General features: G+C 34.9%; 3 protein-coding genes and 1 pseudogene across 4 annotated transcripts; all 4 read left to right on the forward strand.

Moving 5' to 3' along the window:
* LOC18604565 (protein NUCLEAR FUSION DEFECTIVE 4) lies at positions 23104 to 26030 on the forward strand. The gene is made up of 2 exons (XM_018116818.1): positions 23104 to 23730; positions 24093 to 26030. The coding sequence occupies exons 1-2, from the start codon at positions 23260 to 23262 to the stop codon at positions 25281 to 25283; spliced, it is 1662 nt and encodes a 553-aa protein (XP_017972307.1). The 5' UTR covers positions 23104 to 23259; the 3' UTR covers positions 25284 to 26030.
* Positions 27427 to 32665, forward strand: LOC18604566 (WW domain-binding protein 11). The gene is made up of 9 exons (XM_018118190.1): positions 27427 to 27637; positions 28138 to 28231; positions 29023 to 29108; positions 29231 to 29280; positions 29762 to 29831; positions 29950 to 30031; positions 30188 to 30612; positions 30829 to 31356; positions 32009 to 32665. Exons 1-9 carry the CDS (start codon positions 27557 to 27559, stop codon positions 32225 to 32227), a joined length of 1635 nt encoding a protein of 544 aa, XP_017973679.1. The 5' UTR covers positions 27427 to 27556; the 3' UTR covers positions 32228 to 32665.
* Positions 33719 to 42051, forward strand: LOC18604567 (annotated as a pseudogene).
* On the forward strand, positions 44816 to 49769 carry LOC18604568 (HIPL1 protein). Of its 2 annotated transcripts, none has more exons than XM_007037110.2 (7): positions 44816 to 45371; positions 45511 to 45668; positions 46638 to 47435; positions 47512 to 47728; positions 48074 to 48297; positions 48810 to 49051; positions 49244 to 49769. In XM_007037110.2, the coding sequence occupies exons 1-7, from the start codon at positions 45281 to 45283 to the stop codon at positions 49629 to 49631; spliced, it is 2118 nt and encodes a 705-aa protein (XP_007037172.2). In that variant the 5' UTR covers positions 44816 to 45280; the 3' UTR covers positions 49632 to 49769. The 2 variants fall into 2 exon arrangements, with proteins under 2 accessions (XP_007037172.2, XP_007037171.2); XM_007037109.2 differs by having other exon boundaries at positions 44820 to 45371; positions 48119 to 48297.

A 62822-nucleotide genomic window follows, 5' to 3' on the forward strand; every position in this document is an offset into this window, starting at 1 on the left:
ATGGCTATCTATTTTCACTACCCTAATCACTCTAAAATGAGTGGATAACCTCAACTACAAACATTCACAATTCCCTAAAATATCTACTAGCACATGCTATCCATAATTTTCGTAATTAAAATAAATCATACTTATAGGTATATATTTATGAAAAATTTTAAATTTGACACCCTCTACTCACCTTGGTAGCTTGAAACTTTGAAATTCTTTCTAATAAATTTTCCAAGCTATTATGGGAGCTTTCTCTCTCTTTCTCTCTCTAAACACCAACTAGTGAGAGAAAGTATGAAAGTGAGATTTTTCAAGGGTTTTAAAGTAAGAGAGTGAAAGAGCACAAGGATTTCATGAAAAGGTGCACCGAGGAGTGAAAATTGGAGCTAGAGAGAGAAAGTTATGGAAGCTTGAAGAGGACTCCCATGGAGGATGAAGAAACGTGAGAGGGAAGAAGGAAGAAGAAGAAGAAAAGCTGCTGGAGAATGAGGAAGCTGCTAGAAGAAAGATATTTATAGCTCATACTTATCCAACTCCCCTTGAAATTATGAAAATTATCATATTTTACGAAAACTTAAAATTTTGACTCGAGGTGCAAAATGACCATTTTGCCCCTATTGTGAAAATTATCGAAACTTCTAGTTTTCTTGGTGTTTTTTATTACACATTATTTATTCTGTCTTATGCCTATTTAGACCTTAAAATATCATAAAACCTTCTTTTAGGAGCTTTTTAGAGGAAATGACGAAACTACCCCTAGCTCGTGTTATTGCATCTATGCGTAGTTATGAGCCTATAGGGGTTAAGGTCTCACACATTTGTACTAAAACTGACACATCAAAAATAGAAGAATTGATTCTCTAAAGACAAAAAGCTATAGACTTTGCGAAAAAGCAATAACTCGTTAATAAAGAATTGATTTTACAAATGCAATAGAATTTTAAAAGTTAGCTGGAATGTACAAGAAATTATTCAAAATTTACTTCAATGATAGAAAATCTTAAAGGCTATAAATATCCATTTTGAGGATGTTAAAGGGGAAAGAGAAGAGGAATTTGAAAGAATTTTAATCATCTTTGAAGAAAAAAAGAGCAAAAAAACAAGAAAATTAGTTGTAAGCAAAAAGTTCCAACTTTTGAGTAAGCAAAAAGCTTAAAGATCACATCTTTATTCTTCACTGATCCCTCTTGAGCTTAGACTTACTTTGATCATCCATATCCTTGTGAAAGCTCTCTCCTTTTTTATCCTAAACTTCTTTATCAACCTTTCAAAGATTTTGAGTTGGTGATTCATTAGAATCCATTATTGTATTAGTTATACCTCTAAGCAAAATGTAGAAAAGTTTTGCCTGATTCTTTTCAAGGCTTAATCTAATGTAAAGGTTGTACTTTAACCAGAAAAGGTAACATCTTCGTAGAGGTTACACCTGATCTTACAAAAGGCATGCTGTAAAGGTTACGCTTGATCCTACAAAGGGCATGTTGTAAAGGTTACGCCTAACCTTGTTGAAAAGGTAAGCTGATCGTGGATTCAAACTCCTTGTGGTATTAAGGGAGAAGATGTAGGCATTGAAAGGCTAAACCTCTATAAAATTCTGCTGAGAACTTTTTATGTCACGACCCAGAACTCCCATCGAGCCTGTGACAACTACCGCGACGTCCCGATAGACATTCATTACTTGAAATGTCAATCGAAACCTCGCAAGGCTTAACATTAGTTTTTCTCGCTTCCCCTGTGAGTATTAGTTACTAAAATCATGTTTTGAGAAATTATAAACTATTTCCAAACCAAAACAATAGAAAAATAATTTTTTTCTCACAGGGGCATTTTGGTCATTTTTTCTCAAAAATCTCGAAATCCGCTAAAAATGTAGTATGCGAGTACAAAACACATAATTCATAATCAAAAATAAGTTTAAACATCTAAAACCTTCTTTCAAAATGAAATTATAATTATTTAGATATAATAAAAAATAAAAGAAATATTCAATAAAATATTCTATTTTTTTATAAAACATTATTTTTAACGTTATACGTAAATAATTTTTGTAGCGTAAAAGCAACTAAATTCATACATACTGCAATACAGTAAGTCAGAGTATTTAATTTAATTTACAATAACCAGTGGGCCCTCGAATAACCAAAAGTAAGGAAGACTATGAACCTACAGTTTGGAGGATGCAAATCCAATGGTAGCCTCAATGAAATCAACTATCTACAGCCTATTCTGAGCCTGAAATGGGTGGAAATGAGGGTGGTGAGATTATATAATCCTAGTGAGTAAACAAATACCATCTAACATATCTAAAGCTGAGTAAATAGAGACAGATAAAATAGTTTAACATACTATAATTCATCACCTTTCAACTCATTTCAACCAAATAAAATCAATTCATATAAATCAAGTAATCAACATGGCTTATGAATTTCTTAAAACTTTGGCTCATGTCAAAATCATTCTCATACTCAGTTATCAAGGATACCTTGACCGAGGGCTATCCCAACCGAGTCCGCCAAGGCTGTTAAAAAGTTATGTACGCATAAATCATGTTTTTATTTTGTAAACATAGCCATTTCTTGGCGTTGGATGAGTTCACCCTCACGTGATGGTTTGGCATGAAGTGAACTCTAAAGTGTTAACCTCAGGAGTTATCCAACCGCGCCTCTCATACTGAGGTATGAATATAATAGGGTTACCGTGCCCCTCAAATAGGCTGGTCGATAAAACCCGTCCACTGTAGCGACCAATATATAACCCACCAATTCAATAAAATTCAATAGCATGACATGGCAATTATTTTATTTTACAGCCTCTCAAGACAAATTAACATTTCATACTTTTGCAGCACATTTATCAAATCAACCATTCATGCCAATATTATCATAAGCCATTCAATTCAAACCATGATTTATAACACAACAATTAGTCTCCAATTACTCCATTTTCAAAATCATCTTTCAATTTCAAGACAATTTTATAAAATCATTTTCATTTAATCACATTTTTGCTTATAAAACATAAAGATTTGCCATTTAAACTCATTTTCCATAAAATCACAAAATCGGATAAAACCACTTCAGATAATTAAGACGATAGTAAGGTTACTCACTATTTCGAGAGTCAAATTCCAAGTACTCCGATTCTTGATCCTCGGGTACTGTCTCTTTACTTTTGTCAGAATGCTCACCACCTAGACATAATGCACAATAAGCCATTTACTACATTTGTGCTAAATTGTTATAAAACCAATTCAGGCTTTATACTAATGCATGAAATGGGATGCAAATTGTTCGGATTATCGTCTAAACACGGTGTTCTACACAAATTCAATTGTGTACCTAAATAAAACGGTATTGGCCTAATTCGATCTATCACTCGATTAATTGGCCAATATGTCCAATTTAACTTCAAATAATTCCATTTTTCTCCCAATACACCAAATCATCAAACACAAATTAAATAACTTGAAATATGGCAAAATCATCCTCACATTTTCTCTTGGAAAATTCAGCCATGGTGGGTGCATCAACATTATAATGTTTCAAGCTTGATTCTCACACCATAAATCACTAATTCCTAACCAAATCACTTGAAATAAAATCAAAATCATCATCAATATTCCACATGGAGAATTCGGCCAATGATGGGTGATGGGAGAACATGAATTTTTCTTTCTTGATTTTCATGCTACACATCACCAATCAACTAAAAACACTAAAATTCATTGAAATCTAACCAAAACAACCATCAAAATCTCTCTTTAAGTGTTCGGCCAACAAGAGACCCATCATGAAATCATGTGATTCAACCATGGAAAATAAGAAAAAATGCTTAAGAAAGAGATATCTCAAGCTTAATTGAAAAATCTTACATTTTTTTCACTTATTTCCTTGAATTTTTTCAACTAGGGTTTTTGTTCTTCTTTTCTTCCTTTGTTCTTCCTTTGGCTAGCCATATGAAGAGAAATTGGCTGATTTTATGCTAATTTATAAGGAAAATAATAAATGAATGAGAATTTGACACATGTCACCATTCCATTGGTCCATGTGTCATACTTACCCATTAAGCAATCTCTCTCCACCACTTAAATTTCCTCAATTATCTATAATAATATTGGGTAAAATCCATGTGTTGAACAAGTGTTGGGTGGTGTAAACTTACAATTTTACCCCTGGGGTGGCAAAATGACTATTTTGCCCTTATCCTCAAAAAAATGCCAGAATTAAAATTCTTAACTTCTCAAACTCAAATTATACTCCAAATGATCAATCTTAGTCAAAAATTTCATCCAACAGTCACATCTTAACCTCGGGTGGCAAAATGACCATTTTACCCCTAGATCATGAAAATTCCAATTTGACTCCAAATCGGTCCTTGAACTCGAATCACCATTTTAAATCATTCTGGGGTTTTAAAATTCTCAATTTTATCTTAAAATCTCTATTTGGACTAGTTCGAGGCTTAAATCAACTTAATTGTACCATTTGGTACAATACTGTCCTTTAACGATTTTCAAGGTACCCAAGTAAGCAAATATGCATTCTTATGTAAGAATGGCATAATAAACATATTGTAGAGCTAGGCTTGATAGCACTATCCCCCTTAAAATAAAATTCTGACCTCAAAATTTTATTTACTGAACTTAAAGAAAATGTGAGGGTATTATTTTCTCATCTAATGCTTGACTTCTTATGTCTTCCCCTTTATAGGGAATTTCGATTTGTTCACCTCATTTACCTCCAATTCAACTCGAGTACTTCACTTATGTCTATTATTATCCTTTAAAATCATATTAACAGTAACCTTCACAATTATGATCTCTTATATCGAGACATCAAGCATGCTTCTATTACTATCATTAAACTTGAACCATAACTCCATCTTAATCATACCAATTTTGATCGAATTCTATACTTATATAGGTATACCAATCTCTATCTTATTACTTCATTCCATATCAAACTTCTCGACTTTCATTCATTCATCCTATCCTCATACACTATTGTGTAGTTTACGGCATCATTAACGAGCCATACTCATTCTTATGCATATCCTCAGCGTTAGGGAAGATTAATGGCTTCAATTATTTCCATATACTTCATGTTTACCTTGCAATTAGGAAATTTCAATCTTCTTAATCCTATTAATCCATCTCATATGGCTTAATCGCACTATGGATTACATTTCCTTAACTACTTCCCCAAAATTCCTTAGGTCATCATAAATCGACTTCTGATAAGATTCTTGATCATTACATTATCTATACAACTCATCAAATATATTGAGTTCAAATCTCGAACCACTAAAACCATTCTTCACTTTAGTTGGGTACATCACTAACTCCACACATACATATACACGCACATTCAAATGTCCATATTCCTCATTATGTATACGGGTCTCTATTTTCAAATACCTTCAAACTAATTTCTCTTTGTTCATTCCCATCCATAACCAAGATTTAACAAAATAATCTTCATAATTCATACAAATTCTCATTATGCCTGTGTATAGCGCCACATCATTTACATGCTTATACTCTCTTCTTATCATTTCCAATTATATGCTTAAGTTTCCTTGTACTATATATCATTGCATCACAATGTCATCTCCATTGAATTATAATCTATTATGCGTGTATGCTTTATAATCCCATTGATGCCTCAAAGATTTATCTTAACTTGATCATTGCATCTTATGCAATACTACAATTCCTAAGAGTCATCCTTTTTCCTCGATTATCCTTCATGCCTCTACATTACCTTGTCTCCTTCTTGCATTCCGATATTGATTTGTCACTCAAAACTCAGACTCATTTGAATCATGTATGCCTCAAGCATTTTCGAATTCCAATTTCCATAATATATTAGGAAAGTTTCATTATCTGACTTCATTATCAAGGTTAACTTCAATCATCTTTTGTTCCACTCTTTCATATGAACATAACATCATTCTTCCTTAACCAATTTACAAATTGTACTTGAAATTACAAGACTTGAAACTAGATTCTCCTCAAGTATTTTTCAATGTCAATACAAATATCACTCTCAGCTTATGGCTTCATTTTTATGATCATATAACTTAATATTTGCTTTCACGAGATCCATTGTAGAATTTATATTGAGTATTTCCTTGGGGATATCTATCTTAAACTTATGTCTCACAGCAGGTGATCACTTAACCCAAGACTTAGCAGTTTGGCTCCTTAGCAAGTTTCAAAATCACACATCTTATACTCATTTCGTATAATTTATAATTCTCAAAGGCGTTTAAACATTCTTGAAACACTTAATCACTTATTTGCTCTTTCATACTCCAAGTATATCATTTCCATAAAGGCATGCCCTACTGCTCATGCTTTAATTTATCTTTAAGGGTTTCTAACATGTCACCTAGTTTCCTTGTGTTGTTACTAATCCTTTCCTTTCAACAGGGTCAAGACAAGATCAGTATATTCTCATAACAATATTCTATATAAACTCATTTGCTATATCATTATTGAAATCTTTATTTACATTTTCGTCACTTGGTATTGACATCTCTTATCAATATCTCATACATTCATCTAACCTTTCCCGCACTTTCTCTTTAGTCTTTAACAAGGCTTAATGTCTTGTCTTCTTTATTTCTTAAGATTTGACTTTAGTCAACATATTATTCATCTTAACACTCCACATGTTAATTTATTTTTATGTAGCCATCTCAAAAACTCTCTGACTTTTCCTTCTCTTACATGCCAATATATAAGGTAATAAAGAAACTCTGCAATTTCACTCATCATCTTTATCTTAATACCTCCCCAATGCACTTAAGACTTCAAACAACAAAGCTTAGCATCAAAACCAATGACCGTTCTTCAACTCGTAAGTTTCATATTCATACCACTCCTAATTTGCTCGTGCTTTCTGGCCTTAAAGGGTTCTTAACCAATTACATTTATATGGTGGATAATTCACTTAATTCTTACATCTCGTCCTTGCAGTTATAAGATCAAGATATCTCAAATTTAGGATGCCGAAGTTCTTTCCTAGAGCATATCCAAAAATCCACATATTTCAAGTCCCACCTTAGGACATCTTTCCCATATGGTGTAATGAATTTACAATATATACATCATCATACACATAATTTCTTATTATTTATGGCATCCCACTATTTTCATTATTCATTTTTTATCATCTTCCTTGCCTTATAACTCCAATAGTTTATTAACTTCCAATACAAAGACCACAAAAATAGTTCATCTTTCACTACTTTTATACTCACAATCCTTATTAATAAAAAATTTATCCTTTTTTTTTTCAAGTTCCTTCATTTATCTCTAATGGACCGTATTTGTATTAGATTATCTTCTATAATGTTATGGCATCATTTTATACTTCCTTCACCCTCAAGTTTACAATCTTTGACTTTATCACATTAATCGCTCAAAATGTCATCTAGAGCCTGATTAATTTCTTCCATATCCTTTCGAATCGTAACTACAATTAAGATTCTCAATTTCACATCTCCATGATTGATTGTTAGTCTTACCACACTGTCTCCCAATATCCTATGCAATTACAACACACTGAACCCGCTTATTATAACATAGTCCCCTAGTTCAATGTGTTTGCTCGAGAATCATCTTCTTTGAAACAATTTGTCCCATAAATCAGAATTTTATTTATTTAGCTTTGCATTCGGAATCATATCAAAAACTCACATACTATGATTAGTAATAATTTTCAGCAAACATCATCAATTCAAATGGCATTTTATACCTCGTCAAAATCTAGGGTTATCACCCCACAAGTTCATCACGTTAATCGGTGTCCATTTCTTAGTACAACTAAATATATTCATCGCTAGATCTGGTAATTGCTTGAATCATTAATGACTTTCCACATCAGTCTTCAATAATTATTTAAGATGATCAACCATGCCACTAAGATAAATATCTTTCCTTAATAGTCATAGTGTTAATCCACTTCTGTCCTACCAAAAGATTCCCATATACCTCCAGTCACTTAAACAGCTACTTTATAATACATTCTAGTCACACACTTTAAAAGCCAAACTATTAACTTCTTTGTACAATAACTATTATCTCTTTTACACTACATCTATTACATGTCATTAGGATCATCATCTTAATATGATCTTATCGGAAGATTCTACTCCAAGTCCTTCTTAAGATCTTCTTCCGGGTTCTCCTCCTCTTAAGATTTTCTCCTTTGTTCCTCAATCCAGGCTTGTTGTATTCTCCTACATTCCTTATAACTCACCGGTGCAGCATTTCTTCCACAACCGGGAGCAAAATGTCGTACAACGTTCACCTTCCTACGGGGATTATTTGCAACAGTTACTTTCTCCTTATTCTTTTCCTGTTGTTCCTTTACATTCATCCCACAACCTGGAGGATAGTGTCGAACAACTGACACGCCCTTCCTAGGACAAATACCTCCCCTTGCAATTGCCTTCCTCGCCCATTCTCTATGGTATTCTTCAAGTTGTTTCAAAAGGAAATCTTTTACAGTTTTTGGAGTATCGGAGCTGCTCTCACTTTCAAAATTCTTGCTACTCTCGAAGCTTTCCTTATTACTATCAGCACTTTCTGGACTACTTGGTTCTGGTTGTCATCGACTCTTAGCAGTAGAATCTAATGATCCCTCATTAGAACTATGAGGGGTATCGGGACTACCACCTCTTCTAGACATGGTGTGTGTGTCACCAATGCACCTCAAAGCCTATACGCAACCAAATAGTAATTACTTAATCATTTATGCATCACCAGAGTAGGTAGGTTTCTATATGCAAATGCATGCATTCGACTCAATCTAATCTAACTTAACTCAGGGCCACACTAACATTGTAAATTTTAAAACAACTTTAAACCCAAAGGCTCTAATACCAATCTAATTGTCACGACCCAGAACTCTCATCGAGCCCGTGACAACCGTCACGACGTCCTGATAGACATTCATTACTCGAAATGTCAATCGAAACCTCGCAAGGCTTAACATCAGTTTTTCTCACTACCCCTGTGAGTGTTAGTTACTAAAATCATATTTTGAGAGATTATAAACTATTTCCAAATCAAAACAATAGAAAAATAATTTTTTTTCTCACAGGGGCATTTTGATCATTTTTCCTCAAAAATCTCGAAATTTGCTAAAAATGTAGTATGCGAGTAGAAAACACATAATTCATAATCAAAAATAAGTTTAAACATCTAAAACCTTCATTTAAAATGAAATTATGATTATTTGGATATAATGAAAAAATAAAAGAAATATTCAATAAAATATTCTATTTTCTTATAAAACAATATTTTTAGAGTTATACGTAAATAATTTTTACAGCGTAAAAGCAAAATAAATTCATACATACTGTAATACAGTAAACCAAAGTATTTAATTTAATTTACAATAACCAGTGGGCCCTCGAATAACCAAAAGTAAGGAAGACTGTGAACCTACAGTTTGGAGGATGCAAATCCAATGGTAGCCTCGATGAAATCAGCTATCTACAGCCTATTCTGAGCTTGAAATGGGTGGAAATGAGGGTGGTGAGATTATATAATCCCAGTGAGTAAACAAATACCATCTAACATATCTAAAGCTGAGTAAATGAAGACAGATAAAATAGTTTAACATACTATAATTCATCACCTTTCAACTCATTTCAACCAAATAAAATCAATTCATATAAATCGGGTAATCAACATGGCCTATGAATTTCTTAAAACTTTGGCTCATGCCAAAATCATTCTCATACTCAGTTATCAGGGATACCTTGACCGAAGGCTATCCCAACCGAGTTTGTCAAGGCTGTTAAAAAGTTATGTACGCATAAATCATGTTTTTATTTTGTAAACATAGCCATTTCTTGGCGTTGGCTGAGTTCACCCCCATGTGGTGGTTTGGCGTGAAGTGAACTCTAAAGTGTTAACCTCAGGAGTTATCCAACCGTGCCTTTCATACTGAGGTATGAATAAAATAGGGTTACCGTGCCCCTCTAATAGGCTGGTCCACGAAACCCGTCCACTGCAACGACCAATATATAACCCACCAATTCAATAAAATTCAACAGCATGACATGACAATTATTTTATTTTACAGCCTCTCAAGGCAAATTAACATTTTATACTTTTTCAGCACATTTAGCAAATCAACCATTCATGCCAATATTATCATAAGCCATTCAATTCAAACCATGATTTATAACACAGCAATTAGTCTCCAATTACTCCATTTTCAAAATCATCTTTCAATTTCAAGACAATTTTATAAAATCATTTTCATTTAATCACATTTTTGCTTATAAAACATAAAGATTGGCCATTTAAACTCATTTTTCATAAAATCACAAAATTGGATAAAATCACTTTAGATAATTAAGACGATAGTAAGGTTACTCACTATTTCGAGAGTCAAATTCCAAGTACTCCGATTCTTGATCCTCGGGCACTATCTCTTTACTTTTGTCAGAATGCTCACCACCTAGACATAATGCACAATAAGCCATTTACTACATTTGTGCTAAATTGTTATAAAACCAATTCAGGCTTTATACTAATGCATGAAATGGGATGCAAATTGTTCGGATTATCGTCTAAACACGGTGTTCTGCACAAATTCAATTGTGTACCTAAATAAAACGGTATTGGCCGATCTATCACTCGATTAATTGGCCAATATGTCCAATTTAACTCCAAATAATTTCATTTTTCTCCCAATACTCCAAATCATCAAACACAAATTAAATAACTTGAAATATGGCAAAATCATCCTCACATTTTCTCTTGGAAAATTCGGCCATGGTAGGTGGATCAACATTATAATTTTTCAAGCTTGATTCTCACACCATAAATCACTAATTCCTAACCAAATCACTTGAAATAAAATCAAAATCATCATCAATATTCCACATGGAGAATTCGGCCAATGATGGGTGATGGGAGAAAATAAATTTTTCTTGCTTCATTTTCATGCTACACATAACCAATCAACTAAAAACACTAAAATTCATTGAAATCTAACCAAAACAACCATCAAAATCTCTCTCTAAGTGTTCGGCCAGCAAGAGACCCATCATGAAATCGTTTGATTCAACCATGAAAAATAAGAAAAAATGCTTAAAAGAGAGATCTCAAGCTTAATTGAAAAATCTTACCTTTTTTCACTTGTTTCTTTGAATTTTCACACTTTTCCCTTGAATTTTTCCACCTAGGGTTTTTGTTCTTCTTTTCTTCCTTCGTTCTTCCTTTGGCCGGCCATATGAAGAGAAATGGGCTGATTTTATGCTAATTTATAAGGAAAATAATAAATGGATGAGAATTTGACACATGTCACCATTCCATTGGTCCATGTGTCATACTTACCTATTAAGCAATCTCTCTCCACCACTTAAATTTCCTCAATTATCCATGATAATATTGGGTAAAATCTATGTGCTGAACAAGTGTTGGGTAGTGTAAAATTACAATTTTGCCCCTAGGGTGGCAAAATGACTATTTTGCCCTTATCCTCGAAAAAATGCCGAAATTAAAATTCTTCACTTCTTAAACTCAAATTATACTTCAAATGATCAATCTTAGTAAAAAAATTCATCCAACAGTCACATCTTAACCTCGGGTGGCAAAATGACCATTTTACCCTTGGATCATGAAAATTTCGATTCGACTCCAAATAGATCCTCGAACTCCGAATCACCATTTTAAATCATTCTGGGGTTTAAAATTCTCAATTTCATCTTAAAATCTCTATTTAGACTAGTTTGAGGCTTAAATCAACTTAATTGTACCAATTGGTACAATACCATCCTTTAACGATTTTCAAGGTATCCAAGTAAGCAAACATGCATTCTTATGTAAGAATGGCATAATAAACATATTGTAGAGTTGGGCTTGACATTTTATTTTTCTATTCTTTGCACATGCAGCTTGTACTTTGTTTTATTGTTTTATTCTTTCATATTTTAACTAATTTTTGAAAAGGAGAGAATTTTTATTTAACAACCAATTTACCCCCTTCTTAGTAGTTTTACTTTAAGCTTATCTTTCTAACAATTGGTATCAGAGCAGGTTCTCAAGTCTTTGCAGGTTTAACTGTCTTTAAGAGATCCTGAATAAAAAGTTTAAAGCAACAACCATGGCATCATCATCGAGCTTCATTGAAGAAGGATAATCTATAATATAGCTTCCTTTGTTCAAAAGGGAAATCTACCTGTTCTAGAGACAAAGGTTTGAGAACTTCATACAATCCATTAATTTGGATCTTTGGGATATTATTGTTGATGGACTTCATATTCCTACCAAAACTGTTGATGGTGTGAAACATCTTAAAACAATAACCGAATAGGATGATAAAGACAAAAGGGTGATACAACTAAATCACTAAGTTGTCTTAGCCATTTACTATGCTATTAATGAAGAATTTAATAAGATAGCTATGTGCTCTACAACAAAAGACCTGGTCAGACCAAATATGAATGTCCAGAACTCAAGAAAAGTTATTAGAGAACCTCCAAGAAGAAAGCCATGGTAGTTGTGTGGAGTAACAGTAATGAATCCTAAGATGAGCAAAAAGAAGAAATTACAAACTTGTGCTTTATAGGAGTTGAAAATTCTAAGGTATGTTCTTCAAACATTGCCTCTTGTTCATATAATTATAATGATGATGCATGCACATTTGATGAGCTTCAGGATGCATATGATGAGTTAGCATTTGAGTTTGAGAATGTGACATTGAAATATAAAAGATCATTTCGAAGCTTAAGGTAGAAAATGATTTGATGATTAACATTAAGTTTAAGCTGGAAAAGAAAGTAAATATTTTAGAGAATAAAGTGAATGTCTTAAAGAAAAAACAAGGCAATTAACTGAATCATATTCTAAATGAAACATGAGCTCACAGAAACTTAGTGAGATGCTTGAAACTCAGAAAGCATTCTTTCACAAAAATGGCTTAGGATGTGACAGAACAAAGATAAAAACTTTATTTGAAAAAGAAAATGAAAAGCGTGGTGCATCACATGTTTGTGTTTGCTATCCTAAGAAGGGACATTCTATATATTTTTGTCTTCTTAGAAAGACACCCCCTAAAGAAAAAACTATCAAAAATGTGTGCGTTCCAAAAAGAACCAAATCTTCATTGGGAAGAATTATAAAATTTTTTTAGGTTTTAAGTAAAAACAAACTTGGAACAACTAACTCTCATAGACCCAAGAAAGCCTGGGTACTAAAGTCAAAAATTGATTCCGTTTGGTAGGGAAAATCAAGGCATGAATGCATGGACTAAGCTTACAACAAAATAAAGTGATATCTACTCCATGAATAACTTGCCTATAAATTATTGATTATTTGATTGCCTTCTGATTAATTGATTATTGTTGAAATAAAGATTAATTCCTTGAATTCATAATTTGAATGATTAATGTTTTGATGATCATGTTTGCATAATAGTTGCTGCAATAGAATTTGTATATCAATTCATACACATGCATCATCTAAAACAAACAATTATGTACACTAAATTTGATTCTACATGGAAGATTTCTTCTGTTTGATTTGGATAAAAAAATTCTCTATTTTTCAAGTTTACAAAGTTTAAAAATCAACTTCTGATTTTTAAAGAATCGATTCTTCAAACACAAAACATTTTCCAAAATGCTTTAAGAATTCAAAGAATCGACATCTTAAATTTCAAGAATCAAATCTCAAAAAGAACCGTAAAAGTCTTGAAAAACTAAGGAACCAAGAATTGATTCTTATCATTTAAGAACCGACTCTTGCACTTGAAGGTAGGAAACTATTTAAGTCTTAAAAATCATATATTTTAGTTTTTAAAGCTCTTCAAAAGCAAAAATCTCACAATCCCATCTCTGAAGAAATTTTCTTTTTACAAAAACAAAACTTTAAGAATCAAAAGACTAAAACTTTCTCAAAAGCTTTTCAATTTGAAATTTGTCTTAGCTTCAATTGACCCATTTACAAATGTAAATTGTTTAAGAGTAAAATTGGTTCTCTGCACAAAAGAATTAACAGCCCCTCTTTCAAAATCTCAATTCTTCACTCTAAACCTTTAGAGAAAATGGCTCCAAAAAGGTCGAGAGAAAAAAAAGAGAAAAAGCTTTGGCAACACCTTCTAGAATAATGAGATCTGAGAAACCTAATCCATTATACATCAACTTTATGAACAAAAGAAAAAGAAAGATATTTGACGAAGACTACTCTAAATGAAAGGTAATTCATGGAAGAATGATAGACTTGAAATGGTTTAAGAAAGAATTTAAACTGTCATATATAGAAATTTTGAGGAAAATACAATGATATGAATATATGTGTCTAAGAAGAGCAGTCTATCAAAAATTAGTTCAAGTGTTTTATTCAAATGCAACCATTATGTATCAACGAGATAATGATGAGAACATTAAGAATCATAATGATTCATTTGCTACATTGGTTAGTGGAAAAGAGATCATCATTACACCAACATTGCTGCAAAAATTATTGAATCTGAAACCTATCAAAAGTGATTCTATCAGTGATATAAATGAAGAAAACAAAATCCCAAAAGATGAGCTAGAAGCTGAATTCTTGATTGGTCCAATCACATCAACAAAGAATCCAAAAAGTAAAACAAGAGTTATTGCAAATGAAAAAATTTTGCATTTGATAGTCACACAAAGACTAAGACCATTCAACCACAAGAACAATACAGTAATAGCTGAAGACATGTGGTTTATGCATCATATCAAGAAGTATACTCCAATTGATCTAGCATGGTTCATTTACAAAGATATCGAATCAATAACTAAAGGAGGAAGAAACAGTCTACCTTATAGAATGACCATCTAAGAGATTTTGGACAAGATGAAGGTTAATACCTCACTAGACAAGCTAATAATGGCTAAGGAAGTCAACAATCTTGATCAAGGAGCAACTGAAAAATTTGGCTTTGAATATGATGTTGTCAAATTTAATGGATAAGGAAGAGTATTCAACTAAAAGATAAAGATAAAGGAAAGAAACACAAGCTAGAATTCAAAAAGAAAAGTCTATTGAAGTCCACTCTGAAATAGAATTCAAGATACTTGAGCTACAAATGGATCCATCATTTCTTTATGAACCTCCTCTAAGGGTAGATGAAAGTCTATTTGGACTACCTAGTACAGAGTACATGCTTAAAAGTGCACATCACTTATTTTGTGCTGAAATAGACAGTCAAGAAAGAACTAGCTAGATAAGTTTGATAAAATCAACAAAAAGGTTGATGCAATAATTTTCATAACAGGGGCAAAATGGTCATTTTTCACCTCAGATTAAAATTTTAAGTTTTTATGAACCCGAACATGTCTAGACCATTATGGACCTTGTCTTAGTGTTAAAAGAGCAAAAAGATTGCATAAAAGATTGGAGGAGAATAAGTAAATTGGTGGAGGGGCATTTTCATAATTTTAAGGGAAAGGATAAGATTGGCTATAAATATCTTGAAATTTCTAGCACCTTCTTGAATTTCCAGCAGCTGGTCTTCTTCTTCCCTTCTCTTCTCTCACGTTTCTTCAATTTCTCCATGGCTGTTTTCTTCAAGCTTCCATAATTTTCTCTCTCTAGCTCTAATTTTCATGCTTTTGGTGTACTCTTCCATAAACCCTTATGCTCTTTCATCCTCTCACTTTAAAACCCTTCAAAAATCTGATTTTCATACTTTCTCTCACTAGTTGGACATTTTAGAGAGAGAAAGAGAGAATTATCCCATTGATTTGGAAGCAATTGGAAGAGAATTTGACTATGAAGGAGCCTTAGGGTAAGTGATTAACTAAGCTTGATTTTTAACTGCAGAAAATGGCTAGTAATTGGGATTTATGAGTTGTTTTGTTATTGACTATGTTCATTACTTTTAGTGATTAAGATAGTGAACATAGTTAGCCATTTAATGTGGTAATTAAAAGCTAGTTAAGAGATAGTTTTTAGGGTTTATAGTGTGTAAATTGACCTATTGCTTATGCTATCGTGATCCTAGGTTCTAAGGAAGCCCCATCATCTCATTTGGACAATTAGAGGAATTGGAGTCATTTAAAGGCTCTACAATCAATTGGTGAGTGGACTGCCTATCAAAATTTTTTTGGGAATATGATTGTTTTGAACAAAGTGTTTGAATGATTTTATACAACTTTTCTCAAAAATGAATGCCTTGGGAACAAGCTCTTGTGAAATGGTTTATGTTATGATATGTGGTTATTATGGATTTCTATGTGGCTACATTATGTTGATATACATATATGCTTGAATATAATGTTGTCTAATTATATTGACTCGGCTATGTGCAAGTAGGGAGTGCGCATAAGCCGAGGATGACCCGATAATGTGCGAGTAGGGAGTACGCATAACCCGGTGATGACCCAGCCATGTGCGAGTAGGGAGTGAGCATGAGCTGGTGATGATGATGATGGGATGGTGTGCATGATCGTGATAGGTATATGTATATGTATACATACGTAAACATGTGTGTTATAATAAATTTATGAGTTATGTATATGGATGTAATGTATGTGAAATTCGGTATGTTAAACTTTGGGAAGTTGTTATGTAATTCTTATTGGTTTTGAACATTTCAAGCAGGGTGGTTTTCTTTAGGAGAAAGAGAAATTTTTGTTTGGTGCCCTGTATTTCGCTACAGCGAAAATCATTCTCGTTGCAGCGAGAAACTCTCAAGTTTGAGAACCTTCACCAGAACTGGTTCTCGCTACAACGAGAATGTATTTTGCTGCAGCGAGATAGTCACTGTAGCTTCTCACTACAGCGAAAAGGAATCTCGCTGCAGCGAAAAACTCTCTGTTTCATCAGCTGAATTTTGCTACAGCAAGAAACCTTCTGTTTTTGGGTTACAATTTCGCTATAGCGAGAAAGAATCTCGCTGCAGCGAAAAACCTTCTGTTTTTGTCTCCTATCTTGTCCAATTGCTGCCCTATCTTTCACTTCTTTGCTACCATATCGAAGCATGGACTTCCAACATTAAGGATTAAATGAGCTAAGTTTAAAATGGGGAGGTTTAGTGAGAAACCCTCGGTCAGTTGAGAAACCCTTGTTCAGCTAATAACTAAATCCCAACGTTGCTGCAATGAAAATTCATTCTCGCTGCAATTACACTGCAGGGAGAATGCCTTTCCGCTACAGCGAAGATTCGTTGTCGTATTTGATTTGCTTGTGTAATATTAAAGTTTTTATTCTTCAAATGGTCCGTTATGTATGGGTCCATGATTTTCAAATGATTAATCATTTAAGGGCTTGATGAGGGGTTTTTAATAAGAATAGAAACAAATTGCATTGTTTTGAAAAAGAATGCATCATGATTTCATTAAAGATTCCTTATGGTATGCTTGTTCCCTTCCTTGTTCACTCATTGGGTTATACTCACCGTTTTCAACTTCATGTTTTCAGATCACGAGGCAGCCGGTAACTAGGACGAGGTGTCCTTGTAGACTTGTATCCATCTTTTGGTAGGTGTCTCGGCATTCAGTAGCTATACATTCTTTCGAGTCCCTCCGCTGGAAATCGAGTCTTCTTTTTGAGATGTATAGATAAAACTTGATGTAAATTATTAAGATACATACTGTAGATGATGTATGTATATTTTAAATGAGTAATGCCAATACGAGTTGGGAGTGTCTATTACTATTTTGATTTAAAGTTATAATTTGTGACTTAGCAATATTTGATGGAATAATGAGTAGGATAAATAGATAAGCTTGCTTGGGCTTAATGGACTATGTCTATTGGGCCCTTGTGCAGGTCATGGCCCGGAATATGGGTCGTGACAATTTCTTTATGTTGATTGATGATTGATTGAACTTACTTGTTGTGAATGTATCTATGCTTTATCCTTAAATGTTGATTTATAATTACACTTAACTTGTGCTACTAATGCTTTATTTTTCTATGAGTTTTTATTCCCTTTGTTCCTATATTATATTTGCTATTCCTTTTTTATATAACAAAAAGGAGAAGAAATATAATGAGTAAATTTACGCTTAACTTTTCATTCATGATGGTTGGATTTTTCAAAATAAGATTACAAAAATGATTTCAAATTTGAATGTAAATGTTTTTTGAAAAACAACAAATTCAGGGAGGAGCTTTACTTGAAAAAAATATTTTGAAATCTTGAGCATATTTTCAGGGGGAGTTTTCTTCATTAAGCAAATTTAAGTCTTAATTTTGTCATATCAAAAAGGGAGAAATTGTTAGCTTTACTTTTGTTCTGACATGACAAAATTGACTGAACTTAATAAACTTTGAAAATGAATGAAAGATATTTTTGAATATGAAGAAAATCCTCAAAGGAATGTTAAAGCTAAACCTAAAGGAAATATATATTAAAATGCTTTGATTGTTCGAACGTGCTTTTCATAAGAATGATAATACTCTTGAACGTAAAGAAATATCTTTAAATTTTCTCAAAGATCTTTTGTTTTCAAAATTCAAAGTGCTAGCCTAAGAATCAAGTTCTCAAAAGAAATGACTTGATTCTTAAATGAAAAGAAAGCAAAATCTATTTCTTTGATTACAAGAAGTATCAATTTTGGAGAAGAAGTCAGTTCTCAAGCAAATATCATAGTGACGAATTGATTCTAAGAAAGGGAGAAGTTGATTCTTGAGATATAGAATGTAGAAAAAGAAAAGCAAAGAAGAAAAAATCGATTCTACATGGAGAAGATGTCAATTCTTGAAGCACCAAAGTACAACTCAGAAAATTGGTGGCTAAGAAAGACATGGCACAACTAGACAAATGTGGAGCAGCAAAAATCAAGCTTATATTCAAATTTTGGGGCTTGACCACAGTGAAGAATCGACACCTTGAGGCAAAAGAATCGATTATCCAAGATTGCAAAGGTGTCACCTTTGAACCCAGTTGTAGAAGAACCGATACCTTAAAATAGAAAAATCGATTCTCTAAAGATAGATAGCTACAAATTTTGTGAAGAATCGACAACTCATAAACAAAGAATTGATTCTACAGATGAGAAAGAATTTTGCAAGCTAGTTGGAACATATAAAGAATGACTCAAATTTCTCTCTAACAAGTAGAAAATCTCAAAGGCTATAACTATCCATCTTGAGGACGTCAAAGGGGGAAGAAAAGAGGAATTTGAAAGAATTTAAATCATCTTTGAAAAAGAAAATAGTGGAAAAAAAAAAGAGAAACAACTATGAACAAAAAGTTCCCACATTTGAGCAAGTAAAAAGCCTAAAGATCACATCTTTATTCTTCAGCTAATCCTTCTTAAGCTTAGACATACTTTGATCATCCATATCTTTGTGAAAGCTCTCACCTTTCTGATCTTAAACTTTTTTATCAACCTTTCTAGAGGTTGAGTTAGTGATTCATTAAAATCTACTATTGTATTGGTTATACCTCTAAGTAAAAGGTAGAGGGATTTTGCCTAATTCTTTAAAAGGTTTCATTTTGTGTAAAAGTTGTGCTTTAACCTAAAAAAGGCAGTGTCTTGGTAAAGGTTATGCTTATTCCTACAAAAGCCATATTGTAGAGGTTAAGCTTGATCTAGCAAAAGGCATGTTGTACAACTTAGGCCTAACCTTGTTAAAAAATGAAGAAAATGGTGGATTCAAACTCCTTGTGCTATTAAGGTAGAAGACATAAGCATTAGAAGGCTAAACCTTTATAAAATCCTATTAAGTATTTTTTTTTATTTTTCTACTCTTTACTCATTCAGTTTATACTCTATTTTGTTGTTTTATTCTTTCATAGTTTAGCTGATTTTTGAAAAAGGAGAAATTTTTATTTAACAACCAATTCACCCCCTCTTGGTAGTTTTACTTTAAGCTTATCTTTCTAACATGATTTATTGTTGAATATTATTTGAGAAAATCCCTTGTCTTGTTTTATACACAAGTAGAAATTTTATTTTGATAGAAGTTTGATTTTTTACACTAGATTTGCAAAGAAATTTTTTAAATATCAATTCACCACCGTCTTGGTATTTCTTGCATTGAGCTTACTACACTTTAAATACCAATTTACCCTCTTTTTGTATTTATTGCATTGACCTTACTACACCAACTATTGGTATCAGAGTTAAGGCTTAATTTTGCAAGTCTAAGAGCCTTGAGTGATCCATTGTAGAAATTCTAATCATAAAAAATGAAAGTTATGACAGTCGTGCTTAAGCAAGGGCAATCAATCCAAAGGCCTCCTCTATTTGGAGTTATGAACCATCACTATTGAAAAAAAGGATAAAGATGTTTATCAAAATAATTTTCGTAATTAAGCAAAGTCAATAATACTCAAAATGCAATCAATAACTTTTGGTATATACTCAAGTTCAAACATAAGCACATATTCAATATCTAATCTCATACTTCCTTCAAAATTATGCAATTTATACCATGTATCATATTTAAATAAATTTTACATAATCAAAATCTATCAATAAGGTTTAAAAGAGAGTAGACAATTGAAATCTCATTCAAGAATAGCAAATAATTTGAGAAACTAAGCTAAATCAATTTAGTCAAAGCAAGATAAGAGCAAACAATGAAAGTTCATAATTTGACAAATAAGAGACTTATGGAAAAGAAATCACTTAATTTTTTTTGTGTGTCTAGAGAGCTTTAAATCTTCAAGAATTTGTTCCTTGTTGCTCTAGCACGCCTACAAGAGGCATTCTCATTTGTTCTTTAGTATCTAAATTTCTTTAAATCTTTGAAGGTTAGTCTCATTACACATAGTTCTTTTTAGAATGCATACTTGTCTAATCCTATAAGATAGCTGTTTTCTAATAGGACAAGTGAATGAATTATGATCACGAAATTTACAATAATTGCATTTAGTCATCTTTGGAAATGGGGAATTCATGAAAACCTTTTGCTTTTTTATAAGGTTAGTCATGAATTATGAGAACTAATATGGAATGTCACAAGTAGACACCGAGCCATGCTTAATGACATAACTAGGATATTTGATAAAAGGACCGTATTACACTGAGAAGCTTATCACTGAAGGGCTTTGTCAAATTTTCTAATTGACTCTCTAACATTTGGGTGGTCATGATGTATTGCTAGATGCCGCTTTTGATCTATAAATATAAATCAATTATCAAATTGATATTTGATTAAGATTTTTATTTATTGCCAATATGTTAGAAGCCTAATGGGTCACACACATTAAATGACATAATTAAGATTAAATAAGGATAATTAATTAAGTTGAACTTAATTGAAACAAACCAAAATTAAAGTGAGAAATTAATTAAGTTCACAAGGACTTAATTGAATTAAAATATAACTGTTGTATTTAGGGTTACAACTTAATTTTGCTATATAAATATATGATGTTAGCTAACTAAAACTCTAAACTCCACCTACTTCTTGACCATTTCATAAAGATAAGAAAAGAAAAATAGTTTTTTATCTCTGAAAAAAATAAGATTCGGTAAGAACTTTTGGTCTTTTTGTTTTAGAAACAAAACTTGCTAGCACAAGTAAAATCCTACCTTTAAGAAAGTTTTATTCGGTCACTGTGTGGATTACTATAAGAGGATAGACACTTTGGTGGCTAAAGATTTGACAAATCCTAAAGGTGAAGAAGCAAAGATTTTAAATATAAGATTTTAGACCGCTTTATACTTTTTCGGGTTACTTGCTTCATCACAAGCCTTTTGGATTTGATTAGCTCTGGATTACGATATCTAGAGTAAGGTATGTAATTCTTAAATTTATGAATGCTCATAATTAATTTGAAAATTACATGAAAAAACACAAACATTGATTTTATGGAATTTGGCTGTTCCTTTAACTAAATGCTAGTTTATTTTTTTGCTATGTTATATTTTTAATTTCTTAATTAATTTCATATTTGAGCATGAGGTCAAATCCCTGCACCTTTTATTTCATTACTGTAATTAATTTGTATTGTTAGGCCTCAATTTTCATCCACCATTTCTACAACTTAAGTTTTCTATTAATTATAATTATTGAGATTTTATGATTAGGTTCTCTCTCTTGGCAAGTTAAATGGCATTTTACTAATTGTTAAGACCCTTTTTTTCCATCTGCATTCTGTATTCATAACAAAAAATGGTTGACTCTGTTATTTGTTTTCTTACTTACAAGCTTAATTGTTTGATAGTTAAATGTATAGTCAAGTGTGGTGAAGGTAAAAGCTATCCAAAAATTATTTTACAATTAATTATAATTTTTATTTTTTACTTTGTTTCCACCTTAATAATCATTTGCTACTTCATGAGCATGTTCAAGTTGCTTGATAATGTAAGGACTTATCAGATTCAGGATTTTATGGAGGATGGAATGCTTATTATTAGTATTGAGAAAGAAGTTTCACAAAGACCAAATATTAGGGTCGATGAAATTACTGAATAAAGTCACTTATCATGTATTTTATGTACTTTTAAGTTGTATATTACAGTCTATATTTACAACTCTTAAATAGATTATCACTTAAAGAATTATGCAACTCTTGACTTTTGTGTACATATTGCAGTTGACAACAATTATGTAACTTTTGACTTTTTTTATACATATTGTAGTTGACAAATAGCTTTATGAATGCTTATATAAAGTGAGCACCGTATGATTATTAAAATGTTGATATATTTCAATATGCATTGTTTTACCTATATCACATGAGTGCATCGCATGGGCATACTCCAATTAACATAAAACCTTGCATAAAGAGAGGAAATGAGATAAATAAATCAAAGTACTCTAGTCAAAAGCTCCACCATCCAAGGGAAAAACAGAACTAGAGAGTAAGAGAGAAAGAAGAACGGGGAAAGAAATGAAAACAATAACCAAGAAGCAAATGTAAATTATTTACAAATCTAAAAACGAAGAGCCCTTGATATTTCTCAATTAGCCCCAACAACAAATCAGAACTAAAGGATAGGCAACTCATCAATGATTTTTTTTTCTTCGTCATATTATTCATATTTGAATAAAATATTTTAATTCAGAGAATTAATATCAGAAAATAAAATTGGTAGAGGGAATTAGAAATCACCTTTGGGTTTCAAACAAATATTGGGAAAATAGAAAGGGAACAGAGAGAAATATTCTGCGGGCAATAGAAGTTTTTAAGACGTCAACAAAGCTTTTGCATGACAAGTAGCGGGGCCAAAGCATACTAGTACTCACAGGTGGCCGTGCTCAAAAGTACAAAACCCAAGCTCAGACAGCAGTCAGAACTCAGAACAGAACCCAAAAGGGAAAGCAAAATCAGCAAGAAGGAGAGTCTGAATCTGAAAATGAAATACAAGCTCAATAACAAATGGATATCAACAGTAGGCAGCATATGGATCCAGTGCACCAGCGGTTCACTCTACACCTTCTCCATCTATTCCCCAACTCTCAAATCTACCCAAAACTATGATCAATCCACTCTCGACACCGTTTCCGTCTTCAAAGACATTGGCGCCAACTGCGGCGTCCTCTCCGGCATTCTCTACACCTTCGCCGTCCCATATAACCGCCACAGTCGCCTCGCTTCCTTTGGTGGGCCTTGGTTGGTCCACGTGGCGGGTGCCATCCAATCCTTTACGGGTTACTTCTTGATCTGGGCTGCTGTAATTGGCTTGATTCCTCGGCCTCCGGTTGTGGGGATGTGCTTGTTCATGCTTTTGGCGGCGCATGCTCAGAGTTTCTTCAATACTGCTAATGTGGTCACTGCTGTACGGAACTTTCCCGATTACAGTGGCACTGCTGTTGGTCTTATGAAGGTAAGGCTTTGATTCTCGGATACTGTTAGAATATAGAAATTTAAGTATTCTGTATGTGTTTCAAGATTTATATATATATATATATATATATATATATATATATATATATAATATATATATATGTACTATATTTCTATCTGACTTAATGACACTTCAGTTCAGCCTTTAGAACTTGCACATTTTAATTTGGAAGTTCCTTGTTTGGTCTTACGAAATTGTGATCAGGATAATTCTTTGTTCTTACTTCTTCGATTTTTGCATAAATTGGCCATTGTCGATTCTTGGACATCTGTTAGCACAAGAATTTTATCAACATTACGCCTTCAAGACAAATATTAATGGTGTTTGTTTTCATTGGTTAGGGGTTTCTGGGTCTAAGTGGAGCAATATTAATTCAAGTTTATCAGACTATATTCAACAACAAGCCCACTTCATATCTTCTAATGCTGGCACTGTTGCCCACTATCAATCCTTTTTTACTTATGTGGTTTGTGAGAACTTACGACACTAATGAACAAGATGAGAAGAAGCTTCTCAATGCTATTTCACTTGTTTCTCTACTTGTTGGTGCTTATCTTATGGCTATTATAATATTGGAGCACATTGTTCATTTGCAATTGGTTGTGCGGGTTCTTATTTTGTTTGTGCTTCTAGTGTTAGTTGCATCACCTCTGTGCATTGCACTCAGAGCACAAGAAAGGGGCTTCCCTGTGATTCAGCAGAGTTTGTTTTCTGAGGGGGACAAGTTATTGGATGAGCCCCAACAGCTGGATGCTGGGACAGCAGCACAAGATCCTGCCTGCTATCATCACTTTTCTACTGATGCTGATCAAGAGATAAATGCTAATGATACAAGGAATCCCGAGGAGGAAGAAAACCTTAATCTTTTACAAGCCATGTGCACTGTGAACTTCTGGATTTTGTTCTTTGCCATGGCATGCGGCATGGGCTCAGGGCTTGCCACAGTGAATAACCTTGGCCAAATAGGTGAATCTCTTGGTTACTTGAGCTTTGAGACTAATACCTTAGTTTCTTTGTGGAGCATCTGGAATTTTCTGGGCCGTTTTGGTGCTGGCTATGTATCAGATTATTTCCTGCATGTTAGAGGATGCGCGAGGCCATTGTTCATGGTCCTCACTCTAGCTACCATGAGTGTTGGTCATGCTGTAATCGCATCTGGTTTGCCTGGTGCTATGTATGCTGGTTCAATTTTGGTCGGTGTTTGTTATGGTTCTCAGTGGTCCCTGATGCCCACGATTGCTTCTGAGATATTTGGTGTAAGACATATGGGTACTATATTCAATGGCATTACCATAGCTAGTCCTGTTGGATCATATATTTTCTCTGTGAAAGTGGTTGGCTATATTTATGATATGGAGGCATCAGGGGAAGGGAACAGTTGCACTGGAACTCACTGCTTTATGTTATCATATCTTATCATGGCATCTGCCACCTTATTGGGTTCTCTTGCTGCTTTATGCTTGTTTTTCCAGACCAAAAGTTTTTATAATCAGGTTATACTCAGAAGACTGCTACATTACATGAGGGAGTAATTTCTTAATACTTGGACATGTGGTGACTTAAAGGTATCAGGGCCTCCTCCTTACCATTGAGATAAGGCCTCATCGGCTGTCTAGGACTTATTATGCTAGTATTTGTTTGTAGTAACAAGCTAACAGAGGCCCGAGCTAAACATTATGCTAAAGGAAACGGAAACATGTCTGGATATAAGCTTATTTCCCTGAAGAGGAGGAAGCTTTCTTCTTAATTTTCAAAGGGAATCAGCATTATAGGTGTAGATTTGTCATGAACTATTGTTTGTTATTGAGCATGCTGAGGCTGGAAATAAAAGGAGATATTTTCCTCGGTACAAAAGACCTGGAGGGTCTAAAAGAAATTCTTTTACATCTTTCTCGTAGCTGAAGTTGCCAAAAACTATCAATTAATCAGGTGAAGTCTTTTGGGCGGGAGATTTGAGGGTTGCTATCAAGTAGAACTTGGATGCATTGCAGCAATTTGAGGAATATAATTTGGAGGAAGAAGAGTAGGAGATCTTTGGCATGAGTTTGGAACATTTTCCGAAGTAGCTGACATATGAAGATAATGGGTTAGATATTGAGATTAATCATAAAAGCTACTCTGTCATTCTTACTTGGAATGCTATGTAACATCCGGTTGACGATGAAATGTATCACAAAAATTCCCGGAAAAGTGATTCTTGTGTGACATGAATCACAAGGATTCTGGTGCTTGTAAGTAGTTCTGTTTTATAATAATTATTGATTGTTGATGTTGCATTAGTTAGTTGAATACTGTCAGAAATGTATGTGTTACTTTTAGCTAGCAGTTTTGTGAACTAAGAGCTTATGTATAAACTGATCTGATCTCTACAAACTGCTTGCAACACAGTTTGCAGGATCATCATGGATTCACAAGCTCTGTGCCCTGGCTTTCCTCTGCATCCGCATCATGGTCATGAGCTTCAACTGTTCAACTCTCACAAAGACCAATCTGCAGACTCACACCGCCTCTCTCTCTCTTGTAGAAAGCTCCCTGGATTTGTTTTCGAAAAAAAAAATATAAAAATATATAAAAGGACAAGATATGTTACATCTTCTTCTAACTTATTTGTGGCTACAATTTTTAGTTTTTAGAATTGAATCCTCATTCAAAGTTTTTTCTGTGTTACGTTTGTTAGTGATTCTTGTAACTCTTTTCTTTTTTTTTTTTCAAAAAAAATAAAAAAAGGAAATCAAATCCCTTCTCAGACTTCTTATTTCATTTTGAATCTCCTCCTATAGGAGACTGGAGCTTTAAAAATTAAAACCATTAAATTGCGTTTTTGAGATAATCACCAGAAGATAAGTTTTTTTTTATTAACTTTTTTTTTTCCTCATTTTCTTTAGCTAATTTTTTGAATGGGCTAAAGCTTTCTAATTGGACTCCATTTTTGTTGCGTAAACGGTGTTAACAATTTTTGTGTTCTATGAAAGACCAGTTTTGTGTGTGTATGCGCGCGCTTATAAGTTATGATTTTCCTTACTTGAAGTTTTGCTTTTTAGCCCAAGGAATGATATCGAAAAATTCTATTAAAAAATGCCACAGGGTGTTTAAGATGTCAACAGTAAAGTAGTCTGTTATATTTAAAATACCTTAATCTGAATTTTATAAATATGATTAAAATTTTGGATTGTTATCCGAACCCTTCCCTGAATACTCTAAAAACACTTCATTAAATCTCTGATTAAAATAAATATAAAATAATTTTTATGTATATAAGGAATGAAAATTAAATTAATATATTAAACTTAACTCATAAAAAAGAATTTATACATATATATATATATATATATATATATTCAATTACAAATTACCCTATTACAAGTTATTGACATCCTTAGGAGAGTTAGAATTCTAAATCCTAACTTCTGCTTAATTTGAGCCTGAGGGTGTTTATGAATAATATGAGCGTAATTGAATTGCAAAAAATTGTTGTTTAAGTAGAATTCAAATTTAAGAAGAAAACCCATGTCTCAAAGCCTTAATGCAAAATCTTGTCTTCCTTTATCCAGCCCAGCAAAATTTGAGTTTGTTTGAAAAAGAAGGGAAAGAGCTCGTTGGGCCTACTTTTGGACTGTATATTTGCAGAGTTGAGGCCCAAGGAAAATCACGACAAAAATAAAACAGAGTAAAACATCCAAAAATACGTGCCCTCAAGCGGATCATCGGTTTTTCCTTTCTCACCCGCTTCGATTTGAAATCGAAAAATCGGAAGAAGAAACCCTTAACAGAAAATTTAAGAAAAGTTGGCGAAAAGACATAGAAGATGAAGACGACGAAAGGAGGCAAAGTAATGAACCCTACGGACGCTTACCGTAAGGAGCTCCGTAAGAAAGAACTTAAACGGGTAAAATCCTTTCCTACACCGTTCCTTTTCTTTTTAGGGTTTCCGCTTCCCTTTTGTCCTTCAATCATGCTCAATTCTTCGTTATTTCAATTTTTATTTATTCCATTCTAATTTTTTTATTCATTCATTGCCCTAATTTTCTTGTTTGCCTAAAAAGAGACCAAAAACAAAAATTATTTCTCCTAAATCGAAAAACTCAATTTCTTTTTATATTCTGTTGTTTTACTGGTTACTTCAAAAAGGGGGAAAAAAATAAAAGAATTTCCAGAGAATGGTGTTCAATTTGAGGGAAATTATTGGCTTCAAAGTTAATGTTCGTGTTAAATAAGCTGTGCTATATTGATTCGAACTTTAAATGATAATAATAAAAAGAAGGCATTATAAAGTCGTTTAATTTTATTTCGCTTACTTTGTAGCTAATTTTCTAAATGTTAGTCATGGTTTCAGATTATTATTGGCGTACATTTTAATGTTTAAATACTTATTAATGTGTGTAACAGAACAAGAAGGAAAGAAAGAAGGTGAGGGAGGTAGGGATTTTGAAGAAAGATCCACAGGCGATCATGGAACAGATTGAGAAGTTAGAAATGATGAGTAAGTTGTTCTACTTGGATGTTTCATGTTGTTTAATAGTTTAATATCTGTTTACATGCAAATTAGCACTTAAAATGAGCAGAGTTTATTGGTGGTGGTTAGGCTTTAAAATTAGAAAACTTTATTCGTAATGGGCTGTACCTTGTTTTCTCCTTTGTCGGTAAATTTTAGGACTGTACTTTTAATGCTGGGGACTGAACAAGCCTTAGTTGCTAACTGATTTTTCTCATCTGTTTTCCTCTTCCTTTGAAGGAGGTTTTGGTAAATATCTGTTGTGGCATGTGGGCATTTGAGCTTGGTTTTAATTAATTATAACTAGTGTGAAAAACTTAGTTTCTAAAACAATTGGAAAAGATCAGTATTTCCTTAAGCAATGTTTTGTTTTTTAAGTCAAGGCTAGTAGCTTTAGATATACATCTTTCTCTGATAAAGTAGTTGTTGGATTGAATGCAGTCCATTTCAAGATGGCATTTTTAATGAAAATATGATAATCATTGACCATGTGGTCATTGATGTAATAAATGCCTATGAAAGTTTTCTTTTCCCTTTTCATTCCTTCTTTCTTTAATTTGGGGAGAGGTTGAGAGGGTTTTTGGTGTAAGTGGGTATGAAGAATGTAATCCGAATGAATGTTTATTTTGTAAGCATTTCGTGAATGTTTATTGTGTAAGCATTTTGTATCTGCAGTTCACCTTGTTCCTCACTGGTGTGTGTGGTTGTTTCTTTACTAATTTTAATTTTGAACTGCTGTCTGGTGGGCTACCAGTTATAACTTTGTTGAATTACTGCAGAGGCTGAAGGTGCTTTAGACAAAGCAAGAAAACACAAGAAGAGACAACTTGAAGACACACTTAACCTTGTCTTAAAAAAGAGGAAGGTAAGGATTTGAGTGATAAAATTTTTTTGGGGAAAAAAATATTGGCTTATGATTTTTCTGCCATTTATTAGATTTAGTTGTCTGCATGACATAACTATTGTTTTCGTTGCTCCTGTGGTCAGGAATATGAAGACAAAATGAAGGAGAAGGGTGAGACCCCTGTTATGTTCAGGTAAATGGGAATTCCCTTCTTTTTTTTTTTTCTTTTTCTGAAAGGATGGTATTCATTCATCATTGAAATAAAAGAAAACATCCAAACTAGGAGGTTGACAACACCTCCCTTCACCTGTGAACAAAATCTGCAGATCCACAAAAATCAATCTGCATTTACAAGAATCACCCCTGATCTCCCAAGAAAAGCATCATTTACAGCCCCCAAACAGACAGAGGTCAGTGCAACCTCAACCAAAACAATCAGAGGTAATCAAAGCACCAACAAAAACCAACAAGATCCCCTGTACATACACAAAAATCATTCACAACAATTCCAACAGCAAGCCTAATCAAAATACTCCCCTATATGCTTTGAACCCATTCAGCCTGCAAGCACGAGGTTTAGCACCATCATTCCCTTTTTTGATATGATTTTTTATGCTTTACTCTTAGCATGTCAATATTCTCATTTACCAACTGTAGCTTGTCTTCTGGTACAGTCACTTGGGGCCACCTCGGAGAAGGACAACTGCAGAAGAAGAGGAGAGATCGAAGCACCCTAAGCCTGAAGTAAGTTTTGAATCAGACGATTAACTTCTAAAATGATATTTTGATAATATATGCTACTTTTGGAGCCTAATTTTGCAATATTTCTTATTTTTTATATTACAAAATTTCTTATCTGCAGGACTCTGTTTATTATCACCCTACTCTCAATCCTACAGGGGCTCCACCACCTGGAAAGCCGCCCATGTACAAATCATCAATAGGTTTAGTAACTTCTCTTTTCTTTTTTTTATGTTTTTTGCTAAAACATAGTTCTCTCTCCTGCATTTTTTACTTAAATACTTAGCTGGTTTTATTTTCCCTTTCTCTCTCTCTCTCTCTCTCACATGCTTTTAGTCTGTGTTGGTTTTGGCCTTCAGGACCTAGAATTCCCTTGTCTGCTGCATCATCAAGTGCTGCTCCGTCATCCTCAAATACAGAGTCAGAGGATGTTTCTGTAGCTGTTCCACCTCCACCTCCTCCACCGCCACCTCCTTTGCCAGAGACTGGTATTTCAAACTCAGTGGATGGCTCTGTTGTGCCTGCATCTTTGCCTCTGCCACCCCCACCTCCTATGCCACCCAAGCCTGCCACGGCAAACTTGGGTATTCCTTTGCCTCCACCGCCTGGGCCACCACCACCTCCTGGTCCCCCACCTAAAGAGCAAGTTACAGTTCGCCCTCCACTACCTCCACCTCCACCCCTTCTACAGACTTCACAGCCACCTCCTCCTGGAACTAGTGGAAATGAAAAAGAGAAAATATCTGTACTGTCAGATGATTCGACCTCCAAGGAGCTGGCTCAGGTTAGCGCTTTTCATCTGTCTTCTCGAGATTTGCTGTCTATCTGTCTTGGGCATATAAATAGATTTAGCATATTCTGTGTTTTAGAAGTTGGGAAGCGGAAAGATGTTTTTTCTAAGAAAGATCCAAATGCCGAGAACAACAAAATTGTTTAATAGTTCTTCAGAGATATTTTCTGTGAAAAATTTATTAATCTCTCTCTCTCCCCCCCTTCTTAGGTGCCTCCTGTCCTCCCTCCCCCTCCTCCTGGACTGCCCCCTAAATTGGCAATTAGCCAGGCTGAAGGTGCTCCCTCAGAAGCTGATGCCAATAACCATCCAGCCACAAAAGAGGCTCCTAAAATGGTTCCGCCACCCCCGCCCCCTCCCAGGCAACAACCTCCAGTCCCTGGACCTGCCATGGTCCCAGCCTTACGGCCTGATGTATTACCCCCTGGAATATCACGTTTCCCTCCACCACCACATCCAGACATGCGGGCACCCCTATCTGCTACTGGACTTCCTGGTCAAGCTGCTCCTTCTGGAATGATGGTCCCACTAATTCCAAGACCACCTTTTGGCCCTCCACCAGGACCTCCACCAATGATGAGACCGCCACTTCCACCTGGTCCTCCTCCTACTGCACTGGATGATGATAATTCTGCAAATCGACCACTCTTACCACAGAAGCCATCATATGTTAAATCTGCTGCATCTACTGTTGTTAAGCGGCCATTGGCTCAGCATCAACCAGAACTTACAGCTATGGTGAGTCCACTTTCCTTTGCTAGTTTTTTGTTGCTTTAATATTTATATGTGGCCATGATTTGATATATTCATGCATGCATGAGAAATAGAATAGTTGGAATTTAGTGAACATTTCTGAGTGATTAAACTATTTCCAGCTTACCTCTGGTCATGCATAAGTGAGTGTGGGAGGTGTTCTTGACTGAACACCTTGGATATTGCCTTACCAGATTGTCTTAGGATTAAGATATATTGATATGTGGAATGTATCTTCTCTCTTTGGTATGCCCATATCAAAATTGAGTGAGTGCTTTTTTTGCATTGATTTTGATTTTTGATGTGGAATTGCATAAGCAGTTCCTCCCTCTCCCTTCAGCTAATAGCATTTCTTTTAGATCACCTTTAAGGACTATGCAAAGCTACAAGTCAGGAGTAAGAAGAATTCTTTGCTTTCGGATATGGTTAATTATGCACTGTCTCTATTTTCTGCCATATGTGATAACAGCTCTAAGACAAATTTGTTCTCTAAACTTGAAAACTAATTCTGAAAAATAAATAATACTTGCCTGAACACTAATAACTTCCTAATACGGATGTGCTATGTCTATATATTGCCAAGACTCTAGAAAAGGGCTGCATATGTGTTCCTGATTTAAGCTTTTATTGGTTTTAGGTTCCTGCATCAGTTCGAGTCAGGAGGGAGACTGCTGCCCCAAGAGCAAAACCAAAGCCTTTACTGTCAACCACTACAGTGAACGCTAAGCCTGTAGCTCCTACCATTGTGAAGCCAGAATCAACCTCATCATCAGCTCCAAAGGGACAGAGTATTGATGACTCGTACATGGCATTCTTGGAGGATATGAAGGCACTTGGTGCACTTGATAGCACTTGATAGCTGATATTTGCTATAGCTGTTGAGATGTCAAGGAAAAGAGGAGCCACCAGTGCAATCAGAATGAAGCATGTACAAGCTATTTTTACAGATGTTGCTTGAGCGATATTTATTGATCTTGGGGACCATTTTTTCGATGTTTTGTTTTGTCATGGTGTCTCATTTTTCTGTTGTCTAACTTTCAAACCTTCTCAGTTTGATGAGATTGTGTAATTCAGGGCAGTTTTCCTCAAGTGAATGATAAAATATATCTGCTCCAAGCAACATAGGAAGTTTACTTGCATTTTGAGATTGGAAATTGTATTTTTTCCTACAATTTACCCCTCCTCTGATTTTGGGCACTCACTGATTGTATGTATTATCGATTAACTGTTGCTCTGTTAACTGACAAAGTATACTTAATAAAAAGTTTAGGAGACTGGTCTCTTTTACATTTAAGTTGTCCATTTTCTTTCTTTTCTTGTTATGGTCACATACTCCTTGACAGTCGATTTTATTAGAACCTTCTTTGATTTACAGTAAAATTCTGCCAATACTTGAATCTTACTAAGGTTAAGTCGTAAGTGTTAACCTTGTAATGGTTCGCTGAATATTCTTCTTGAGATTCGCGTAGGATAGATTGCCAAAAGACTATTACTACTGCTACTACTTTCTATATCATTTTGTCAAGACTAAGCCTTTCTTGGGGATCCAAAATTGCGTGTTGTAAAGACAATTTGTGACTTCAATACACTGGTTGAGTTATTCTAAGGAAATAAAATAATTTTCTCCTTGGAATTGAAAGGGCAGATTTAAGCCCTGCATGTTCAGTTATTTGTTCTAAGGTCAATTGCATACCAGAGATATGGCAGATCTTCTTTCTGTTTTCTTCCTGCTTTCTACTTTGTTTTCCTGTCATTCTTTCTCGTATCACTTGTGCACTGATTTGAGTCTCTCCCTAACTGTCTCCTCTCAATCTATTTTGTGTTAGCATTCCAAGCTCGTCTTTTTGTTCCATTAAAATTTATTACTTCTGTTTCTGAATTTTGATGCAGGAGCTCCGCTTAAGCTGGAGAAGTCACTCAACTTTTGCTCATACACTGGAATTGCCTGCTGTGACTCTGCTAAAGATTTGCAGGTGCATAAAAGCTTTCAAGCTTTGAACGTTTCTGATGCAGCATGTGCTTCTGTCTTGAAATCTATTTTATGTTCAGTAAGTAAAGCACCGGACCTCTGCTTTAAGATAGTACTACATTCTGGTCTGACTCTATTCTCTTGGAAATCTCCTGTGTCTCTTTTTCCCGACCCCTCATTCAAAATGAATCAAATAAATTTTGAATCCCCAGTTTTCTGAACTATGCTGGTGCTTCAGTATCATTTCTGAATATTACACAACTCAAAGGTTTGCTGTAAGTTAAGATGACAAATAGAAAATCTCATTCAATGATCTGAACTAAAAGCAAGAAGAAAAATTAGCTAAATACTAAGATTATGAGGTATTAGCAACCCTTATAACTGTCTTTTTACTATAAAGTCCACTTTGTACTTCAAATATTCATGTCCCAAACCAGATAATATATTCATTTAAGCAAACAAAATTTGGTGTCTTTATATCAGAGGGTTGTTTATATCCTCACATTTTGTTATGCATAACATGAGTCACCGTCATGAATGGCCAAGGGAAATAAGGAATCAGAACTGGTGATTTTAATTTTTTCAAAAGAATAAAATTAAATAAATTCTCCTACTTATTTACTCTGCTTTCAACAAGTGGGAAGCAATGATTAGCTCGTTTACTCTTTAATACATACATTCTGTCTATGCTAATAGTTTTTTGTTCACAATTTCAAGCCTGTAGTCAATTTTCTGCTCAGCTATATGATGTTAAGTCAGGGCTCAGAGAAGTTCCAGTTCTTTGCAACTCCACAGGAACACATAAATCACCTCACTTCAGCACTGGTGCTTCAATTGGCTTCTGCCCAAAGATATGGGATATATGTGGGAATATATCCATATTGAATCCTCCATTTGTGCAATCAAAACAAGGCAGATTTGGAATCAACTTAAGTTCCTCTCCTTCGAAGTTAATGGATCAATGGCAGTCCAGGAAAGATTTTTGTGAAGCATTTGGTGGGCCTTCAGATGAAGGTGAAGTCTGTTTCGATGGAGAATCTGTTTTGTTTGTGCATGAAGAAGCTCCTCAACATCCAGAAGGCCTGTGCCTTGAAAAAATAGAAAATGGGGCTTATCTTAATTTGATACCACATCCAGATGGCTCTAATCGTGTCTTCTTGTCCAACCAAAAAGGTAAGATATGGTTGGCAAATGTTCCTGATGTTGGATCAAGTGAGGTTTTGGGGACTGTTGAGTCCCAACCGTTCCTAGACATAACTGATCAAGTGCTCTTTGATAATGAGTTTGGTTTAATGGGAATGGCATTTCACCCAAACTTTGCAAACAATGGTCGCTTCTTTTTGTCATTCAATTGTGATAAGATGCAACACCAAGGGTGTTTTGCTAGGTGTTTATGCAACATAGACGTGAATTGTGATGCCTCAAAGATTGGTGCTGATAATGGGATCCAGCCATGTCAGTACCATAGCATTATTGCAGAATTCACTTTCAATGGCACTGCACCAAAACCTTCCATGGTACACGTTCACACGTTACTGTTAGTTTGTTTCTAAAACCTCTCACCATATGATTCTAATGGAATTACATTAAATGATTTGTTTTTGCAAGTCAAAAAGAGCAAATCCTCTGGAGGTGAGAAGGATAGTAACAATGGGTCTGCCATACAGGGGAGGTCATGCAGGACAGCTTCTTTTGGACCTGAAGATGGGTATCTCTACTTGACAATGGGAGATGGTGCACGCAAAGATGATCCTTACAATTTTGCACAGAATAAGAAATCCCTACTTGGAAATATATTGAGATTTGACATAGATAACATTCCTAGTAAGTATTTGTGGACCAAAAGATATTTTTCTTTCTTGAGCCATCAACTATTTGTTTTATCTTTAAATTGTCCTTGATGCAGAATATGCAGAGACGTATAAAACGTATACGCCTTTATAGCTATATGCTTTCAATTATGGTTTCCAAATGAAGATATTTATTTCGTATGATCAGTTTAGAAAACTCAAAGAAAGTACATAACAAATAAATGTACCAATGCAGTTCAGTTTCCTTCCTTCAATATGTATATTTAACTTCATGAGAAGTTCACGGTGACTTGTGCATTGCCTGGCATGTCAACCAATAACTTTACACATAGGAAATCTTTTCCCTTTATATCTACTATTGATGCTTTTGTGCTGAAAGTTAGTTACGTATGGTTGATGAATAAATATTTGTAGTTTTGCCGAACTATGATGCTGAAGTCTGGAACAATTTTGTCATTCATGTTTTCAGTTTACTGGGGCTAGATAATAAATGTTCTTGGCTTCGTAATATATATCAGAGAGTTAGGTCGTGATGATGCTAAATAATCTAACACTAACTTGCCAAATGACCAGGTGAAAAAGAAATAAACGACCTCGGTCTGTGGGGAAATTACTCTATTCCAAGAGATAATCCATATGTAGAAGACAGGGAACTGGGGCCTGAGATCTGGGCCTTTGGATTTAGAAATCCTTGGCGCTGCAGTTTTGATTCAGAAAGGACTTCCTACTTCCTCTGTGGAGACACTGGACAGGTTTGGAGAGCATGTATTGTCTACTTCATATATTTTTCTCATTCAGATGTTAATTCTTGATTCTATTCCAAGATATTGATGTAACTATTTGAGAGTTTCAATGCTATTCGTGATTGCTTCTGAAGTCAGCAGTATTGATCTTTGCTCCTGAAAGTAAGAAAGAACTTTTGAAATTTTAATAGGATGGTAATACTATAATTTCTGAAATCTTAGCATGGACTGCATCCTACAGATTAATCATTCTATAGACTGTGTGAAGTACATTATTTCAGCACTGAACATCAAGGACTTCAGAGTTCGATCTTGAATTCTTTATTTCTCTTATTTACCTATTACCAATTAGTTCACTTTGTGGCTCATTTACCTCTTGATTGCTAATGTTCCGAATAGGATCAATATGAAGAAGTTGATATTGTCACAAAGGGAGGAAATTATGGCTGGCGGGTATATGAGGGACCCCTTCCTTTCCATCCACAACTTTCTCCTGGAGGAAGTACCCCTCCTAGTCCTATAAATCCTATCTTTCCGGTAATGGGTTATAGTCACTCTGAGATAGATAAGAATCTTGGATTAGGCTCAATAATAGGTGGTTTTTTCTATCGGTCATTGGCTGATCCATGCATCAATGGGAGGTTAGAACTTAGTCTTTTAAGCAATTGTGTGTTGGTAATGTCTTTTAACCAAATGTTGTTCTCCTATACGCATCGAAAGTTTCTTTACTTGTGTTTAATAACCATCATGATCCTAATTTAAAATTCCAGGTACATATACATGGATTTGTATGGGGAAGCTGTTACGAAATGTATTTTTATGATGATTAAAATAAAGTAAAGAGAGTTTTTTTGAGAAGGAAGACCACAGATACCAAGAAAACCAGGTGCTGGACATTAGAGAAGATATTTTCTCACACTTACACACAGACTTGTCTTGCCATACATTACTTAAAAAACTGCAACTTAAGTCAAGGAAAACCAACAACGAAAAACTGAAAATCTAGTGCCATGATCTGCACATTCTAAGTCTGGTACCTAGAATGGGATAACCACCCACTACATGAAATGTGGTCAAGCACCACAACCAACTTTTAAGCATTAACTGTAAAATAAACATAAACAATAAGTAAAGCTCCACTGTTGACACTGTGAACAACTTCAATGCTGAGACAGGAACCACTCTCAACACACCTCCTTGGTTCCTGACTTACAGACTCCCAATTTGGCTCTCAGATAAATGAATTTTTCTTTGCTTAATCCTTTAGTAAGGATATCTGCAAGTTGATCTTCAGTGCTGCAATGCTCTACCTTGATTTCTCCATTCTTCACAGCTTCTCTAATGGAATGAAATTTCACTCTGATGTGTTTAGTGCGACCATATTGTACAGGATTTTTGGCAATTGAAATGGCTGACCTGCTATCAATGAACAGAGTAGTGCCCTCTATTTGTACGAAACCCAAGTCTCCAAGCATTTTCCTTAGCCAAACTGCATGGTTTGTTGCTGAAGCGGCTGAGATATATTCAGCCTCTGCTGATGATTGGGCAACCACCTCCTGCTTTCGAGAATTCCAAGAAAAAACAGCACTACCAAATGAAAAACAAAATCCATTCGTACTCTTGGAATCATCCAAGCATCCAGCCAAATCGCTGTCACAATATCCCACCAGCTCCTTGCTTTCTCGTTTTTCAAACTTGAGTCCATAGTCCACAGTTCCCTTAATGTATCGCAGAACCCTTTTCAAAGCTAAAAAATGAATCTCTGAAGGAGCTTGCATATATCTGGATAATAAGCTTGCTGTGAACATTAAATCAGGCCGTGAGGCTGTTAAGTATAGTAGAGAGCCAATTAAACTTCTATAAGTTGAATCAACAGCTGCTGGAGCTCCATCATCTTTATTAAACTTTGCACCGGTAACCAATGGAGTTTCCACCATTTACAAGCTTCCATGCGAAATCTTATCAGCATTTCACAAGCATATTTGCGTTGATGCACAAATATAAAATCAGAAGCTTGATGAAATTGCAAGCGCAGAAAATATGTTGTTTCCCCCTAGTCTGACATCTCAAATTCTTGTTTCATGCTTCTTTTGAAATCATCAAGAACCAACCCACTAGGACCAGTGATTAACAGGTCATCCACATAAAGAGAAATAATGAGCTTATCAGAAAAAGTTGAATCACTTACATATAATGTAGGCTCGTTAGCACTTCTGATAAAGCCTGGAGACTTTAAATATGTGTCGATTCTATCATACCATGCCCGGGGAGCTTGTTTGAGACCATACAATGCCTTCACAAGCTTGCAAACTTTTCCTTCATTGCCAGGTTCAGCAAAGCCTTCCAGTTGCTCGATGAAGATGTCTTCAGATAATGTGCCATTCAAAAAAGCTGACTTGACATCCATATGCCAGATTTTCCACCCTTCTCTTGCTGCTGCAGCAGTGAGTAATCTTATTGTATCGTGTCTGGCCACTGGAGTGAATGTTTCCCAATAATCCACCCCATAAACTTGGGAATACCCCTTAACAACTAACCTGGCTTTGTATTTGTTGACTGTTCTATCAGCATTCAACTTTGTTTTAAATATCCATTTTACTCCAATGATATTTTGATCTACTGGCCGATCAACAAGGACCCAAGTGCCATTTTTCCTGATCATTTCCATTTCAGTCTCTATGGCTTGTCTCCAATTGTTATCTGCTGATGCTTCTTCGAAATTGGGAGGCTCAACTATAGCAGTATTGCATCTGCTATATATGTCTTGCAATGTTCTTGTTCCTCTAACTGCTAAACTCTCATCTTCAATGTCTTCTTCATGATTCTGTTCATTCAAAACTGCATCATCAAAGAAGTTCACTTTCTCTGAAATTCCAACAGCATTCGTTTCCCAATTCCATCTACTTTTCTCATCGAACCAAACATCTCTACTGACAGATATTTTCTTGCTTTGAACTTCGTAAACCCGATATCCTTTGGAGACACTACTGCAACCAAGGTGAATACCGATCTCTGTCTTGTAATCTAGTTTGGTTCTTTTCTGTTCAGGAATTTGCACATAACAAATGCACCCGAAAATTCTCAAGTGAGTCATAGAAGGTTTTTCTCCAAGCCAGATTTCATGAGCATTACGATTTTTGAGACTGCTTGAAGGCAAGATATTAAGCAAATTCACTGCATTGCTTGCAGCCTCTGCCCAAAACAACTTAGGCAATCCTTTCTCATGTAGTAAACAATGTGTCATCTCCAATATGGTCCTATTTTTCCTCTCACAGACCCCATTTTGCTGAGGGGTGTATGAGATTGTTAACTGGTGCTTAATTCCCTTTTCAACAAGATAACTTTTGAAAGTATTCGAACAGAACTCTGAACCATTATCAGTTCTAAGGACTTTCACCCTTTTTTCAGACTCATTCTCCACCAATGCTTTCAAGCTCTTAAACTTCTCAAATACTTCTGATTTATTCTTTAAAAAATAAATCCAACAGTATCGAGAAAAGTCATCAATAAAAATGACATAATAGATGGTACCACTTAGTGAAGCAGTATTAACTGGACCACCAACATCAGAATGAACAAGTTGCAATTTGTCACTTGCTCTCCAAGAACTTGAAAGGGGAAATGGCATACGGCTCTGTTTGCCATGTATACAAGTGCTGCAAATTTGCTTAGGAATGGACATACTCGAAAGTCCTTCAACAGTGTTAGAATTAATCATGTGACTCAAAGATATAAAGTTTACATGTCCTAACCTTTTATGCCACAAGTCAGCATCAATTTCTTGACCAACACAGGTAGTGTGCTCGATTTTCATTCAGTCAATAGAGTAGCATCGATTTTTCATTTTGACAATCATTAACTCATCACCAGATGGATCAAAAATTGTGCAGAATTTTTCTTTGAACAAAAGAGTGTAGTGATTTTCAGCTAGTTGACCCACACTTAGAAGATTTTGTGTCACTTCAGGCACATAATGGACCTCTGAGATGTATTTGGTGCAGTTCATTGTTTCCACAGCTACTGTTCCTATTCCCATAATCTTCAAATAAATCTCATTTCCAATTCTAACTCTTGCCTTGAAGTTTCTGTCAAGCTTAGTAAAGAGTTGATCATTCCCTGTCATGTGATTGGAGCACCCACTATCTATGAGCCAAGTGTTTCTTTCCTCATCATCTGCAATCTGAGCCATAAAGAGTTGTTCTTCTGTTGCATCTACTTGTTCTGCAACTGCTGCCTTTTCATCTGTGTGACTATTCTTGGCCTTACAAACCTTTTCAACATGACCGAATTGGTTACAAGACCTACACTTAACATTAGGCCTGTACCAACAATATTTAGGAGTATGATTCCTTTTTTTATAGTGCTGATAGGGAGGAAATTTATTTCTCTATTTGTTTTGCTTGCCATCACCATTCTTCTTTTCTTTATCTCGCCTGATGTTGTCATGTTTTTTAGCATTGTAGTTGCCAAGTCTGAGATCCTTCGTCCTTGCTATAAGAGCAGTCTCAACACTCTCCTCCTGACGAATGGCTCTCCTTTGTTCTTGCGCTAGTAGCGCATTTATCAATTCAGTCACTGAGAGTTTAGACATATCCTTCGAGTCTTCCAATGAGGAGATTTTTGCTTCAAATTTTTCTGGTAAGCTAACCAGAAATTTATGGACAATCCTTCTGTCAGGAAGCTCTTCACCCAATAACCTCAGTTGATTGACAATCTTCAAGACTTTTTCAGAATAGTCTTTTATAGTTTCATCTTCTCTCATCTTTAGCACCTCAAACTCCCTCAGCAAATTGAGCACTTGAATCTGTCTCGTTTTGTCACTGCCATGAAATTCTTCTTTAAGCTTGTCCCAAGCTTCTTTTGGAGATTCACAAGCCATAATTCTTGTGAAGATTGAGTTAGTCACGGCAGAGTGAATACATGAGAGAGCTTTGTAGTGCTCAGCTACCTCCTCACTGTGTTGCTTTATCTGAGTGATGGTTGGATTTGCATGCCTCATAACCGGGGGTTCTCCCCCAACTTCTAAAACCTCCCACAAATCAAAGGCTCGGAGATAAGCCTTCATTTTAACAGCTCATATAGGGTAATTTTCTCCTGAAAAAAATAGGTGGAGTGGAGGCATTGTAACTTGCAGAAGCCATTGAAAAAACAATGAAATGCAAGCAAAAAAAGAATACTACGATGATGCTGGTTTTCACACTTGATGACAAGAAAAATGAAAGAAATCTAGGTCCCTCAAGATCCCTCTTACAGCTCTGATACCATGTTAAGAAATGTATTTTTATGATGATTAAAATAGAGTAAAGAGAGTTTTTTTGAGAAGGAAGACCAGAGATATCAAGAAAACCAGGTGCTGGACATTAGAGAAGATATTTTCTCACACTTACACACAGACTTGTCTTGCCATACATTACTTAAAAAACTGCAACTTAAGTCAAGGAAAACCAACAACGAAAAACTGAAAATCTAGTGCCATGATCTGCACATTCTAAGTCTGGTACCTAGAATGGGATAACCACCCACTACATGAAATGTGGTCAAGCACCACAACCAACTTTTAAGCATTAACTATAAAATAAACATAAACAATAAGTAAAGCTCCACTGTTGACACTGTGAACAACTTCAATGCTGAGACAGGAACCACTCTCAACAGAAGCTATCTGGGCAGGGAGTGAGTATCCTTTAAACAGTGGCGGCTTCACTACTTCAAGAATTCCTTTCAGATGTGCTCGTGACACTCCAATCCCATGTGTCATCACAACAGGAAGTTCTTCCCCTTCCCTCAGATTTGTGTTCTCACTTATTGAAGATAACAGGATAGATCTTTATATCCTCACAAGCACAGGCGTTTATAGAGTTGCAAGACCAAGCCGTTGTAACCTCAAATGTTCTAAAGAAATTGTTGCCAATGTGACTCCAACATCACACTCTTCATCTTCCGTAGCTATCAATGGCTTGAGGGGTTGCAGATTTATTGGTCTGCTTGTCTTCTTTGTACTAGTACTTAGCTTGTAGAGATACGGTACCTGTTTTACACTCTGCTTAAAGGCATTAATTTTCTGTATTTACATCAGATTGCTTTTCTATTAAATCTCAAAAGCAAATCCACGTCCCTAAGAAACTGCAGGTGTCATGAAGTTTATATATCAGATCTCTTTTCCAGGAAAACAACTAAACTAGGGCAGTTGTCCTGGATCAAGCATTTGCACCTTGAGGATAAAGTGGCTTATCATGCATTACATTAATGCCATGGAACAGTTGGGAAAGTGTTCCACCTACCCTGTCAAAAGCACTAAAAAAGTGCAGATTACTGCAATTACTTTAGCTAGGGAATAACATTTTGCTGACTTTTGTACATGATGTGCAATTTGGGGAAGAGATCATAATTGAAAAACTATGAATTGTTCACAAAGAAAAGCAGTTTTTCCTCAAGGAAGCTCCTCATTTGACATTCCCCCATGTTTTGAGTAGCTATGCAGATATGGAATTGCATTTCCTTGACAAAGTAGGTGAGTGGCCATTGATTTATATGATGAAGCTACAGATAGTATGAAGCTATGGAAATTCTATGCCTAATGCTAATACCATCGTTTTTCCATTCATAAGATATAAAAATGAAAGAGAAGAACAAATTACTAGATTAATAGATAACTGGGAGGCTAAATCTGCTTCATTTGGTCAATGCTTATTATTTTAAAAGATGTTGGTTGTTGATGACACATGGGATTGGAGAAGATCGGATGACATCAAAGTGTTGGAGTACAAAACATGGAGACAAGTCAGTGTTTGTTAAGATATCCCAAGTGATGAATGGAGATATGATGCTCTTGCTACTGTCCTATAATGTAATGCAGTTTTAGATCTATTTGTCTTTATCATACATACAGGACATTATTATCTGTAAGACATGGTCTCTTTATGCTTACATATATGATATATCATCACTTACATCATGGGAACTACTCATTGATATCGATATTGATATAAATATTATCTTCAAAGAGACATAATGGCATAATTTGTAAATATATCAAATATCATGAACACTTATTTTTGGTCTTTTCTCCAACATAAACCGCATTGGACGGTACGTGTTTAATATTTTATCGAGGAAATATCGGTAACAGTTGCAATATTTTTGTGTTAGAAAGCAACACCGATTGAAGGTAGGGATGTTCAAAAGGTCCATTCGATTGGATATGTATTAAAATTTTAAAAATAAAAAAATCAAATTTATTTTATGTAAAAATCAAATCAAATCAAATCGAACCGGCTATTATATGTAATTAAATAGATCAAATCGAACTATTTGATCGGTTTTCAAAAAATTGAATTGAAATAAATTTTTTACAATATTTTACAAAATTTTAAAATAATATATATAAATATAAATTTCAACATGTTCAAGTAAATTTAACAATATTTTAAATTTAATATATATTCTCTAAATGATGCAAAAATTAAAAAATAGATACTAACATATATATATATATGTATAATAATTTAAATTTTTATTAATTTAAGTTTGATTGTTTTAACTGTTTGATTGAAAAATTTAATTATCGAAATCAAATCGAGTTAACCAAAATAATCAAACTTGTAAAATCCAACACTTTGTAAACCGCTCTGATCAAATCGAAAAACTAAACATATTTTGATTCAGTCAATTTTTTCGATTTGGAATGATCTTGCTCGCCCATAATTGAAGTAATGTCTATGAAAATCATTTAAGTCTCTCATTCTCATGAATTAATTATAAGTGGAATTTTTTTATTTGCAAGGTTCCATAATAATTGAATGGAAGTTTCCTTGCTTTCTCTTTTTTCTTTTACCTTCAAATTTTATCTTGGATCAATTATAAGATCTGAACGACAACTTGGACAAAGTTTGAATTGTTCAGTAGTAATAACTTGCGAGAATTGATAGTTAACTGAAAAGAAGTTACCAAACTGATAAGAGAAAAAAGCCAGCAAAACAGAGGTTCAAGTCCTTGTTTGATGGATTAAATTAGGGGGGTTCGGTGAATGTTTTTAGAGGGAAATAAGTACCCACCAACCATCAGCTGAAGCAGTTCCCGGCCAGGTAAATCTTCTTGTTTTTTCAACTTTCTTTATCCCAGTAAATATGTCATTTGTGTGCCCCAAAGTCAGAAGTAGATTTCAATCCGATTTCTTAAAAACAGACTTGTTTTTTGCCCTGGTCGAACTAGAAAAGAGTTGTGCCGTGGCCCATGGCCATGCCACCACTAAACCAAAAGAAGCAAGTTGGGGTTTTGGGTGCATTGATTTTCCTGTCTCCACATTCAAAAGTCGCAGCTTCTTTAAAACACTGAACAAATGTTAGTAGACCATCAGACCCAGATCCTTTGGCCTTCGCATTCATTCATTATTCTCTTCTTTTAGAATGAACAGTATTGCAATCTGTGATGGATCATGTACTTTTCTCTTGTGTTTCTCTCTCTCTCTCGACATATATATATTCAAAAGTCTTTTCTCTTATCTGTTTCTGCTAGTTTTGACGTCATCCCGGTCGTTAGCTTCCCTTCCTTTCTTTCATTTTTTTAAAACCTTTTTTGAATGATAAAATGAAACATCTTGTCAAGTTGTTTTATTATTTATGTTCAAATATTATGACCATGCTTTCGCGCTTGTGGTTCGGTGGTGGTGTTGAGGGTTAAATGCAATACTATACCAATCAACTTAAAAAGGTACAATTAATGTGGGCACGAGACAAGTTGAACCAACCATGATCTGAACTATCCCAACTTGGTTTTGTGGGCAAAAAGACAAAAAAAAAAAAAAGGTGGGTCTTTTCTACTAGTTTTACATTTTTTAAAGTCTCACCCACTCTGTTTGACTCTTAATAAAAAAAGTTCAGGTCAACAAATGCATACTGGCCAATTGATGTCTCAATATCTGTTTGAAAGCCACTGACAATGAATTGGTGACTTTCAGCTCATTAAGTTGAAGGACAAAATGTCAAAAGCTTGTGTTAAAAAAAATATAGGAATTAGGAAGAAAGAGAGAAAATTGAAATCAAGCTTCCTTCTGGAAAGGGTGGTTTAAAAAATGAAGGTTGATGGAGAAAAGGAGTTCAACTGATGTAGAATGAATAAAAGATTCAAAGGGTATTTGAAAATGAATTTCCTTCTGGAAGCTGAGTTAAGGCGATTTTGATGTGGAGAGAGACAAGGGGACTGCTGAGAGATAGAGTAGATGGAAGTGGGAAGAATGTTCAAAAGCCAGAACGGAAAACCATTTGTTGTATATAATCTTATTTTGTACCCGAAGTCAACTCAGTAGCATTTCCCTAAAGATGCGCTGAGGTGTAGATAAAATAAAGCGTGTCATAGCAAAAGCTGCATTCCTCTACCAATTTGGTGTGATGGAAAGTGTTTTTGCTATCATCTTCCTCTTCTCCAACTTGCTGTTGCTTCCTTATCCCTCCTTTTCTTTTCCTTTATGTACAAATTCCCGTAAGTTCTGCACCTAAAACTAATAGTTGTTTGTTTCAGTTTCATGGAGTGATTAACCATTTTTATTTATTTTACTACTTCTGCAATTATATGCCTGAATTTCCAATTTTTTTCCCCTTTGTTCCTTTCTCTGCTGTAGGGGCACCTCTCACCTTGAACACCACGCTCAAATTTTGTTCCTACAATGGAAGTAGCTGTTGCAACTCCACAGAAGATTCACAATTGCAGAGGCAATTTCAAGCAATGAATATCTCTCATCCCAGCTGTGCCTCACTTCTGCAATCAGTTCTCTGTGCAGTAAGACTTTCATTTCTTCCATTATTGATATAAAAAAAAAAGAAAAGAAAAAAAAAACATGTTAGTTCTGGGTCAAATTTCAAACCTTGCATTGGTTTAATGTATAATTCATGAGATTTTGATGTAGGATCTAAAATGAAGCAATTGTAGGGCACTTGCATTCTGATTTTCAAGCAGCTTTCTTTGATTGTAACCTAATTCTACATGTACTCTGATGGGAAATTGGAATATGAGGTTAAAAATCTCTTCTAAAAATTGCATTATTTGCCTGTATATGGCTGTAAGTATAGACTTGGAATCTCCTTTCCGATTATTTGTTTGATCCCTCATGCCCATCAGAAATGAAGATTTTCATGTTGGCAGTTTCCTGTTGAATTCTGGATGGACTGCATGGGTTTATAACTTCATAAAGGAATTCAGTTGCCTTAATAGTTATATTTAATTGCTTATAATACTGTTCATATTTTGTTGGGGTAATAATTCAGATAGCTAGAGTATTTATCATAGGGTTATAGAATTTTTCATTTTTCAAATTTCCCCCTCTTGATGAGTGATGGTTTTGTTTCCCTTTGTTTCTGATGATGTAAAAGATGAGAAAACAAAATCGAGAAGTCTGCAACCATATTCCTGTGGCAACCAATAGAAGCTTCTAATTTTCTCTGAAGAATAGACAAGATTTGAGTGGAATGTTACAGATAAAGAATACTACTATAATTGCTGAACTAGTAACTTGGTTTGTTTCATCGCGACTGCCATCAATGTGCACAATATGCAGATGATGAAAAAATAAAAGAAATATCTTGTATGAATTACAAAAATATTTTCCCGAAGTGTATAAGTAAAGAAAACCTGCTAATGAGCTTGAATACAGCTTCTGTTGTTACTTATTCTCTCTCTCTCTCTCTCTCTGTCTCTAATCAGTTCTCTCAAAAGGTTTTACCAAGTTTACATTCTTTCTATGATTGTCAGAGATGTGATCCATTTTCAGCAAAGTTATTTACAATCGATTCTGTGACCCGACCAGTGCCTCTCCTCTGCAACTCTACTGTTTCAACAAATTCATCTCAGTCTAACCAAGCAACAAATGATTTCTGCTCTCAAGTATGGGATACATGTCAAAATGTATCTATACTAAATTCCCCCTTTGCACCTTCATTACAAGGGCAAGCTGGAGCACCAGTCAATTCAAATTTCACCAAACTGACTGAACTTTGGCAGTCAAAAATTGATTTCTGCAATGCATTTGGTGGAGCATCTACTGATGCATCAGTTTGCTATGATGGCAAACCTGTTACACTAAATGAGACTGGAACTCCTAGTCCTCCACATGGCTTATGCCTTGAGAAAATCGGGAATGGAAGTTACCTAAATATGGTTGCTCACCCAGATGGGTCAAACCGTGCATTCTTCTCCAATCAACAAGGTAAGATTTGGTTGGCGACTATTCCTGAAGTGGGATTGGGAGGAACATTGGAGCTTGATGAATCCAACCCCTTTATAGATCTTACTGATGAAGTTCATTTTGACACTGCATTTGGGATGATGGGTATTGCATTTCATCCAAACTTTGCACAGAATGGCCGATTCTTTGCCTCATTCAATTGTGATAAGGGTAAATCGCCAGGATGTACAGGAAGATGTTCATGTAATTCCGATGTTAACTGTGATCCTTCAAAACTACCTACAGACAATGGTGCACAGCCATGCCAGTATCAAAGTGTTATTGCAGAATATACTGCCAATGGTACCGGATCCCAGCCTTCCTCGGTACACACCTTTCACACTTAAAACTTCTTCCAAATTTTTTAGATCAAAGATTATAATTGAATTATTCCATTTTCAGGCAAAAACTGCTAAATCATTAGAAGTGAGAAGGATATTCACTATGGGCCTTCCCTTTACTTCTCAACATGGTGGACAGATACTTTTTGGACCTACAGATGGGTATTTATATTTTATGATGGGGGATGGTGGTGGTGATGGTGATCCCTACAATTTTGCTCAAAACAAGAAATCAGTGCTTGGAAAAATCATGAGGCTTGATGTAGATGATATACCAAGTGAGTACCAGCTTTGAGTGGTTTATACCAAACCTTTAAACGCTGACATTTCTTATTGCTAGTTGGTAGTTTCTGCTGCCTTATTGCATATATTCTTTGTATATGTTCTCCAACCCTCGTTTCTCCTATCTGACTGCACCCTCCATGAATCAACTTCTGCCTGTTTTACACTGCCTGCCTATGTACAAGTCTTGTGGGAACCTATTAATCTGCATTTATTTTGATAATTTAAGGCAATTAAAACTCTAAACACCTGTTAATTTGTCATTCATGATAATCAAATATTTAGTTCTTTCACTGAACCAACATCAGTATTAAAAAGTTAGATTTCCTTGCATCATTCAGGTGTTTGCCACTCATTTCAACTGACAGCTCAATATGTGGTTCCAGGTGCAGCAGAAATTAATAGACTTGGTCTATGGGGAAACTACTCTATCCCCAAAGACAACCCATTTAGCCAAGATGAAGAATTGCTGCCTGAAATATGGGTGTTAGGATTGAGAAATCCTTGGCGTTGCAGTTTTGACTTGGAGAGACCTTCCTATTTTATGTGTGGGGATGTTGGCGAGGTTTGACTTTTCTCTTCTAAAAACTATAGACAGGCAACTAATATACTGTCATTAGTTAACCAAAATAAGAGTGTGGATTAAAAAATCTAGGTCCTCTCAGCTCCTATTTTCTGTTTCATACAAGTTTAAGAATGCGAGCTCTGCAGGTTACATAAACATTCCCCTAAGCCCTGCAATAGCTTTCCGTTTTCATTATTTCTAATTTCTGAGAGAATGCACCATAAAGGAGACATGTGGCAATCCTCCTCAATTTGTTATTTCCCACCCTTTTGTCTTAAACATCACATGATGAGAAAATAAATTAGTCAACCTTGCCTGCTGGGAGATTCTTACAAGTTTGATGTCAGAACATTTTAAGTTGCAGCAATGCCTTTGACTTTAATCTGTTGTAGTGGTTAGGACTACATGTAATTGATTACCATCAGCATCATTTTTATTTAAATGAGATTCAACTAAAATTCAGGGTACGTGTGATCAAATTCTGAATTTACTGTAAGTTTATAATTCTACAGGATTTGTATGAAGAGGTCGACATCATCAGCAAGGGTGGAAATTATGGTTGGCGTGTGTATGAGGGCCCATATCCTTTTAATCCTACATCGTCACCTGGAGGGAATACATCTATAAATTCCATAAGCCCCATTTTGCCAGTTATGGGATATAACCACTCTGAAGTAAACAAGAACGTAGGATCAGCCTCAATTATAGGAGGTTACTTTTACAGGTCCAACACCGATCCTTGTATGTATGGGAGGTGAGTAATCTCTGTTCATTGACCAACAAGAAAACGAAGCAGGTGTTTGTTCACAGACAGGACAAAATATTTTCCGGTCACAGCTACTCTTGAAACATTAAGCTTCCTTTTGTTTGTTTCCGTAGGCAGCTGAGGCTACCAACTCTTCATTATAACTGATCAATTCTTGCTAATGTTGGTGGGGGGTTACAGGTACTTGTATGCAGATTTGTATTCTGGTGCTCTATGGGCCGCAACAGAAGATCCAGGAAATAGCGGCAACTTTTCGACAAGCACTATTCCTTTTGGGTGTGCAAGAAAGTCTCCTATACAATGCAGCACCGTGCCGGATAGTGCTCTTGCAGCGTTGGGTTACATTTACTCATTTGGGCAGGACAATAGTAAAGATATTTACTTGCTAACCAGCAGCGGAGTTTACAGAGTTGTCCCTCCAAGTCGATGCAGTTACACTTGCTCCAAGGAAAATGTTACCGCAGTCGAAAGTCCAAGTCCTACTACTTCACCACCATCACATGCAAACCAGTTGCATCCGGCATTCCTATTATCTGCTTTGTTGCTGCTTTTGTATAACCTTTCCTAACGCCATTAGTATGTTCTGGTGAGAGTAGAGACTAGAAAGGTTACTTTTTCTGTGTCTTTGTTATTGTTTTTCTGGGTTAATAAAAGAGATGTAATTTTGGTTGCTTTAAGATTCTCTTCTGGGATTTCGGAACCCCAACTTGCTTGTAGTGCTTTATATTTATATCATTTTTGGTAGAATAGAGGTTCAAAGAAGCGAAAAGGTGGGAGGAGTTTAAAAACAAAACAAGAAAAGAATAAAATTAATTGATTTATAGTGTAGAGAGAGCTACCAACATAATAATGTAGTTTCTAGGATCCATGATCGGTGTTAGGATCTAAGGCGGGTATGACCCACTAGGTCTAAGCAACCACTTTAATCAATATGTATGGGTTAGTCATGCATCATATCTATTCACACAATCATTCAACATAAATATATTCAAATATGTATGGGCGTTATCACATAGTTATGGAACTTCTCAACATAAGTGTGAAATGTTTTCTTTCATAAATAACATATGTATAATATGTATTTCATATCAACATGTAAAATGCACTCTTTGGTGCTCACATAAGCTCTTAAGTCATCAAATATCTCAAAATATGAAATCCATACAAGTATAATGCCAATCACTAGGTTCAACATTAAACATGTTTATGAGCATATAGATAAGATTTAAAGATTGAATTGTTCGTGGAACATGACTTGATTCTCTATGCTTCAAGTGGCTGCTAGATCGCCTATAAAGAAAAAACGGAATTTTATCTTCATGACAAAGGTAGAAGCTAATCATTGATCTACAAAAAAATGAAAAACTAATGTAATAACTCTATTTTATAGAGTTATTTGGTCATAATTTTGGGTGATTTTGTTTAAGTTCTTGAGATTTAATTTAAGAATTAGTTATTTTCAGTCATTTATTTTATTTAATTATAATGGGTTCAATTTCGTTAAGTTATTTTATAATATTTTACTTTAAGTTTAATTATTATTTAAGTTAGTTTGTTGCTTTTGTAGGTGCGCTATGAAAAGGGTGACAATTTGTGAAGAGGAATTCACTCAAGGTGCATATTTCAATTGCATCCAAGCATTTGGCTCATTGGTTGATGCATGATCTCTTTGCCTAAAGAGTAGGGTTCAAATCTCTCATTTTCCAATTATAAAAAAAAAGGTACAGATAAAAACTGCACATATTTTAGTATTTCAGGTATATCTTTCACTAAAAAAGTCCAATTGATGGGATTCTTAATCCATTGAAAAGCTAAGAGGCGGAGTTACAACTTTCATATTTACCACTTCACCTTGTTCAGTTTGGAAAGAGATCAAATATCATGTTGAAGTCAAAGTAGTGTAGTAAAACAAGGTGAGTAAGGCAAAATCTTGGGTGTCTCGGCCTTTAGCAAGCCAGTGCCGCGGCTCCCCGATCCACAAAGATGCCTCAGATGTGAACAAGCTTTGGCACCGTAGCTACCAAGTGCCTAGCACAGTGACACCCGAAGAGGAATTTTGAAAAAAATAATAAATAGTGGCATTTGTAAATAGAATGGAGTTCTCATGCCACCAGACTTCTATTTTGACACGAACATGAGCCCTATTTAATCCCTCCTTCGAAAATATGTAAAAAGGGAGATTGAAGAGAAAGTAAAAAGAAAAAATTAAGCAACGTTCTTTTTTGGAAAAAAGAGGCATTGAAGCTAGCAAGGAAAGTAAGGAAGATTACGGATTGGAAGATTAACAAATATTAGAGTTCTTTCTTTTCTTGTTATCTTTATACTTTTTTGTTTAGTTTTTGGTGGTTAAATTTCATTTTTGGATGATGTTCTTAGGAATTATTTTGAATTAAGTTTTTAATCTAGAATCACAATTAAATCCAATGCATAGTTTGAATTTTTAATATTCTTTCTTGCTTATGATTGATAGTATTTAAGTTGTTTATTTCAATCTTGTTCTTAGTGCACCTGATTGTTTGATCATCGATTAGATTGATTTAGAAATCTAAACTGAGCTGGACGAGGGAGTTCAGAGTAAGTCGTAGATGAAATATATGTTCAATATTAATTGTATAAGATGATTGATTTGATTCCCGTGTAGAGTAGGAATACACTTACATGTCATATGTAGCAATAATTGGAGTCTAAGCTTAATGAGCCTTTCTTGATTTCAATTTGCATAGGAATATAGTAAATTGGTTAAGGAATATGTTTTTATAAGAATATCAGAAGAGACTTATAAATATATTAGAACTCTAGGTTAACAACTTAGGCCTATTTAATAAGTAAAGAATGAATAGAAGAGAGTCAGATGAAATATTGAGGGGATATTCTAGTTCTAAACGTTTGGTTGATTGATTAATTAATTGAATTGATATTTTTATTTTCAATACTAGTTTTAATTTTAGTTTCTTTAATTTTCAGAAGTTTTAAATTTGGTTATTTGGATAAGATTGAGTTGTGTCAATTTTAGTAATTTGCAAAAAGATTTGGTCAATTCTTTGTGGGAATGAACTTTACGATCATTATATTACTTATTAATGATACGTGCACTCATTTGCATGGTCTATCCATCAAATAAGTTTTTGGCACTATTGTCAGGGAATTGTGCCAAATTTTCTTTGTTAATATTAATATCAAGCAATTTTAGTCTTAATTCAAACTTTCTTTTTCTTCGTTTTCAAGTACTTTTAGTTGTTGTATACGAAGAGTGAGAACTTTGGAGATTGTTCCTTTGGATCTAGAAATTGGAAAGACTTTTTAAAAACTCAAGAGGGAAAATTTACAAGCTTCTTCTCGCATCGAACACATTGACTGATCAACAAGAAGAAAACAAGTCTTTGAGGGGAATATGTTGTACTTCTCGTTCAAGGCCTTCATTCAAGCATTCGTAGACCTACCATCCAAGCCAATAACATTAAGATTAAACTTGCAATCATTCATATGATTTAGACTTTTCTTTAGTTTGGGGGATTGCCAAATGATCTTAATGCACATATTGTGAATTTCTTGGAGATTTGTGATACATTTAAGATTAATGGTGTTTCTGATGATGCTATTAGATTGACGTTTTTCTCGTTTTCACTAAGAGACAAGGCAAAGGGTTGGTTGAATTCACTTCCAACTAGTTCCATTAATACTTAGGATGATTTGGCTTAGAAATTCTTGGCTAAATTTTTCCACCAGCTAAGATAGCTAAGATGCAGAATGACATCATCTCCTTTATACAACTTGATTCGAAATCACTATATGAGGCTTGGGAACGGTATAAGAATTTGCTTATGAGATGTCCTCACCATGGGTTACCTAAATGGCTGCAAGTTCAGACTTTCTATAATGGTTTGCTAGGACCAATTAGAACCACCATTGATGCTGTAGCAGAATGTGTGCTTATTAGTAAATCCATTGATGAGGCTTATGACTTGTTAGAGGTGATGGCTTTCCAACAATTATCAATGGCTATCTGAAAGATTAGGTCTAAGAAAAATTATTGGTATTCATGAGCTTGATAAAATTAATGCCGAAACGTCACAATTGGCTGCTTTCACCAAGAAAATTGATACACTGGGTGTCCATGCTATTTAAAGTCCTTTTGTGACATGTGAGTTTTGTGGAGATATGCATTCTAGTGATTAGTGTCCTATTAATGCTGAATTTGCACAGTTTCTTATAAATTTTAATAGGCGACAAAATAATCCATATTCCAACAACTACAATCCTGGTTGGAGAAATCATCTTAATTTTTCTTAGAGCAACAACGAAGAATTTAGATCAACACTTAAGCCAAACATTCCTCCTGGATTTCCACCTCAAGTTAGAGCTCTTATGCTTGAGAAAAAGCCATTGGTTGAAGAGCTATTCTTCCAATACATGGCAAAGATTGATTCTCTCATTCAAAGTTAGGCAGCATCATTCCGAAACCTTGAGACACAAGTGGGTTAATGTCACGACCCAAATTCTGGGCCATGACCGGCGCATAGGCTCAATGGACATAGCCCACTAAGCCCAAGCAAGCCTATCTATATGACCTGTTCATCATTCCATCAAAAGTTGCTAAAGTTATATTTCATAATTCCAATTCAAAATAATGCTAACCATTGCCATCTCATAGTGGCATTTCCAATCAAATATACATATATTGTCTAAAACATATATCTTAATAATTTACATCGGGTTTGTTTATGCATAACAAAAGGGATACTCGACTTCCAGCGGAGAGACTCAGGCGAAAGTTCAGTTATTGAATGCCGAGATACCTACCAAGGAAATGAATCCATAAGGACACCTCGACCTAGTTATCGACTGCTTCCTGATCTGAAAATATGAAGTTGAAAACGGTGAGTATAAACCCAGTGAGTGAACAAAGGAAGGGAATAAGCAATCGATAAGAGAAGTTAAGAAATCATAATGCACTTATTTTCAAAAACAATGCAATTTAGTTTAATTCTTATTAAAACCCCTTATTAAACCCTTAATTGGTTAATCGCTTGATGATGAAGGATCCATACATATCAAAGAATTTGGAGAGTGAAAGCTTTAATAGCATTCAAGCAAGTCAAGTGAAACGACGGGTCCTCGTTGCAACGGAAAGGCATTCTTGCTGTAGTGAAATTTGGTTCAAACTATCAACTGGTCGAGGGTTTCTCAGCTGGTCGAGGGTTTCTCACTAAACCCCCTCATTTCAAACTTATTTAATTAATTCCTTGGTGTTGGAAGTCCATGATCAACTATGGTGCTAAATAAGTGGAAAATAGGGCAGCAACCGAACAAGGTAACAAGCAAGACAGAAAGTTTCTCACTGTAGTGAGAGGCTTTAGCAAATTTCTTGCTACAGCGAGAACCAGGCTAGTGTAAACCCTCTAAACCCATGAATTTCTAGCTGCAGCAAGAAACAGGACACCAAGGAAAAATTTTCATCATCTCAAGAAAAAGGCATTATGCTATAAGGACAAAAATCAACTTGAAAACACTTAGCAATTTCCAAGGTTCAACATGTAAGATTTCACATGCACTACAACCATATACCATATTCATGAATTTTTATTGCATAAACATATATACATATATATTACATATATAAACACCAATACCACCACCGTCTCACTCAGATCATGTGCAACCCCCACATCGGGCACATAGCTGGAGTCATCGTGTTCATTCCCCCACATCGTGCACAACTAATACCACCTTGTGAATCCCCCCACATCGTGCACAGACAATATCATCATCCACACTCCCGCACCCATCATCATCGGCATGTGCTCCCCCATATCTTGCACAGGCTCGGTTATAATTACTAACAATATTACTATTAAGACACATCATATATATTTAGATATGCACATATATATATATATATATATATATATATATATATATATATATATATATATATATATATATATATATATATCAACATAACAAATGGCACATGGCTTCATCACAGTCGCATTCCACAACGCAAAACGTTTCATTAAAAGCTTGTTCCTATGCATATTTCAGAGAAAAACAGATAAAATATTTCAATGGATTTCATCAAACACATATGCCCAAATCCCAAAACGTTTTAATGCAAGTTCACTCACCTTGGTGGGTTGTAATTAATTTTTTTTTCAAAATTCTTCCAAGCTATTATAGAAGCTCCTTCTTTCTCTCTCTAAAACACCTAACTAGTGAGAGAAAGTATGGAAGTAAGACCTTTCAAAGGTTTTAAAGTGAGAAAGTGAAAGAGTACAAGAGGTTCTATGAAAGGCTGCACAAAAGCATGAAAATTGAAGCTAGCTTGTGGGAAGTTATGAAGGTTTCAAAACAAGCTTCCATGGAGGATGAAAGCAACATGGGATGGGAGGAAGAAGAAGAAATGAAGAAGCTGCTGGAAGAAAATGATATTTATAGCAAAAGCTTATCCAATCTCTTTTTAAATTACAAAAATGCCCTTAACAAGTTGGCTTGTTCTCCTCCAATACTTTGTGCAATATTTTTACTCGTTTGACACTAAGACAAAGTCCATAGTTGTCTAGAAATACTCAAGTTCACGAAATATTAAAAATTTTAACTCGAGATGAAAAATGACCATTTTGCCCATACCATGGAAATCATCATTATTTTTATTTCCTTAGTCATTTTACCCTTATTTTCATCATTCATTTATGCCTTAGGCCTACTTAGGCCTTAATATTATTTGAAAGCTTATTTCTAGGGGCTCACTAAGGAAATGACAAAATTACCCCTAGCTTGTGTTATCGAGTCTACACCTAGTTACGGGCCTATAGGGGTTGAGGTCTCATAGTTAACTTGCTAAGGCCATCAATAATAGACCTCAGGGTACTTTACCTAGTGACATTGAACCCAATCCAAGAAGAGAAGGTAAAGAGAATTGCAATGCAATCACACTCAGAAGTGGGAAAGAGGTAAGTGGTGGTCAAGTGCAATCTAAATATTCTAGTAAGCTTACTGAAAAAGAAGTTGAAATTGCTGTTGTTGGCTCCATTAGTTTTTGATGATAATAAAACATTCTCATTTATTTGTGTCTAGTACCTTTACTTGAGTGTGCAGGAAATTAATATATGAAATTAATTTCTTGACTCTTCAAAGAGTATTTTTGAAAGAAAAAGAGGGATAAAATCATCAAGATGTAACTAAATAACAAGGAGGAAGCTTATTGGTGAAACAAGGAAGAACATTGGTTGACCAAATTTCAAATTAGAGAAATGGCGGGTTGAAGAGTTTAAGAAACAGAATCAATTTAGTCAACCAAGTCAGTCGACTAAGTACCCTCTGCCAGAATCTGCAAACCAGAAACAGAACCAACTTAGTCAACCAAGTTAGTCGACTAAGAGCTCTTTGTCTGCAAATTGAACCAGAGCACTACAAGACAGATTAACGGCTATAACTCATCCTCAATTGTTTCCAATGGATATAAACTGCCAAACTGCCATCAAAGTTGCATCTCCAAGTATAAAAGAGTCTTCCAACTATAAGAAATAAGTTTTTTGAAGCCTTAAATGAGATTTGAGCTATAGAAAGTAGAAAACCAGAAAAACTTCACTGCACTTGTATGCATTTAAACGCCTACTCTTTGCATTTGTATTTAACACTCAATCTTGTACCATCTAGATCAAGTAAGTGATCATAGGTACTTCTTTATTACTTCTCTTGTATTCTTAGAGTGAGGGAGTCACTCTAAGGGGTTGTTCAAGCTTGGGATAGCTTGATTGTTAAAGGTTGTGGTTGAGCCTTGGAAAACCACATTGGGTTTTAGTTGAGCCCGTGAAAAGCTAGTGTAAAAGGTTTTTGACTGAGCCTGGTAAAAGCCATTGTAAAGCTTGGTGAAAGCTTGTGAATTTCACCAGTCCATAGTGGATTTGTGGGAAAATCCTTGGTTGGATAATCAAGGTAGTGGATATAGGTCTTGGACTGAACTACTCTAAATTGCTGTGCATTTTATACTCTGTTTTTGTTTTCTTAAGTTCTAAAAATTAGTTTCCAATATTGTCAAGAGCCAAATTATGCTATTCACCCCCCTTTTAGCACATATTATCGAGACCAACAGTTGTTGCAAAAGAAATTATGGTTAAAAATTCTAGTGAAAAAGCTAAAATTGAAAAACCACAATTAAAACCTTCACAACCACCCCCACCACTTTTTCCTCGATGTTTTCAAGAAGAAAAACTTGACAAACAATTTTAGGAATTTCTTGGTGTATTTAAAAAGCTTCATATTAATATCCCTTTTGCTGAAGCTTTGGAAAACATACCAAGCTATGTGAAGTTTTTGAAAGACATCTTGACTAAAAAGAAAAAATTAGAAGAGTTCGAGACAATTGCACTTACTGGGGAGTGCAGTTGTAATCCCAAATAAGATTTCGTCAAAGCTTAAGGATCTAAGGAGTTTTTCTATTCCTTGCATTATTTGTAGTTTTTAATTTTCTAAAGCTTTGTGTGATTTGAGTGCTAGTGTTTTAATAATGCCTTTGTTTGTTGCTAAGGAACTTGGACTTAAAGAGATACAACATACTATAGTTACCTTGCAGTTAGTAGACAGATCGATTAGGCACCCTATAGGGATTATAGAGGATGTTTTGGTTAAAGTTGAACATTTGTACATTCTGGTGGACTTCATTGTGCTTGAGATGGAAGATGATGTTGAAATTCCTCTTATTTTGGGACGACAATTCTTGGCTATAACAGGCATAATCATAGATGTGAAGAAGGGCAAAATAACTTTCAAAGTTGAAGAGGAGGAAGTAGTGTTTAATTTGTTTAATGCAACTAAGTATCACTATACAAATAGTTCCTATAGAGTGGATTCAATTAATGAGTTGACTAAAAGGGAATTTGATGAGGATTATCATCCAACAACAAGTATAACAAATTTTGAAGTTGGATAACAAATTTTGTTACATTCCAGTTCATGCTTTAAGCTTTTTCCATGGAAACGCAAATAAAGATGGTTGGGTCCTTCTAAAGTGTCTAAGGTCTATCCTTGTGGTATCATTGAAATTGCTAATGAGGTTGCTAGAACGTTTATGGTTAATGGAATAAGCCTCAAGCCTTATTATGGTGGTGAAGGAGTGCAAAAAGGGTAAAAAAAAAAAAAAACTCCCATAAGCATTAGTGATGATGGTGATGATTAAGAAGAGGAGTAGAGCCTCCCTGGAGTCCTTTAATTACTAAGGGAGTTGTCACGACCCAATTTTCTGGTCATGACTAGTGCATGGGCCTAATGGACGTAGCCCACTAAGCTCAAGCAAGCCTATCTATATGACCTGTTTATCATTCCATCAAAAGTTGCTAAAGTCACATTTCATAATTTCAGTTCGAAATATTGATAACGATTGCCAACTCATCGTGGCATTACCAATCAAAATATACATATAAGGTCTAAGGCATACATCATAATACTTTACATCACATGTACGTATTTACAACAAAATAATGACTCTAGGCTTCCAACGGAGTGACCAAGGTGAAGGTGCGGCTACGGAATGCCAAGATACCTACCAAGGAGACGAAACTACATGGATACCTAGACCTAGGTTCCAACTGCCTCCTAATCTGAAAACATGAAGTTGAAAACAGTGAGTACAAACTCAGTGAGTGAACATAAGAAGGGAATAAGAAAACGATAAGGAAAGTTTAAAGAAATCATGATCCACTTATTTTCAAAAAAATAAAGCAATTTAGTTTAGTTCTTATTAAAACCCCTCATTAAACCCTTAATTGGTTAATCACTTGATGATGAAGGATTCATACATAACAAAGAATTTGAAGAATGAAAACTTTAATAACACTCAAGCAAGCCAAATGAAGCGACGGGTTTCTCAACTGTTAGAGGGTTTCTCTACAGTGAAATTTCTTTTCGCTGCAGCAAAATTTGGGCTCAACTTATCAGTTGGACAAGGGTTTCTCGACTGGCCAAGGGTTTCTCTCTAAAACCTCTCATTTCAAACTTAATTAAATAAATTCCTTAATGTTAGGAGTCCATTATCAACTATGGTATTACTGAAATGGAAAATGGAGCAGCAACCAAACAAGGTAGCATGCAAGACAGAAAGTTTCTCGCTGTAGTGAGAATGGAGCGAGAATCCATTCTCGCTGCAGCGAGATTCAAAAGGCAAAACAGAAAGTTTCTCGCTGCAGCGAGAAGCTTCAACAATTTTCTTGCTGCAGCGAGAAGCTTCAACAACTTTTTCGCTGCAGCGAGAATCAAGTCGATGTAACCTTCCAAACTCGAGAGTTTTTCGCTGTAGTGAGAATGAATCTCGCTGCAGCGAGAAACAGGACACCAACAACAAGTTTTCATTCTCTCAAGAAAAGGCCATTTAGCTGCAAAGATAGAATCAACTTGAACATGTTTAGAAATTTCCAAGGTTTAACATGCAAGATTCACATGTATTACAACCATATACTAGACTTATGAACTTTCTATAACACACACACACACACACACACGCGCGCGCACACACATATATATATATATATATACATCATCATGCATACCATCCCATCATCATCAGCTCATGTGCACTCCCTACTCGCACATAGTTGGGTCATCATCAGCTCATGTGCACTCCACACTACACAAAGCTGGGTCATCATCAACTCATGTGCACTCCCACACGCACATTCCTGGGTCATCATTATCACATAAAAAAGAACATCCAATGCATATTATACATATCAACATATTGTGATAACACATGAACCATTTATATGGCACATTTTCACAAGATAGAAACATTCACCAAAGGCTTGTTCCCTAGGTAGATTTTTAAAGAAAAGTTGGATAAAATCTTTCAAATGTTCACCCTAAATACATCTACATTTCCAAAGAAATTTTGAAATGCAAGTTCATTCACCAGTATTTGTTAAATCTTTACTCAACTCTAACTTCCTCTAATGGTCCAAATAGGGCGGTGGGGCTTCGTTGGAACCTATCATCACATTGGCATCACAATTAACTCAATTCACACAACTATAAATTCTAAAAGCTATCTCTTAACTAGCATCCAATTGCCACTCTCAACACTTAGAAATCAACTTTAATTTACTACTCACCTTGGTAGCTTTGTAAAATTTGAAATTCTTTCCAATAATTTTTCAAGCTATTATAGAAGCTCCCTTTTTCTCTCTATAAAACACCTAGCTAGTGAGAGAAAGTATTAGTTTAAGACTTTGGATGGTTTTTAAGGTGAAAGGGTAAAATAGCACAAAGGGCTTGTGAAAAGGTGCACAAAAACATGAAATTTGAGACTAACTTAAGAGAGTTATGGAAGCTTGAAGAGAACTCCCATGGAGGATGAAAGAAACCTGAGATGGAAGGGAAAATAAGAAGAAGTTGCTGGAGAAATAAAGAAGCTGCTAGAGAAGATGATACTTATAGCCAAAGTTTATCCAATCCTACTAAAATTACGAAAATGCCCTTAGCAAGTTGGCTTGTTCTCCCTCAATCCTTGGTGCAATCATTTTACTCTTTTGACACTGGGCTTAAAAATTTTGATCTGAGATGAAAAATGACCATTTTGCCTCTGTCTTGGAAATCATCATTATTTTTATTTCCTTCATCCTTTTACCTTTATTTTCATCATTCATTTATGCCTTAGGCCCACTTAGGCCTTAATATTGTTTGAAAGCCTACTTCTAGGGGCTCATTAAGGAAATGACGAACTTACCCCTAGCCCATGTTATCGTGTCTACTTCTAGCTACGAGTCTATAAAGGTCAAGGTCTCATAGGAGTATTCTTTCACCTTTTCTTTATCTATTTCTAACATTGAGGTTGATGTTAAGTTTAAGTTTGGGGAGAGTAAGGGGGATTATTTTTTTGGAAGTTGATTTTTTAGTGGAAATTAAGATTTTTTTATTTATTTGCATGCAAGTTTTAGGTTAGTATCTTTTAGGATCTAGAGTAATTAGTGCCAAATTTTTCAATGATTTCCTTATCCAAATATGAGAACTTAGTTATTTTGCATTTTTAGCTTTTGATAAATACGGATATTATTTGATTTATGCTAAATTCTTTTGCTAAGTATCATTATTAGGATGTGATTTTCACATATTGAGCACTTTGTCTTTTACTTTGAATTATTATGCATATCTAGAAAAGGTTTATATTGGTGTCAATTTTGAATTATGCCAAGAATTCTAGAATTTGCTTCATTCTCCCTCGAGTTGAAATCGTAGGCAATACTTAGCTAGGGAGATGTTTTAGGCCATTTTTAGACCATTTGAGCCTTTTAAGCTTACTTGGAGGCACGGTTTAGGGCCCCCTCCTTTGTACTTTTCATTTCGTTTTTTTAAAAAATTTAACAAGGTAGTTGGGCCTTGTTTGACTTTCCAACTTAAAAAAAAAAAAGCTTACGTTGTTATATTCTATCCCTAGTATACCCCCTTGAACTTAATTTTCTCTTTTCTTTGTTTAACCACATAATAATTGAGCCTAACCTTTTAAATAAAATTTCCAATTTTGCATCATTCACTCGTAAGTATGTATATTATTTTAGTAAGTGTATTGAGTTAGTTGGTGAAAAAGGTAGAGAAGGGTGAAGTTGTCGAAAAATAGAAAAATTAGTGATAAAAATAACCCCATTATCTACAATACAAAGAAATAAGTTTAGGGGTGTGAAATTGTGAAGAATCCAGAAAAAAAAAGAGAAAAAGAAAAATAAGAAAAAGAAGAATAAAGTGTTGAACAAAAGGAAAAGTTCAAAGTGAAGAAAGGATGTATGTGGAGAATGAGAATAAGAGCTCAATATAAGTCCTAGAATGATTATGTGCTTAGGGTGATTTGAGCCACATTAATGACCTCTATCATAACTTGACCCTAGCCATACGTTACAAGCTTAACAAAGACCTATCGATTCTTGACGTAGTCTTAGTCTTCATTACTGGAGAGAGAGATGAAAAGTAAACCTATGGAGTTCTAGTACTAATTTGAAATTTTGCTTTGGCATAAACTCATCCGGATAAGTATGATGTTTTGTTTAAAAGAAATCACACATACAGGGAAATCCGTTTGAGAATGCGCTTGCATTTGAATTGAAACATGGGCTTAAATGATATCTATATTTTATCTTGAATTGAGATTGTAAGATGACTTTTGAGGAAATTATAGGAGATCATTGGTTTGGTGCAACCTACCTCTAGCTAGATGTTTTCCTTTATTTAACTTGTTTTCATCATTTAAGTTGTTTTGTGTTTTATTGTCACAACCCAAATTTCGGGCCATGACACGGCACATGGGCCCAATGGACATAGTCCACTAAGCCCAAGCAAGCCTATTAGTCCGACGTGTTCATCATTCCATCATAAACTGGTATGTCATTTTTCAAAACTCAGAATCAAAATAGTAATAGACATTGCCAACTTGTATTGGTATTTCTCATTTATTATATACATACATTGTTTACAACATGTATTCCAATAATGTACATTAGATTCGCCTATACATCTCAAAAAGAAGACTTGACTTCCAGCGGAGGGACTCGGATGAATGTATAGCTACTGAATGCCTAGACACCTACCAAAAGATGGACATAGGTCTACAAGGACACCTCGTCCTAGTTACCGACTGACTCGTGATCTGAAAACATGAATTTGAAAATGGTGAGTATAAACCCAGTGAGTGAACAAGGAAGGGAACAAGCATACCATAAGGAATCTTTAATGAAATCATGATGCATTCTTTTTCAAAACAATGCAATTTGTTTCTATTCTTATT

Source organism: Theobroma cacao, chromosome 3 (assembly GCF_000208745.1).
Source record: "Theobroma cacao cultivar B97-61/B2 chromosome 3, Criollo_cocoa_genome_V2, whole genome shotgun sequence".
Lineage (NCBI taxonomy): Eukaryota > Viridiplantae > Streptophyta > Magnoliopsida > Malvales > Malvaceae > Theobroma > Theobroma cacao.

Coding starts and splice junctions, on each gene's coding strand:
- LOC18604565 (XM_018116818.1), top strand. CDS start 23,260: ATGAAATACAAGCTCAATAACAAATGGATATCAACAGTAGGCAGCATA. Junction 23,731..24,092: donor CTGCTGTTGGTCTTATGAAG/GTAAGGCTTTGA, acceptor TTCATTGGTTAG/GGGTTTCTGGGTCTAAGTGG.
- LOC18604566 (XM_018118190.1), top strand. CDS start 27,557: ATGAAGACGACGAAAGGAGGCAAAGTAATGAACCCTACGGACGCTTAC. Junction 27,638..28,137: donor GTAAGAAAGAACTTAAACGG/GTAAAATCCTTT, acceptor TGTGTGTAACAG/AACAAGAAGGAAAGAAAGAA. Junction 30,613..30,828: donor CCTCCAAGGAGCTGGCTCAG/GTTAGCGCTTTT, acceptor CCCCCTTCTTAG/GTGCCTCCTGTCCTCCCTCC.
- LOC18604568 (XM_007037110.2), top strand. CDS start 45,281: ATGGAAAGTGTTTTTGCTATCATCTTCCTCTTCTCCAACTTGCTGTTG. Junction 45,372..45,510: donor TCCTTTATGTACAAATTCCC/GTAAGTTCTGCA, acceptor TCTCTGCTGTAG/GGGCACCTCTCACCTTGAAC. Junction 45,669..46,637: donor TGCAATCAGTTCTCTGTGCA/GTAAGACTTTCA, acceptor TATGATTGTCAG/AGATGTGATCCATTTTCAGC.